The sequence below is a fragment of the Clarias gariepinus genome, chromosome 20, assembly GCF_024256425.1.
Source record: "Clarias gariepinus isolate MV-2021 ecotype Netherlands chromosome 20, CGAR_prim_01v2, whole genome shotgun sequence".
In the NCBI taxonomy this organism is placed as follows: domain Eukaryota; kingdom Metazoa; phylum Chordata; class Actinopteri; order Siluriformes; family Clariidae; genus Clarias; species Clarias gariepinus.
Genome location: NC_071119.1, coordinates 3591552 through 3663640, shown reverse-complemented (window position 1 = coordinate 3663640; position 72089 = coordinate 3591552). Strand labels below are relative to the sequence as shown.

The 72089-nt window shown below is 40.7% G+C and overlaps 3 protein-coding genes and 2 long non-coding RNA genes across 5 annotated transcripts; 1 reads left to right on the top strand and 4 right to left on the bottom strand.

Moving 5' to 3' along the window:
- Nucleotides 1–5530: 5530 nt before the first annotated feature.
- Nucleotides 5531–6229, bottom strand: LOC128508335 (uncharacterized). The gene is made up of 3 exons (XR_008355897.1): nt 6138–6229; nt 5700–5992; nt 5531–5626 (listed from the first exon to the last, which is right to left on the bottom strand). It is a non-coding gene; the product is annotated as an uncharacterized LOC128508335 (long non-coding RNA).
- Nucleotides 6230–26957: 20728 nt separating this feature from the next.
- On the bottom strand, nt 26958–31490 carry LOC128508829 (serine/threonine-protein kinase pim-2-like). Its single transcript, XM_053480305.1, has 10 exons — nt 31387–31490; nt 31182–31278; nt 30976–31084; nt 30726–30881; nt 30428–30629; nt 30125–30219; nt 28519–28569; nt 27956–28334; nt 27692–27868; nt 26958–27588 (listed from the first exon to the last, which is right to left on the bottom strand). The coding sequence occupies exons 1-10, from the start codon at nt 31442–31444 to the stop codon at nt 27479–27481; spliced, it is 1434 nt and encodes a 477-aa protein (XP_053336280.1). The 5' UTR covers nt 31445–31490; the 3' UTR covers nt 26958–27478.
- A 253-nt stretch (nt 31491–31743) lies between these two features.
- On the bottom strand, nt 31744–32585 carry LOC128508830 (uncharacterized). Its single transcript, XR_008355961.1, has 3 exons — nt 32509–32585; nt 31991–32066; nt 31744–31876 (listed from the first exon to the last, which is right to left on the bottom strand). It is a non-coding gene; the product is annotated as an uncharacterized LOC128508830 (long non-coding RNA).
- Nucleotides 32586–34810: 2225 nt separating this feature from the next.
- LOC128508847 (dynein axonemal assembly factor 11-like) lies at nt 34811–36226 on the bottom strand. The gene has a single exon (XM_053480332.1). The coding sequence runs from the start codon at nt 36224–36226 to the stop codon at nt 34850–34852; it is 1377 nt and encodes a 458-aa protein (XP_053336307.1). The 3' UTR covers nt 34811–34849.
- Nucleotides 36227–41639: 5413 nt separating this feature from the next.
- On the top strand, nt 41640–66747 carry mtnr1aa (melatonin receptor 1A a). Its single transcript, XM_053480309.1, has 2 exons — nt 41640–41837; nt 65539–66747. The coding sequence occupies exons 1-2, from the start codon at nt 41651–41653 to the stop codon at nt 66399–66401; spliced, it is 1050 nt and encodes a 349-aa protein (XP_053336284.1). The 5' UTR covers nt 41640–41650; the 3' UTR covers nt 66402–66747.
- The last annotated feature ends 5342 nt before the right edge of the window (nt 66748–72089 follow it).

Sequence of the window (72089 nt, the reverse complement as noted above, 5' to 3'; positions counted from 1 at the left end):
CCCAGTTTCCCAGACTAACCAGCTATTTATAGAAGATTTAATGAGGTGCCTTCTGGGAAACTGCAAACCAAAACTACAAACAAAACAGTTCCCTCTAGTGGCGAACCCTTTGGGCCTTCTCTGGGATTGCACCTTTACTATGGAATGAGCTACCTCTCCAAATCAGACAATTATCATCCATCTCACTTTTTTAAAACTCATCTTAAAACATTCCTGTTTGATAAGGCTTTTAATCGGAAATTTTACTTTTTGTATTCTGCTTTTCTTTGTAAATGGTCAGTTTTAGTTTTACTATGCTTTATACTATTTTTTATTTTATTTTCATATTATGCCTTGTAATCATTGTCAAGCACTTTGGACAGCCTGGTTGTAGTAAATGTGCTATGTAAATAAAAATTGACATTAATATTGAACCTGCAATTTCTGTTTCATCTGGGTGGTGATGGTGCAGGTGCTTGGGCCTGATTGTTGCTGCATTGCAACTACTGTATATTTAAAGATTGTTCGAAGTTCAAACTCTCCATGTTTTTAATGTGGTTACTGAAAACTGACAATATTCTTGAAATAATATAAAATTTAAATTGCTGATTTTTTATAGACTTACAATAACTGCATATACAGAGACCTGAATCCTAACACAAACATGAAATTCTGAACATTTTATTAACTAGACCTTATTACGTTGTAATTCAGTCCCTTTGATCTCTGGGTTACTTCTTGCATGTCTGTGAGGATGGTTTAGTAAGTCATTACTTTTAGGGATCAGTTTATTGAGCTCACCAACTGATATGGGTCATGGACAGTGACGTAACAGGACTGCTGTGTCACCTAAAAACTACATGGCATGACAGGGTAAGAAATAAAATATTTTTATTGTTAATTTAGCTATTAGGCACTGTTTTATCCAATGTTATAACAAGCTAAACCCTTATGTACTGTATGTATATTAGGAAGTGAAAATGTAAAGAAACCGTACGGGCAAAATGTAAAAGTAAAACAACAATAAATATAGCATCCAGCAACATGGTGACTGAACAGATGCTTATGGGCCAACTACATTAAACAACATATTTAATATTTTTTTATGTTTTATATTTAAATTTAAAAGTTCAAGATGTTGTTTACTTTTTTATTAATTTGTATTTTATTTACTTTATTGTTGTTTATATGTCTGTTGAGTTTCAGTGTGTGTGTATGGAGTTGATTCGGTGTCGTGAAATGTTGTGTTTTGTGTTAGAATTTAGGTAGGTATTGTTAAGTGTGTTCCCCCATTTGCGTTATCTTAGTGTGTTTAGCTATAGGTAAGAATAGCTAATTGTCTTTGAGGCTAAGTACATGTTTAGCTAAGCGAACGTGTAGCTAATTGCCATGTGTAGCTACTAGCTATGGTTGGCTAGTTATGATGTTTAGCTAAATGGAATGTGTAGCTAATAGCTATGGTTAGCTAGTTATCATGTTTAGCTAATAGCCGTGCTTAGCTGATTGCCATGTACCTAGCCCTAGTTGGTGTCTCTTGTCCCTAGTCGGTGTCTCTCATCTCCAGTCTGAGTCCCTCACCCTCAGGTACCTCCGTTCCTCTGTGCTTGTCTTGTCCCGTGTCAGCTCCATGCCTAACTTGTATGTTTAGTCACAGAGTCTGTGTTTCGCCATAGAGCCTATGTTAGTTCCTAGAACCCGTGGTTCGTCACAGAGTCTCAGTCCTGTGTGTCATGTCCTAGAGCCTCTGTTTATATTTAAGTTTGTTGTTTTCCTTTGTTGGTTTTATTTCTTTATGTTACATGTTTTATGTTATCTTATTAAAAGACTCTTTTGGTTAAAACCCCCCTCTGCGCCTATGCCTGCCTTTTATGCCCACCTAGGTTAGAAATACCATAATTTCAGTACTTACAGTATCATGATTTGCTTGAAACAGCGTTTCAGTTTTTTTTTTCTTATTGAAACATAAGAATTTGCTGCACAGCCAATCTTTTACTTCAGCCAAACAATCCAATAATACTGTTGGGGTCCTAGGCTCAGATTTCTTCAGAGGTAGATAGAGCCGAACATCATCAGCATCAAAGTTAAAAGAAAACCTACATTTCTGAATAATCCGTCCAAGAGGGTGCAAGTACAGTATAAAAAAAACAAAAAGTATAAAGGACCAATAATAGAGCCTTGGGGAACACCACAGTCTAGGAGCAATGAGGATAATCATTTGTCACAAATTTCCACTGAAAAACTATAGTCAGTCAGGTATGTTCTAAATCAGCGAAGGGGTGAGCCAATGATCCCAACAACACCAACAGTATCGAATGCTGCACCTAGATCTGAAACATAAGAACTGCAGTATTATCTGCATCAGAATAGATCAGCAGGTCCTTTATTACTTTTAACAGTGCTCATTCTGTGTTCTGAAAAGTTCTGAAACCAGACTGATACTACTTAAGAGACAAAACCATCCATAAACCACACTGAAGGGATAATATCTGCAGGACAATTACAACATCTTAAATACATCTTTAAGTGTTGACAGTGATAGAGATTAACAACAATCAAATGCTGATTGCAAAAAAAAGGAACAAATGGATCAATTGAAGGTGGTAAAATAATTGATTTATTTTCTGAAAATTTTCCACAAAATAATACTGAAATTATTCACAGTGAAGGGTAATACGAGATTTGTCACTATTATTTTAAATTATATTCGAGAAGTATTTCCTTTTCTCGACCCTAACAATACTCATGGAGCTTGTTGCGCTTCCATTTACATTCTGCTTTACGGCACTCGAGCCTGGTTGAGCGCGTTTCCTCATTCATCTAAGGCATGTACGTCCTGGAGCCAGTAAACTTTTGATTTGAATTAATCTCCTGGTATAATAATACATGTAATTAAATTCTTGACATCGTTGCTCCATACTAAAGCGGTTTCCCAGTTTACTGGCCCCAGGATGCACAGGGCCTGATTAAACTCCACACCAGACTGGACAGCTGCACAGACATACGTTAAGAACAATGGGTATTGTTTAGAATTAAATTAGAAATAGATAAAGCTAACACAAGATCCAAGGTATGACCTTAATTTTGCTTCTGACCTGTTACAGTCTGTTACTAGTACCAAGACGTTATAAAGAATGTAACCCTGACATGACATGAGTTTGCTTAGGCTTCTATACGTTCCTCTCCCTGACTATAAATAAGCTTTTACTTAAGTAAGTAATGTTGATTGCTGTACTTCACTTTTTATAACAGGCAGAGCTAACCGGTAACACTAACACAGCACATAAATGGTAACGATGTTTAAATGGCTACTGTATATAAGAGAGAACAGATTATAGATATACTGTAGATAACAATGTTATCACAGCTGGAAGCTGTGAGCTGACAGAAAACAATCTACGAGCTACCTTGGGTAGTTTAGGAACAGTTGGAACAAACGTGAACGCTTATTTAGTATAAACGTTTTTTGCACAAAACTCTGACCCATGAAAAATTAAATAAAAGTGTGTAGAAGAACATATAATATCGATAGAAGAAATAAAACAGGTTTAATACTTGATATGCTTACAGTGGTGTGACGCTATCTACTATTTCACGCTACATTTTTTTACCTTGGGAGAAAAGGACCTTATGCACTAACTCCACCCTTTTATGCGACACTTAATGGCTGTGGAGGGTGAAAATTAAGACACATAAAACCCGGTTGAGGTAGCAGAACGAAAGAAGCACAGTCTGCTTTCTTCTGCATACCTTAGCTCAGAAAGCATTGATCCCTTTCCCCCCTGAGTGCACTGCAAATGTTAAACTCTGTACTCAAAACTTATCCGAATCAGTGAAGGGCTACACTCTCAGGGCCAGATCTCGAAGCGTTGGTCTGTGAGAAAAAGTGATGAGTCAGTGATTCTGTTGTTGTACAAGCTGTTGGAAATAAAACACACAATTAGTCTTACACTCAAACATCAGCATGTACTTAGATGATGTTTGACACACTTATACAGTATATATATATATATATTAACACACACACACACTTAACACACAGTCTGAATATGGCGGTTTGTTGAGATTATTTGATAGATGTAACTCGCTGAGGCATCAGTAATCTGGTTGTGGCTCAGACTGAAAGAAAATAAATCACATTATTAATATAATTAGGGCCCAAGCAGTACAGTATGACATCAGTACTATGGATATATACTGCAGTACTATATATTGCTGATGTCTAAAAATGCGGTTGTCATTGTGTCCGAAGGGCCCTCTTATTTTCTTAGGATCAATAGGGCCCAAGCATTATGATATCAGTCGTATGTCGTCATAGCGTGTGAGGGCCCTCATCTTCTTTTCAGGATTATCATTAGGGCCCAAGCACTTTGACATCAGAACAATGACATCATAGCTATTATGTCATCATTATTGCTATAATAGTGCTGATGCTTTTGTTATATTCTAATTTCTGAAAGTGCTGATGTCATTGTGTGTAAAGGGCCCTCTTGTTTTTCCAAGGATTATTAAGGCCCAGGCACAATGACATCAGCCCTACTGTATATTGTCATACTTAAGTCTGTAAGGGCCCTCTAGCTCTTCTTTATCACCATATGGAGCTTTTGGGGGGTCTTAACATGCTTAAAATGTCATGAAAGTCAGCTGACAGGTTGAAATCCATTGCCATTAGAAAGCCTGAGAGTCGGACATGAGATTTTGCTGCATAGTTCCTACCCACTTGCACGTATGAACACAAAACCCAGTGCACATTTAGAGCTCACTGAGCTGAAGAACTTTTACATGCATGTGTTTGCTTAACTTAACAGGAAGACAGTTATTTTGGGTCATTTGCTAAACAAGCCCAATAGATTTTTATGTACTCTTTATACGATCAGAAACAAACCAGGCCTTTGTCATCTCAATACATTGAGGATGCAAAATTGCGGAGGGATTTTTGATATCTTAATCAAAACGGGTCAGCCATGACAATACTTTTCACTTATGTTGAAAAGTGATTAATTAAATTTTGGGTGATGATGGCACGGGGTGCTTGGGCTAAAGTTGAAATCTGCTGAAAAGTGGATAATAAGTTTAAATAAACAGAAAGGTTAAAACACATGCAACAGATTTTGATATACTGCTCCTATGGAATTTATACGATCGCCACCAAACCTGCCCAAGCACCTGTGCCATCGCCGCCCAGACGCACCAGAAAGACACGTTCAGCCATGATTCTGCTTTGAACCTATGCTGAAAAGTGGGTTATGACTTCTTGCATGACATCATGTTCAGTGAGGTCAGCGATCAGAGCTTTTTTATTGTTCTTATTGTGCTAAAAAAAAGGGACACAGATTGTGTGGTGCACCCAGCTCGACCCCGGCACGCCCTGACTACTCACTCGATGATGCGGGGTTTGTGTAGGTGTGGCAGCAACAGCTCCACATGCTGGTCTGTGAGCTGGCAGTGGCTGAGGTCCAGTTCTAAAAGTTCTTCAGGATATATTAGAACCAGCGCCAGTGATTTGCAGGTCTGCAGGTTCAGTTGGGTCTCACTCAGGTCCACTTCACCGCTTACAGCCAGGGACAGAACTGCTGCTCTCCTGATGCGCTCCGTCTCGGCGCCCACGTCCATGACGTTAAGGAAGTAAAGCAGCAGAGCTTTACTGCTTCTAAGACAAAGACAGAAGTTCACAGCACTTTTTTTACAGCATAAGCACGGCCATATATTTATTTTTGCCTTACCGTAGTGAGACTGTGTGTAGAACAGAAAAGAGCAACTCTACTCCCGAGTCATTCTCAATCTCACAGTCCTGGAGATTGACCTGGACATTTGTGTGAGCTCTCTGGATAGCTGTGGAGACGACTCTACAGTCCTCTCTGCTCAGATACAGACTCGTGTCTGCCGTGAGGTCCAGAGCGTCATAGCAGGACAAGTCCAGCTTGTGGTGTAGAGCAGAGAGCAGAACTGCTGCCTCCTGGTGGAGCTCAGGAACATCGCACAGTGGAGCAGCCTCAACAACAACCTCCTGTTAACCCTGAGGACATTTAAACAGGACCATATAACCTTTTATTCTCCTTAAATATTAAATAACATGGTCTTCTCATCCATGCAGGCTAAGATTGTTTTCTGTGCACCATGGTTAAAAAGAGTGATTACACATTTATTTGATAAGAACAAACCTGAGATGGGAGACATGGCTGAGTAGAGGGATGATGCTCTCTAGCTCCCCCTCTGGTATGGAGGTCCACAGGAGTTTCAGAGAGACGCCTGTGCAGTGCTCAAGGGTATAGCGCAGCACGGCACAGTCGGCGGAGCTCAGCTTCCTGTTCTTTAGGTTGATGCAGTTCTCAGTTGAACTCAACAGGCTGGACACAGAGTGTGTAGAAGACGTCTCGTAAAGCTTTCTTATGATGGACAGCACAAAGCTGGACTGCAGCCTACAGAAAGCAAACTAATTTTATCTCCCAAAACAAATATTTACAGTGTTATTTTACTACAGTGCAGATTGTGCCGTGAAGGCTTTTTATCTGACCTTCTGAGCTGAACTTTATCCAGCACCGGCAGAAGCTCTTGGATGTTCTCCTCTCTGATTGTGCTTCTTCTAACATCCACAGTGAGAGGGTGACACTGCAGGAAGGAGTGAATCACATCCCAGCTCAGAACACAGGAAGTCAGGTCTCCACCCACGTTCCTCAGGAAACGCCCAGTAAGATCTTCATCCTGAGTTTCATAAACAACTGCGACCAGTTCCTGGAGAGTCTCTTCAGAAAATCTATGCACACAAAGTTTAAATATTTGAAATGCAAAATATTTAATCATTAATTTATTTATTAGTTTATTTAGAGGAAACCATACTTTACAACAACTCATGCCCGTGCACCTGATTGTTAGAGATCTTTGATGGTGTAGAAGGTCTACCAGTGACTGGGCTGCCATCTTGAACTCAGTTAGGTTCAAACACTATTTTTTGGAGATATATTTAGGAGATTTGTTTAGAACTGCAAAAAAATCATCTCGAATTGCAATGCAAATCGAATATCGAATCGGTAATTAGATATCATAATAATACTGTATCGTGTGGTACCTGGTACTAAACACTCGGTATGTGTGATTCTGAAAGTAAACATAATAATAATAAAAAAACAACATGCTCACCACAAACAGGAACCTTCGTCTCCTCACTTGGAGCGCTGGTGTCTCCGTTGGCGTAGACGGCACACACTCTGGCTCTGTAACAGGTGCTGTATGGAAGAGTTATAGTGCATTCACAGACAGGTCCGTCGGTTTGAATAGATTGCCAATCCTCCAGACCAGCCTCCAAATACTCCACTCTGTAGTAGTGCACAAGTGAGTCTTCATCATCATCATCCTCCTCAGCTTTCTCCCAGGCAATATAGATCTCTTCCTTGTTCAGTTTCAGCACTGTAGGTGCTCCAGGTCTGACTCTGGAGACTGTCTGAAACTCTGTAATTCCGCTGTAATCACTTATGCCTTTACTGTTCGTTAAAGCGTCTCTGAGTTCATAGTGTGTCCCTGGTGTGAGCCCTGAAACCACACAGCTCTCTCCAGTACAACAGCTATCTCTCCATTCCCTATCCCCCTTTACGGCTCTGTACTCCACTCTGTAACCTTCAGCACTTTGCAGCTTCATCGTCACGCATGTCTTTTTCGCCGTAATTACTTCTGCGGGGTCGGGTTCCACATCGAGCATCACATTTAGGCTTAACAAACTTCCAGACTGGTAAAGACGCACTGCAGAGCCAGGAGAATGTGGATCAGGTACAGATGTAGCAACGAAGACGGTTTCCTGTGTGTTCTCATTTCTCTCTTTATTTAAAAGAAACGACTGAAGGTCAGAGAATATTTTCTGACTCATATCCAAGATCCCGACTTTTCGGTTGTTCGTTGGTCCACCGTTTTCTCTCAGAGCTGAAAGAAACGGATCTTTTCCGTTATCTGGCGACGTCAAAAGGAAGCAGAGCACTCTGTTCGCGTGGCAGTCCTGTACAAAGCGCTGGAGGTCATTCAGGATTCTGACTTTGGCAGATCTGCACTGGAGCATTGTCCTGATTTCAATGGTTTTGTTTTGAGCCACTGCTGTGTGTCGCGTGAACTGAACAGCGATTGAGCAGTCCTGTCCAGAAGATCTTGTAACTTCTCCTCTACTTCTTCTGCTCCTGTTTCTCGTACAGACTTAATAAAGGACGCAAACATTTTCTTAAAATTGTCTTGGTGCTGCTGGAGAAGTGATGAAAACTCAGACAGACTGTTCTTTAAAGCTGGAATTTGTGTAAACACATCATAAATCACATGGTCCAGTTTCTTCAAAGTGTACAGCCAGACTTTGAAAGGAACCACTTTTTCTGCCGCACTATCTGCTGGGTTTTATAGAACAGGTCCATCAACAAATGCAGTACAGTCATATAACACAGATTCTTCTTGTTTACCAAGCCTGGAGAATAGATCGGTCTGATTTGAGGAGTTGATTATCTTCTTAACTAAGTCTTTCAGATTGGTGTTTTCCTTCTTGCTATTAATAAGAAAAAATGCCTGAGATCCGTACAGCACAGCTACAACCACATGTGTTACAGGGGACGAGCCAGTCATAGAGAGCGGGAATCTGCCCTGTAGAAGCTCATGACTGAGCATGTCCAGTCTGGTGGAGGTTCTGTAATGCAGAGTGACTCGGACCTGCAGCTGGGACTGATGATTAATAAATGCAGACGCTCCAGCCATCTCAACCGGCCCTGATACAACACTCGCTCTTTAAGGTAAAGTCAGATCGAGAGCTGTAAGTCTGTCGTGTAAAGAGTCTCTGTTTAATACCCTTACATCCTTGTGAGGACGTGGGATTGACAGCCTTGCAGACGATATGACATCTTTTTCCCACAGTAAGACATCTAAAAAATGCCACATGGTATATATTAATCAATTAATCAGGTACAGATTAAAACAATGTTGTATTTAACTTAGCCTTTTTACTAATTAAAAAAATAAATAAGTAAAGGCACAGTTGCAGAAATTACAACCTGTAAAATTTGAATTTGATGTGCTTAGAATTTTAAATCTCAATTAATTTTACTAAGCAAGAAATTAAAATTATACTCTTAGGCAGCTCACAAACTTTTTTTTAAAATATGCTTTAAGTATATAGCAAATACTGCTGGATGAATTAAGCATCTTGCGTTATCATCTCCTGGGCACACCAGAAAGACAGTGGGCACGGGGATTCTTGGCAAAAAAAAAAAAAAGCATTGCACTATGATGTTACGCAATGTGAAGTCAGTAAATGTGATGTTCTGCCAATTTTCATGTGTTTTTGGGCATGTTAAGACCTGCAAAAAGCCCTGAATGGTAGTAAAAAAGAAAAAAAAAAAGACTCTGGTCCTGCGCACCCTATAGTGCTTGGGCACTAATAAAAGTAATTCCTTCATATTATTTTCTTGTATTAAATTTGATCTAAATTTGATACATAAATTATATTTGCAGTTTGTTCCTACCTGAGCAGAACGAATCAGTGCAGCAGTCATACAACATGCCGAGATCCAACTCCCGACCAAGTGCAGCAACTTGGACAAACTCGGAGTCAAAACCTGAAAACGTTGATTTGAGGACAACCATGAAATGATTATTAAGCACTGTATTATATTTCAAAACTCTGCATAGATATGAATTGATTACATTGAAAGTATCACAACCCACCATTGGCATCTTCAAGTCTTCTGCAGAACATTTGTGTTAGGTAAGACAAGAACTCTACAGCACTCCTAGAGTGCCTAGAAAATTGTTAAATGTACAGGTATATTGTTAGGACGTCTAGTCCATCACATACAAAAAAAGTCATTAAAAGTATTCTTTGTTGTACTTTTTCCATTATTTTTTAGATTTCATATTAACAAGACTACAATTTTGTTGAGTTGGTTGGAACTACTTCATCTACTGTATAATACAAGTCATTTTTTAAAATAATAGTGTTTAGACAGATTATTTATATTATAGATGATTTTATTTTTGGAGAAAAGTCCTCTGGTCTAATGAAACAATGATTGAACTGTTGGCTTAATGAACATTGTTATGCCTGGAGAAAAAAAGCAGGAGGCTTGCACCTTGAGCTGTCAAACTATTTAAATGCAAAATGACTATATACCGTCTAAGAGTATTTAAACGTCTGACCCACTAGGAATGTGATGAAGGAAAGAAAAGCTGAAAAAATTTTTTCTCTTCACTACAGTATTATTTTGACATTTCACATTCATAACATAAAGTTGTCCTAACTGGCGTAAGACTGGGAATGTTTACTAGGATTAAATGACGAAATTGAGACAAACTCAACTTAAATGTATTTAGATAAGGTTTATGAAAACTTTGACTTCAGCAGTCTGTTTCTTGATGTGCTGATGGTTCAGTTATTGTGTGAGCTTACCTTGTCCTCCACTAAGTCTGCATTATTTTGCTGCCTTTCATCCTTTGTTCCACTCTCACTTAATGTAGCCAACTGAAACTTTTGTAGGTCTGTTGTTAATAAATTAACCTGCCACATAACATAAAGCAAAAATATGTCTTATTTTACTTAAAATGTAATAATAATAATAATATATATAGTTGCAAGCAACGATAAGCAGGCCAACTGTGAGCACCTTTGTGCCTTGTGAGCCTGGTAGGACCACCAAAATGGCCCGGTTGCTGATGTCAATCAATGTGGGCTGGGTTTGGTGGTGATTGTAATGGCACAGGTGCTTGGGCCGGTCCTCGTGTGTGTAGGATGTGTAGTATGTGTGAAGTGTGCGTGTGTGTGGGATGTGTTGTAGCGCAGCTACATAAAGGTTTTTTTTAATAAGGGCAAAATAAAGTACAGTGGAACCTCGGATTACGAGCTTAATTCGTTCCGGAAGTGGGCTCGTATTCCAAAACACTCGTAAACCAAATTTAATTTTCCCATAGGAAATAATGAAAACTTAAATTATTCGTTCTACAGCACAAAAAATAAATACATAAATATAATTAATACAAAATATAAAGTAAAAATAAAACAAATTAACCTGTACTTTACCTTAAAAAATGTACAAATAAATCCCGACAGATAAGGGTTTTCGTTTGTGCGCGCACACACCCACACACACATTAACGGATAGACTGTTTTTAAAACCATTTAAAAATTAGCAACGAACATTCCTAGTCACACTCACGTGAGCGCATACTAACAGGATCACTACTGTAAGTAAAACAACAACCTTGCGCCTTGCGGTGGCGGAGCTTTGGCGGGAGAACGCGGATCTTTTCGAGGCTGTTGCTAGCGCGGCTAACCGGCCTCCCGTCGCGGCGGTCGCACTTCTGCAGACCCAGACCTGGTGAGAAGGAGGAGAGACTCACGGGGCCATCTTCAACTCTCCACTATGATCGCCAACGCCGTCTCACGGTTAAGGTGACCCTCCAATTTGGCCACAAACGGGTCCAAAGTACCGCGTTCATCGATTCCGGTGCCGCAGGTAACTTTATTGACTCTACCTATGCCAAAGAAATGGCGGTTAAAATCAAGGCGTTATCCCAGCCCTTTCGGATTATATCTGTCGACGGTCGCACCCTCTCTGCCAGTCCCATCACCACTCAAACCCAACCCGTCACTTTCATCATCAACCAACACCAAGAGCAAGTCCGGTTTCACCTTACCTCCATTTTATTTCCTCCCATCATCCTCGGAGACCCTTGGTTACTTCAGCACGACCCTCTCATCTCATGGACACAAAATCGGGTCTTACAGTGGGGCTGACCTGCACCGAACTTTGCCTGCGGGCACCGGCTGGGGCGTGTTCTAGGGAGTCCGAGGCCCCCGACGTCGACACCAAAGCCATCCCCGCCGCCTAAGTCTTTTTGCACACCTACCTCCTCACCGCCCCTATGACCTGGCTATAAATCTTCAGCTTAGTGCCGTTCCCCCCCGCGGCCACCTATACTCCTTATCCACCACAGAGATGCAGGTGATGGAGAAGTATGTAGCCAACGCCCTTCGCCAAGGCACCATCCGGCCCTCCTCCTTACCCACGACCGCGGGGTTCTTCTTCGTCAAGAAAAAAGGCGGTGAACTTCGCCCCTGTGTCGACTATCGGGGGCTCAACAACATTACCATAAAGAACCGACACCCCTTGCCTCTTACTAACTCAGCCCTGGACGGCCTCTCTGGTGCCACCATTTTCACTAAGTTGGACCTTCGGAGCGCCCACAACTTGGTGCGCATCAGAGAGGGTGATGAGTGAAAGACGGCTTTCATCACCCCCACAGGACACTATGAGAGCTTAGTCATCCCGTTTGGCCTCTGCAACGTGCCCGCCGCCTTCCAACAGTTCATCAACGATGTCCTCCGAGACATGTTAGGGCGGTGAGTATTCGTCTACCTGGATGACATACTAATTCACTCACATACAGCCGACAAACACACTCAACATGTTAGGGCGGTTCTCAAGAGATTGCTTGCCCATCAGCTGTATTGTAAGTTGGAGAAGTGCGCTTTTAACGAGCGCTCCACCACGTTCCTGGGTTTTGTCATCTAGTCCCAGGGTGTGGCCATGGACCCACAGAAACTTGAAGCTGTGCGTCTTTGGCCCCTACCCAAGACCCTGAAGCAGCTTCAACAATTTCTCGGGTTTGCAAACTTCTATCGTCGCTTTATCTGGGACTACAGTACGGTTGCAGCACCTTTAACTGCCCTGACCGGACCTTCACTTCACTTCACCCTTAACCCCGATGCCATCGCCGCTTTTCACGAACTTTGTCACCGATTCACCACCTCCACCTCCATCCAGATGCAAGTCAACCATTCGTTGTGGAGGTGGATGCCTCGGATGTGGGTGCCGGGGCCATTCTCTCCCAACGAGGTCCAGACCAGAAAACATTTGATCCCACTCAGCAGCGATATGGGGTAGGGGACCGCGAACTGCTGGCCATAAAGTGGGCTTTGGAGGAATGGCGTCACTGGCTCCAGGGCGCCAGGGAGCCGTTCATCGTCTGGACCGATCACCAAAACACCATCACAACATCATCCAGAACATAAAACAGCTCAACCCCAGACAGGCGCAATGAGCATAATTTTTTGAACATTATAATTTCCACCTTTCTTACCGCCCGGGGTCCAAGACCACCAAGGCAGACACCCTCTCACGAAAACACGAGGAAGACGTCCCACGGGCAGACCCCGCGCCTGTCCTACCCACTTCGGAAATCATCGCACCACTTTACTGGGATTTGGAAACAAGGGTTCGCCAGGCACAGGCAGAGAAAACCGAACCGGCGGGTGTGCCGCCTGGAGGACTCTTTGTGCCACAGTCCAAGAGAGTGGAGGTCCTTCAGTGGGGACATTCATCTCCCCTCTCTGGAAATCTTACACCGTACGCTGGATCCTTGATTCGCGACCTAGGGGCCGAGGCACCCAGTACCTGGTCGTCTAGAAAGGCTAAGGTCCCGAAGAGCGATCTTGGATTCCGGCCCCGTTTCTCCTCGACCCCGAGCTCATCAGGGACTACCATCGTCGGGTATTCCCCACCCCAGGACCGTCGGGAGTCGGTCCTGGACAGAGGGGTACTGTCATGCACACTTAATCCGGCAGTAGGACCCGGAAGTAATGCGGTCGCGAACCAGGAAGTATAAGAGGAGTCAACAAACCACGGCTTTGAGTTGCCCATGTCGGTTCAGATCGTCCGTCTGCCATTTTGTAAGTACTCACTTTCTTGGGTCTACTTTCTGATTAGAGTGTGTGTTTATGGGACGCGGGTCAAATTCGTGTTTTTACCTTGCTCCCTTTCCGTGAGAGTCGTTAGACTAAATTGCGTGGCTATCCTGCCTGTTCGCTCGCTTCCGCGTTTGGGTTTACCATCCACGCTACAAAGGGCTAACCGCTAAGTGTGCTAATTCTTCTGATCATTCCGGTTAGTTCGTGACAGTCATTGAATTTGATGTCACTGAATGTGATGTCACTCAAAGTTATTAATCACAAGTTTAAGGCATCGTCATGGCTGACCCGTTTGAGATATCAAAATATTTTCATAGTTTTGCATCCTCAGTGTCTTTAGATCACATCGGCCTGGTTTGGTGGCGATCGTATAAATTCCCTAGGAGGAGTAGATCAAAATCCATCAGGTTTGTTTTTTGCGAAATGACCCAAAATAACTGACTTCTTGTTGAGTTGAGCCCAGGACATGCAGCACAAAAGTTGTATTGTGTGCAAACGTGCAAGTGTGTATGAGCTATGCAGCAAAATCTCATGTTTTTGTAAACTTAATTTGTAAAATTAAGTAAATATCTTCTGCCATAGCTGCGTGTTCTGTGTGTGACCCAAACTGGCATGGACTGCGTCACTTAACATTGCTCCAGCCAATCAGCAACACAGTCCTGCACACTGTGCACTGTTGTGTGACATTGATAAATATTCCACACTAACGTGCCGGACTAGATGCATTGGTAAGAAACACCTGCTTTTTAGGTAATACATGGTCATGTGTTTGGGGGTGGAGCTTGTCAAGAAGCACTAAAGAAAGAGTGTATTTTGTTTGTTTGTTTTGTATTTTCTTCTGAACATAACCTTTTTTCAGAGGCGATTCATGTACCATATCTAATAGAAAGTGTTTGGAAAAGCCTGACATTGATTAACAGTTAACATTAATTCACTAAAAGCTTCTTTAACATGGCCTTTAGCAGCCCACCTTAGCATCCTGAACTTCTGTTTTGGCCAGCACAGTGTCATGACCTTTATGTTCCTCCATCGCACACACAAGACATATGAAGACCTGATCAGTTCTGCAGAAGACCTCCAGAGCTCTGTAGTGCAGCTGGCAGCTTCTCGTTCCTGGCTGACCCGTCATGTCTCTAAGCGCGTGTCTCTGCAGCGCTCGTACGGTGTAGTGCTGCTTCACGTGGGTCTCACAGTAAGCCACGCTGCAGGTCAGACACCACTTTACCGCTCTGATCTTACTACCAGTGCAGATATCACAGGCTATGTCCTCAGGTCCAGCGTAGCTTTGAGCAGGAAGAGCAGGACTGAATTTGGCCTGCTGCAGCATCTGATTAAGAGCCACATTCAGGTTCAGGGCAGGACGATTTTTAAACCTTTTTCCACACTGAGGGCAGAAGTAGCTTCCTTCATTGGCTGGTTTGATCCATGAGGACTCGATGCAAGTTTTGCAGAAAGAATGTCCACAGGAGATGGACACAGGATCCTTCAGGACATTGCTACACTTTGGACACCTTTAACAATCCTCCATAATGGGACTCGGACATGAGACTCTGCATTTAAAATAAATACAAAATATTAAACATCATTAACCAAGATCACCAAAACAAAAATGCAATTCTGTCCAAATTCTTTTGCATACAAACAAAGCTGCCAGTGTCGCTTTCACTAAAATGAGGTGTAAAGTGCTACAAAAAGTAATGAATGTTTATTATTAGTAATACATTTTTTGTTCCTCCTGAGCTTTTAAACTGTTTCTATTCCTTCCTCCTTTTTCATCTATGCTTTTAGACCAGCAATGGTAAAGTGATTTTGTATCGGCATAGGGTTAAGGGCCTTGCCAAAGAGGTGGTAGGGCTCGAACCACCTGAGCCACCACTGCCCCCACAAGAATTAATAAGATACAGTAATTAATATAATTGTAGTACCTTTTATCAACATAAAATTATTTCTAAAAAGAAACATCCTCATAAAAATAGAAATTTAAACTAATATCAGACAATTAAAGCTTATTATTTACTTACAACTGGTTACCTTGAGTAACCAGACCCATCCTACTGCATGGCTACAGCTGGCTAAAAAAAAAAGAAATGCCACCAGATGCCTTAGGAAAAGAAAGAACAGCTGAGTATGAATCAGTTATCTTGCCTTGCATATATCCTTTCGAGTTAACTCAGTAAGCTTTGTATTGTAAAAAGTTCATAAAGTAAAGGATTTATACAGTACACACCCTTTCTGGGATCCAACAAGTGCATCCACTGACTGCTCAGATGTGAAGGACACACCTGTTAATGGATCTGAAGATGGTGCTTCAAGCTTTATCCTTTGTTAAAAATGGCAACATTTTAAAATACAAGAATCTTTCTTGAATCTGTTCATTCGAAATATAAAACTATATAATAATAATAATTATATATAATTAGTTGCTGAAAAAAAGATTGACTGCTTAGATTTGAAAGGCGCAAGTCATAAATGGAGATGGTGCTTCAGGCTTTATTCTGCTATGGTGTGTGGAATATGTTTACATAATCAGATTAACTTAAATGCACTGTTGGTGGACGTTAGTTTTTAAAGTAACTAATTACATTATAAAATTGCTGTCTTTAAAAAGTAATCAGTTACATTACAGCGTTACTTTCTGATAAAAGTAACTAGTTCAAATACTTTCCTATTGCAGAAAATAAAAACTCATTTGTGATTCCTTATGCATGTTGTTTTAGTCAAGACCTTTCACTCAGACCGATCACTCAGTGAAGTTTGGCCCATAATCTGTTAACTACTAATAATGAATAATAATTTGGCGCTGTGGTTAGATAGGGGCATAACAGAGGGAGGCAGGGTATGTATGATGACTTTCACGCACACGCATGCACACACACACACACACTCTCTAACAGATTGGGAATGACTGCTGTCTGGCTCACAGATTACATAAATTGTCTAAATAACATTACATTCCTGAAAAAATAAATAAATAACTGAGTAAGTAAATTGCGGACCTAATGCGTTAGATTACTCGTTACATTAAGAAAGTAATTCAAGTACTCCAACGCGTTACTTTGTAATACGTTACACCCAACACTGCTTAAATGCTACTACTGTACACAGTCAAACTATATAACACAGACATTCAGTAAAACTGTCTCTGCACCATTATACTCTTTTCTTACTCAGTAGTTACTTGTGCAATATTATTTTTCACACCTTTTACACTATTTTTAAATGCTTTTCATCTTTCTTATTTCAGTATTTTTTTTTCTTAAAATTGCTTAAAAGAAAGGAGGACCGTGGAGCAGAGCCTTTTGAATGATGTAGAATGACATTTAAATGAGGAGGAGAGCACTTACAGTTCTGATGATGATGCACAGGGAACATACGTAGGAGTCAAAGCTGGTAAGTCCAATGTACAATAGTCATACCCCCCCACGGTGAATGGTGATTGGGCCAGATGCAGAATATCTAAAAGATAGTTTTAATGATGTTTCTTGATGGGTATGTCACATATGGACTGAATTATTGTACCTTTTGTCCTATAAGTAATCTGGGCACTATAGAGTAACAAGGAATGGCCTTTTTTTGAAAGGTGATCACCGAGCATAGTAGCTGAGCTGGGAGTGAGTGTGGAACCAGGGTCTCTTCCAGCAGTGGACAAGAGCTTGGGCTGACAGAACTGAGAACTCCTCTTCTTGAGCAGGAAACAAGGGTGGATGGTATCCTCAACAGTACTGGAAAGGGGAAATGCTGGTGCATAAGAAAGGGGAAGAACTGTGGACATATTCCAGCCAGGAGAGCATTCTGTTCCATGAGGTTGCTTCAAGTGATGCCACGCACCTAAGAGACTTCTGCATCTCCGTGTTAAAACGTTCTGGTAATTAGCAGCACCTGGCTGCAACTTAACCTCTTCAATCACGTGGAAGCAGTTTGGGGGTACTTAGTATTGCCCACATGTTTTTGTTTTTTTACTTTATTTTTGTAAAAAAAAAAAATCTGACAGTGCAAGTTAAAAAAAAGTAAAAAGTTAAAAGTTGTTGTTTGTCTAAGGTTGAATTTGCCCAATACTGAGATCGCTATGATTAGATGATTTTTTTTAACAGAAGGTTTCATACAAAATCACAAAAAGAGAAGTAAAAGAGGAGGTACTAACTATTGAACTGTACAATGTCTACCAAGACACCATGGAGTCTGGGGGAACTAAGAGGAGTAAGGGGCTGAACTGCCCTGGTGTCCTGGTCTTGTCTGAGATGCTTGCAAGCATTAATACAACCTGCCAAGTGAATGAGGTCCTGAAGTTTAAATGCTAATTTTCACATGGATAACTTCTTTGATGAGTCAGAGAGTTCATGGAAAACAGGCAGTAAAAAGATCTACTGTAAGTCATTCCAGCCACATGAAGCAACCAGCATGTAGAACTCAATGGCGTAATCAAAAACAACTTGGTCTGCCGCCTGCTGCCCTGTGAATAAAAAATCAAAGACCTTACTTGTTTCTTTGGTGAAGGACATGAAGTTTGCTCAAGAGGGGTCCTGGGTACCCTATACTGCTGTTCCTAATTCTCTCCTCTCATTCTCTCACCTCTCACCACATTGCCCAGTTAAAGGTATTCCCTTTCTCAGGTGAAAGCCTGGTGACAAAGTCAAGGGGGATATGTGACCAAGGCTGATGTTGAGTTCAAAGGGGCCTCACAAGTCCTTTGGGAGGGTGATTCATGGTTTTATTCCTGGTGCATGCTGCTACAAATCTTATCACATTGTCTTTTAGAACCTCTGTTGTAAAAGTGAGGTTGTACTCCCTCCCAGTGGAATGCCAACCTGGAACTCCGGCCCCACACTAATAGCTGGTTCAGGGGGCAGGTGAATGGTTTTAGGGGAGTGTGCAATATGCCAGGCAAGGGCATCAGGCTTGTGTACTTGGATCCTGGGTAAGAAAGCATGAAGTGGAACCTTGCACCTGGTATGCACTCTTGGTTGACCTTAAGTTCTCAAGGTTCTTGTAATCTGTCCAGAACAAAAAGGGGTGTTTTGCTACCTCCAACCAATGCATTTATTCTTCTTTGACCCCAACCCAATTCCCACACCAGAACTTCCCTCCCGTCCCTTAGCAGAATTCTCTCACCTGTCATCTGACAGGTTGTAGAATTCTGCTGGCAGAAATGTCTCTGTCCACTATTCATCCTCTGCAGCTAATCCAGAATGCAGTGTCACATCTCGTTTTTAACATTCCCAAATTTTCCCACACCACCCCACTTCTCCGCTCTCTGCACTGGGTTCCTGTAGCTGCCCGCATCAAATTTAAAACCCTGATGCTCGCCTACAAAGCTAAAAATGGCCCAGCCTCTACCTACCTCTCTGCTCTAATCAAACCACGCACCACGTTCCCTCCGATCCTCCAGCACTGCTTGCCTCATTCCACCATCTCTCAGGGATCGAGGAAGATATTCATCCAGACCGTTTTCTGTTCTGTTCAGGTGGTGGAACAGGTAGGAAACTTCCTCTGAATGGCCGTACAGCAGAGTCTTTGACAATCTTTAAATGATGACTCAAGACGTATCTGTTTCTTCAGTACTTGGACTAATTCCTCTAATAATACAAAAAAAAAAAAAAAAAAACTAACTTGAAAAAATGACTTCCCACTTGTGTTTGACTGATAGCTCTTAGTTAATAACCTAGTAACCCAGTCTAAGTATCTATGCAGTGACGAAAACCTCAAAGCACTTTTTGTAAGTCGCTCTGGATAAGAGCGTCTGCCAAATGCCTAAATATAAATGTAAATATTTGTGACTGTGCCTAGTGCATGACAAGGAAGGAGATCGAACTTCTGTGTTTACTTACTGTTTATTATAACACGTGTGTGTGCGAGTGTGTAAAGCAAAAGAATCATGTATGAAATGTATATACAATACAATACACACTTTCCCTGGAATCCAGTGGGTGGATCGATTGACTGCTCAGATTTGAAGGACACACCTGTCAGAGCTGGAGATGGTGCTTGAACCTTTGTTCTGTGTACAAATTAGAAATATGTTGTGGTCACATACAGCACCAGTCAAAAGTTTGGACACATATTCTAACTCCATTGTCTTTTCTGATTGTTATTTTTTTCTACATTGTAAAAAAAAAAAAAATGCTGTTTTATAATCTCCTTTGAACAGTTGATATTGAGATGTACAGTATATTTGCTACTTTTGCTCTGTAAAGCTTTATAGTGGCTCTAATCTGAGAATTGTTAATTGGTGATTTCTGAGGCTGATAATTCGAAATAAACTCCCCCTCTGCCACAGAGGTAAGTTTCGGTCTTGCTTTCCTGGAAGAGCCAGTTTCATCATGGAGCTTGATGGGTTTTGCAAATGTACTTGACAATACTGTTCTTACAAGAACTGTCCCAGAACAGCTCTGACTTTCATGTCTTAAAATAACAACTGATTGATGTTGTTACTGGACAACATTTTATATCCAGTTCATATCCTTAATTTTGTTTATCCAATAAATTACCTGGCATTGCAGCTTAAACAACCATATTCCCCCTTCAAATTAAATAGATCTGGCTTTAAGTGCTTAGGGATTAAAATGACTCACCATATGTCCTTCCTTTCCTTTGCAAAATTTGGTCCATTTCTTGATCCAAAAAAATGGAGAAATTTACCATTATCATTGATTGGACGAATCAAGGCAGTTATAAATCAATGTTTTTGTCAATGTATTCCTGTGTTCTTATCTAAAAGATTTTTAGGTCATTAGATCAAATAGTTGCAATTTTTTATGAATGAAAAGGTTCCCCCCATCACCAACTCATTACTTCAGAGATGTAAATTTCAAGGTGGCCTTCAATTACCAAATTTTCTGTTCTGTTATTAAGCTGTTCATATTTATAAAATGTTGGACTATTCAACCGGATGTTCAGTGTGTTTGGTTGGCAGCTCAGTCTTGTACTTAATCATTTTGAGGAGTTGGATTTACCATCCTCCCATATATTTAGATATTTTCAGGTGAGACATTGTACCTTATCATTGTTTTCAGACTTTCCAATTTCACCACGTTTGGGATTACAACAGAAGTCTTTAATAGCAAAACTTTATAATCTTCCTTTTGATAAACCCACACTTAATGGAATTAAAGCAGATTTGAAAGATGAATTGAGAATAGTGTTTCCAAAAGTGTGGCGGGTATGGGAAATAGCTAGAGCTACATTTTACCCCAGTATTAGTGACAACTACGATAGATGTTATCATTCACCTTGCAATTTAAGTCACATGTTCTTCTTTTGTCCATTGTTACATAGATTTTCGTGTGACTACTATTATAAAAAAAAATAAAACTGACGTCAAAACCATCTCCTTACCTCATTACATTCCCTTTACTTAAAACAATTGACTGGCTACTTTCCATAGAGGAGTATGACAGAGCTGGTGATGGAACACTTTCCGGATATACATTCCTGCTTAGAGATGTAAACAATCTGATCAGTAATTATCATTTTATATGGCATTACAAAGATATTCATCTGTTAACATGATAGATGTATACATTTAAAAGAATAAAGTTATTGGGGAAAAATGATGCCTTAATGACATCTTAAAGCAAAGGTACTTTCAATAGAGAAAAACTATTGTGGTGTGAAAAACTATTTGCCCCCTTCCTGATTTCTTATTCTTTTGCATGTTTGTCACACAAAATGTTTCTGATCATCAAATACATTTAACTATTAGTCAAAGATAACACAAGTAAACACAAAATGCAGTTTTTAAATGATGGTTTTTATTACTTAGGGAGAAAAAAAATCCAAACCCCTGTGTGAAAAAGTAATTGCCCCCTGAACCTAATAACTGGTTGGGCCACCCTTAGCAGCAATAACTGCAATCAAGCGTTTGCGATAACTTGCAACGAGTCTTTTACAGCGCTCTGGAGGAATTTTGGCCCACTCATCTTTGCAGAATTGTTGTAATTCAGCTTTATTTGAGGGTTTTCTAGCATGAACCGCCTTTTTAAGGTCATGCCACAACATCTCAATAGGATTCAGGTCAGGACTTTGACTAGGCCACTTCAAAGTCTTCATTTTGTTTTTCTTCAGCTATTCAGAGGTGGATTTTCTAGTGTGTTTTGGGTCATTGTCCTGCTGCAGCACCCAAGATCGCTTCAGCTTGAGTTGACGAACAGATGGCCGGACATTCTCCTTCAGGATTTTTTGGTAGACAGTAGAATTCATGGTTCCATCTATCACAGCAAGCCTTCCACGTCCTGAAGCAGCAAAACAACCCCAGACCATCACACTACCACCACCATATTTTACTGTTGGTATGATGTTCTTTTTCTGAAATGCTGTGTTACTTTTACGCCAGATGTAACGGGACACGCACCTTCCAAAAAGTTCAACTTTTGTCTCGTCGGTCCACAAGGTATTTTCCCAAAAGTCTTGGCAATCATTGAGATGTTTTTTAGCAAAATTGAGACGAGCCTTAATGTTTTTTTTGCTTAAAAGTGGTTTGCGCCTTGGAAATCTGCCATGCAGGCCATTTTTGCCCAGTCTCTTTCTTATGGTGGAGCCGTGAACACTGACCTTAATTGAGGCAAGTGAGGCCTGCAGTTCTTTAGATGTTGTCCTGGGGTCTTTTGTGGCCTCTCGGATGAGTTGTCTCTGTGCTCTTGGGGTAATTTTGGTCGGCCGGCCACTCCTGGGAAGGTTCACCACTGTTCCATGTTTTTGCCATTTGTGGATAATGGCTCTCACTGTGGTTCGCTGGAGTCCCAAAACTTAAGAAATGGCTTTATAACCTTTACCAGACTGATAGATCTCAATTACTTTTGTTCTCATTTGTTCCTGAATTTCTTTGGATCTTGGCATGATGTCTAGCTTTTGAGGTGCTTTTGGTCTACTTCTCTGTGTCAGGTAGCTCCTATTTAAGTGATTTCTTGATTGAAACAGGTGTGGCAGTAATCAGGCCTGGGGATGACTACAGAAATTGAACTCAGGTGTGATAAACCACAGTTAAGTTATTTTTAACAAGGGGGGCAATCACTTTTTCACACAGGGCCATGTAGGTTTGGAGTTTTTTTTCTCCCTTAATAAGGTAAACCTTCATTTAAAAACTGCATTTTGTGTTCAATTATGTTATCTCTGACTAATAGTTAACGGTTTTTGATGAGCAGAAACATTTAAGTGTGACAAACATGCAAAAGAATAAGAAATCAGGAAGGGGGCAAATAGTTTTTCACACCACTGTATATTAAAAAAATAGTTTTTAACAGAGAAAGGTGGTTATGTATTATGGAAAGTTTAAAAAGTGAAGTGTTTTTTTCTTTTGGCTGGGAGATGTATAATCCCACCTTTTATGGAATCTATTGGATCCAAGAGTGGATCCATTGACTGATCAGATTTGAAGGAGATGGAGATGATGCTTAAAGCTTTGCTCTGTTCATAAAATGGAAATATGTTTACATGATATATAAAATGATTTTATTTCTGAAAGAAAACAAAAAACAAAAACAAATTTGACATCCATACCACACATGCCCTGCAATGAATGCAACTGGCCGCTGCATTGACTGGCTGCTTTTAATAGAGAAGTATGACAGAGCTGGTGATTTACAGTATGTCTCGTCTTGCATACATTACTGCTTAAAGACATGAATTTTTTTTTTTAAAGTCATACAAAGTCATTCATTCGTTAACATGATAACTTTTAACATGTATACATCTACAGTATCAGCAAACCACTTATTTTTGTTAAACGCAGACTCTCCAGAATTTTGCCTTATCAGAAATCAGTGACATCAGACAGGATTTTTCAAGGTCACCACAAATAGTGAACATGAAATAGAGGTTGTGTGGTAGCAGGGGCGTAATGAAGAACGTCTCTACCCACAGACAGGTGAAGCTGACAGGTAACTAAAACACTACAGAGACTTAACATTCTGCACCCTCCATGCTTTGGGATACTAATCTTTCACAGGACATGTGTTCCAAAAATATACATTTTATATATTGAAACAGTGAAATGTATAACACACCCTTTCTGAAATCTAATCAGTGGATATATGGATTGCTCAGATTTGAAAGGTGCAATTGTCAGAGCTCGAGATGGTGCTTCAAGCTTTATTCTGTGTGTAATATTTTAACATACAGCCAATACAATAATGAAATACAATGGCGTACCAAATATAATTACATCATTTATATATTAACTTAAACTGAACAGAGCACTTGGCAAGTGATAGTCACATCCGAGCGGCTAAACAGCAATTAGTGAAATTCAGTTCAGAGTCTTGCAAACTCAGTTCCATGTACCTTAGACTTCTCTAAGGCAGAAAGACGGGCTCATCTCTGTTCCAAGGATCCAAGGGTAAATACTTTTGTCTTGTTCATTAGCGTCGTTAGTGTCAGGAGGAAAATTGGGGCTTGTTCAAAAACGGGAGGTTCCCATTTTCCCTCTAAATTTTTCGATGAATCTTTATCAAAGGCGTTATGAATTATTATAAAATTTTAAGCACTGGTATCATTTCCTTACCTGTTCAGCAGCAAACAAATTCCATGTATTAAATGTACATGGTCTTTCTAAAATATATGCAGTTTGGTCATTTAATTTAAAAACTTTGGAAAACATGGGTAAAATTTCTTTATTTATTCTTAAACTTTTTCTTATTATAATTGTTATTTTTATTATTAATAATGCGAGCATATAGTATTAGTATTATTCATAATAACAATGCTGGTCATTATTATTGGTACCCCTGGGTATGTGTTCTTAGGCTTCTAATAAATTCATGTTTTATTTAAACATTATAAAACCACAATGCAAAAAGAGAGAAAAATCCAACCTTATCTGAAGTATAATTATTCAGTGGGAAAAAATCCCACATTAAGAATTTTTTTTATTCATTTTTTACATGAAATCAGGGTGGCCACAATTACACAATTTTGTGTCTGTTAAACAATTTTTTTTTATGTAGATTTCACCACACGTTTTGGGTTATTATCCTGATGAAAGACTCAATGATGATGCATCTTCAGCTTTCTAAAAGAGGCCATCAGGTTTTGTCCTGGTATTTCAAAAAGTTCATGATGCTATCCACCCTGACAAAGTTCCTAGGGCTTTTGGAAGAGAAACAGGCCCACAGCATCATATTAACGAGATAAACTTGGGTCCTCATCCAGCCTTGTTTGTCATTGTTCCAGTTGTTTTAAACTTCTCAATGATTCCTTTGACTGTACTTAGGCGAGTGGCTATTTTCCTGCAGCCATTGCCTGACAACCGCCTTACTTGAGTGGGATGTTTTCTTGTCTTTCCCATGTTGAAGAGTGCATAAGAGAAATAGGCCTCGGTGTCACGTCATATTTATACCACAGAGAAGCAGGAAGTCAGAAATTATTAATTAAACGTTTCTAGATATACTGATCAACTTTATAAACTACATTAAAAATTATAAAATCGCTTAAATTACATAAATTTTATCGGCATTGCTAGGGGTGCCAATAATTGGGGTATAGGTGATTTAATTATTTTTTAAAAAGCACTTTTTTTTTGTAGTCATAGATTTTTTACATTGTTAAAGGTTAGATTTTATAAATAAATAAAAAATAACATAACATTTTGCTTCATAACATGCTTTGGAATAAAATGTACTGAACTCATGTGTTCCAGCTTCAAATCTTTTTAAAGTCAGACAATTTCATAATTAATAATGTAGATAACAGTATAACTATATCAACAATTTAAATTTTTCCAAGAACTAATAAAAAAAATATCATAATCAAAATCAGAAACTTCTGCACAAAATTCCATTTTCACCATGGATAATCCCTAAAATAATTCAACATCTCCTCTTAGCAGTTATGCTCATCAGGGTTCTGAACAGGGTTGTGTCTCCTTGTTTGTGCTGCTTAACCTTAGCAAATACGCTATTCTCTTTGAAATTATTTGCTGGTCATTATCGTTATATGTTTGAAGAAACATACAGTATAGTGATTCTCACTGTCACTGTCACCGGAGTGAGGTGGTCTGAGAAAAACTAAGAGGACCACCGCAACAGTAGCAAGCATCTGCCACAGCATAATCTGGCACTTCAGCATTACAGGACAAAGACAACTTGCAAGCCCAATTCTTTCATGCTTTATTTTTGTGATTTCTGTGTTCTCAGTGCATCTATTGGTTATGACCCGCGTTGTTGTTTGGATTTGAAAATGTTACATTTGCTTTTTCCTCTGGATTTACAAATTTAGACCCCAGAACGTTAAAAGGGTTTTGAGACTGCTTCACATTTGTCTCCTGTATGCCTGGTTGATGCACACCTGACACCCGCAACAAGTAAAGTTTGGTGTTCTGCAAGGTTCTGTTTTAGGTCTACTACTATTTTCTCTAAATTGCTACCTCTGGATAATACTATTTCTAAGCATGGTATTAGTTTCCACTGTTATATTGTTACTGTACTACTGTATGCATACACACGTGAATATTTCAGCCAAACCAGATCAAAGACACCAGCTTAATGTTAAACACAGGCAAAGTATTTTCACCCTAAAATCAACTCAATGGAAGAGCTCACCAGCAAGCCTGCTTGTATACATTTGATCTTTATTATTTTTTTAGGAGGTAGGTTTTATAATCAGTCAAGTTATAACATTCAATATCCAGTAAATTAACAGCCACCCTGCCGCTGCTTTGACCAGCAAATATAGAGATATCCAGGACTGGTGGTCACAAGTCAAAGTACAAAAATGAATTTTGAATGTCAGAATGAAATTTTAAATGTCAGAAATGCCTGATGTGGGCCTATGCTGATGGGCCTGCAGCAAAAGACTTTACTCATATTGTTGACCGAACAGAAAGACCAGCTCTACTACTCATGTAGAAGGGGCAAAGTGCCATAAGTTGCTGAGTCTGGCACTGCATTTCCCCTAACTGTTCTGTTGCCATTATCGGCCTATAAAAGGACCATCAAGCATCAGGCCAGTGAGTAAGGCATCCTGGGTGCTTGCTCATGTCACTCTCACCTTAGACTCAGACTAGTCCTAAAGATCCCTGACACCTGAATCCACGGCATTTAAGGGATGGCATGCAAAAGGCTTAGCCGACATTACACACTTTCCTGATCCCTGTTGAGATGCTCAGCACCTGCTAGTGAAGGTCACCCCACACGATGAAATGGAAGCCTTTTTGCAAACATTTAAGCATACGGCTGAACAGGAAGGAAGTGGAGCATCATTAATATCCTGAGGCACATCAGGCCTACTTCTCTGTGAGCTCCAAAGAAGCAGAGGACTACCAGGTAGCCCTTACATTAGCATAAAAAGAAAAGAGCATTCAGCATTGGCAATATAGGGTCCTGCCCTTTGGCCTGCATGTAGCCCTGGCAACCTTTTAAAATTTAATGGACATACAGTAAATATGCCATGAATATCTAGATGTGGTCACCCAATTTTTACAGCTAGGAGAACTACCCCAAAAAGTCCGGGAGCCACTCAGAAAAACTGGGCTGACAGCAAACGCATAAAAAAGTGCCGCCATGGGCTGCCTGAAGCACAGTACTGAAGTAATATAGTTAGCCATGGGATACTAAAGCCCCAAGAAAATAATACAACTGAAATGCACCAACTCCACCATACGGGGTGCACGCATTCTAATCACTACACTAGCTTACTGTACACATCTGTGAGCATGTATGTGGTTATGTGGAAGAGGACACATCCTCTCCCACTCCCCCTCCCCAGAGTGTGGTACTCTGCCCTTGAAATAATAAAGATGGTAACTGTTGTATAAAGCTCAACCATTGGAAGCTCTTTGTACGTGCTGCTGAGATGTCAATAATAAAAAGATTATTTACTGTAGACTGCCTCTGTAAACCATTCATGTCTGAGCAATATGTTGAAACCCGGGCGCATTTCAGGGTTGAGATCCAGGCACCACATCATCAGGTCAAAGCACTCTGTTCACACAGATGACAGGTTTGAACACATGAAATAAATTAAATAAAGTCTTTTTGCTATGTAAGTTTTACAGCGGTATGTGAGATTTCTGCATCGACTCACCTCGGGACATATCAGGACGTAATTCCAGGTGGCCACTAAAAAAGTCCTCCTTAGATTCAAAGGGGTAATGTCCACAGACCAAGTAATACATGAGTATGCCCAAACCCCAGATGGTAGCAGGAATGCCTTTATATTCTTCATTTAGCAGCCACTCAGGAGGTTCATAGCCTTTAGTGCCTGAGTAAAAGAGAGAAAAAGCTCCATCAGTGAGGTCACAAAAACCTTCTTTGGTCCACTCTCTTTGATTCTATCCCATAAAATTACCTGAAAAGGTTTGGTAAGGGATGTCCTTTAACAGTTCACCAGCACCAAAATCGATCAGTTTGACTTCCATGGTATCAGTGTTGATGAGAAGATTTTCTGCCTTGATGTCAAAATGTACAACTCCACGTTCACAGCAGTGACGAGCCGCCCAAACCACCTGCAGCATTATATCTTTAGCCTGTGCTTCAGACAGGTAGTCGTCATGAAGCATAGCAAATTCCCAGACGTCCATGCAGGCGCTGGGCCGTTCCAGGACCATAATGTACTTTATACCCAAGTCAAACCACTCTAGAAGCTCCACCACATTGTTACAGCGAGGTGTCTTTGACACCATCTTCATTAGTGCTACCTCTAGAGGCAGCACCTGCATCTCCCCAGGCTGAAATTATAAAAGAGGTGCGTTTGAGGTAAATACAGTACATCCAAAGTATACTTAGCAGAAATGTTGCAAAGTGGTCATGATGCTAGTTGATATAAAAGCTTACTTCTGTAGCCATTAATAGGAATGTAGGCTAATAAAATCATAGGTAGATGAAACGACATATGAGAATAGGGTTACTTACAATGGTTATGGTATTGCTTAATTTCTTCTTGTTAACAAATTTAATGGCAACCTGTTGACAAACAATACATAATTGGTAAGTTCTGAAATTTTTTTTTCTAGTTAGATTACTTAGCATGCATCCACAGATTTTTTGTCTTAGCAGAAACTTTAGCCTAATATGTATATGATACATCAAAATTTAGAATCCAGTTAAAATTTGGTCTCGTTATTTTGCTTCAGGTTTTAAAAGTTTATTCTATTGGACTTATAGTATTGTATAAAAGTCTTGACACATGCAGTTAAATGCTGTAGTGTCAGGTATAATTTGTACAGTTTTATAAGGAAATTAGCAACTAAGTTTTACTGAGCAGAACAACCCACTGTTCTTCTGAGGACCTTGACTGCTGCACCTGTTTCTTTTTTGCGGACCGGATGGCTTGCTGTTGCAACCCCTTGACGGGCGCAGCCGAAAGAAGGTTTTATAACAGATTGTGTACTAACAACACAGGGTGCTTAAGACTGTTGCACAGTACTGTACTACTTACAGTATAAGATGGTACATGTGGAACTGTCAGGATTATCCCTTGACTTGGAGGACACCTGGCACCTGGCAACTATGTGGGTATCTGGTTTCTGGGCTTTTCACCACAGTAATGTCATTTCATTAGCATTCACCCGAATCTAGCAGAGTTTAATCAGTTTGTGTATATATAGGCTCTGTCTCAGTTATGTGTTTTTCCTGCATCTGTATACATACTGTTGGATTTGTCATGATCTCCCATATTTTGTTAAAGTCCTAACACCTTGAGGTGTCATGATGGCGTAGCGGTTAGCACTGTCGCCTTGCACCTCTAGGGTCCAAGATCCGGGATTGAATCTTGCATGTTCTCACCATGCTTGGTGGGTTTCCGGTATTCTCCCACAGTCCAAAGACTGATTAGGATTAGGCTAATTGGCATTCCCAAATTGCCCAAACAGTGTGAATGAGAATGTGTGTGTGAGTGGGTGTATATGTGCGCCCTGCGATGGATTGGCATTCCATCCAGGGTGGACCCTGTCTCATGCCCTAAGTATCCTGGGATAGGGTCAAGGCCCTCCGACCCTGTATACAGCATAATCCTGTATAGACAATGGGTGAGTATGTCATAACACCTGAACTTAAGCTTAAGCAGTAAACGCTACTATAAAAATTCAACATGCCCCAGTGTTACTTCTTTAAGATGACAGGAAAAAAATTTGGGCAATAACACAAAAAGAATACTTAATTATTTGTCACACGTACTTTACAGCACAGTGAAATTCCTTCTTTGCATCTCTCAATTGGGAAACCGGGGTCAGAGCGCAGGGTCAGACAGCTTAGAGCACCTCTGGAGCAGATAGGGATAAGGGCCTTGCTCAAGGGCTCAACAGTGGCAATTTGGCAATGCTGGGGTTCGAACCCCCGACCTTCTGACCAGTAACCCAGAGCCTTAACCGACTGAGCCACCAAGCCTATTTTGAATTCTATCGAGCTAGATAGATAGATAGAGTAAAATAAAAGGGGGGTCCAGGCCAAGCCTTTATGTGACTGACATTTTAGACAAGGTGTGCACCCCAGTTGCCCAATGGTGGGGGAGAACATTTACCCGTTTCCCATCTTTCTCCCGGACTCCTGCGTAGACAGAGCCGAAGCCTCCAGTTCCAAGCGGCTCTTGCACAGTGTACCGCGCATTAAACAAAGCTGTTAAACAGAGGATAATTCGGATTATATTAATATGAATTTTAAAAAGTTTTGCTCAAGTTTGTCTTTTCATTAACATGTCCATAGTATGTTATCCTATCTTTAATCATGGACTTGAATTTGAGTACCTAGTATCTTGACATTAAAAGATTTAAATTGTGTAAACTGTTCAGGTTAGATTTAGTCCACATGGTGGAGTCTAACGTACCCTCTGGGTCAGTGGGCCACTCCAGATCAAAGGACTGGAGAGGGTCCTGACTCTCAGAAACCACCTCATGGCTGGTAGATACTGTGCGTTGCTCTGGTTCACCATAAGCATTCGCATTTACTTGTTTTATTTCGCGCAGCTGCTGGAGGTCTAGCAGCCACTCAGGTTCTTCTGCTTTCTCTTCAAGTAGGTTGAAAGACATCTACAGGAGAGCCAAGGAACGTGAACTGGTGAGGAAGACGATACTTTGCATCTGAAACCTAGAAATCATTCCATGATTCTTAATAATCTTAACTACCAAAATAAGCCGCTCAATAAAGCTGTCTGTGATTTTGTCAGGAAACGCCATGGCTGCCCTAGTCATGGTCTCGCAGTATTTTTGGGCGACACCACAAGAATTGCCTTCAGCCAGATCAAAATAGGCCAGCCTGCTAGCCTGAACCAACTTCAACATCTAAAAGAAACAAAACAAAAATCTTCATTCTCAGTACATTGCGTAAATTTGTCTGATCCGTGCTCATGAGAAAGAAATGAAGATAAATACCAACCTGGAAGCTTGGCTGGGCGAGCCCTGAGATGAGCGACAGTGCGTATTCATACGTCTCAGTTCTCATAATGGCTTCACTCAGGACTACCAGGCCGAATGGCATTCTGCTGCTAATAGAATAACGTCATTAGGTATTCTGTCAACGTGGTCAAATAGAATAAAGCAGGTCTGTAAAAGGGCACACACACACATATATACTCTCAATACCTGTCACACCCGATCAAATCGAACTGTGAATGTGACCCCAGGTCCATTTTCACCACCACGTAGCAGATATGCGCTGCGTAGGTCAGTCCTCTGGAGGCTGCAGATGAAAGACCAAGTGGAAATTAGGATGCATTGCACAGTAAAGAGTTACACACATAACACACGAAACGATTACAACAAGTTCATTCATAGAGCATATCCGTACCGAGATCATCTCCCATCTTAACCGCGGCCTTTCTGAGCTCATTATCTGGTGCAGACATGCACAGGAGCTGCGCCAGTGGTATACACCACTCCTTCCCTCTTTTAGCTCCTTTGTGCTGTACAGGAAGTTGTTAGTCAGTATGAACATGTCAAAAACTTTGACCAGTCAAAGGAATATACGATGTATTTACTTTAGACGTCTTCTTCCTAAGCAACATGTAGCACTGTAAGAGAAGACAGGCCACTTCACACATCATCAGTCTCTGTAAGGTGAAATCAAAAATGTCTTGTAAATAGGTTGATATATTTTAAGTTTACTCAGTGAGCGCACATGATGGAGTATGGCACTTACTTTATTTCGAATGCAGAACAATTCCATTATCTGCCAGAAGAAATATTCCTCCACTTGGTCACTTTCGTGAATTTGTTGCAGACACCTCTGTGCTTTCCACCGGATGAAGCGAAACAGGACCTCCTTATCCATCTGTGCACTGCAACAGGAGATGGAAAAACTGGCATCATGATTTGCTTTACTGCTTAAATGAAGTGTTTAAAATGAATCTTTAATGTCTGTGTGCTGTATGACAGAAGAAAGACGGTCTCACTGCATAAGTGGCCCGGGAAATTCAGGCCACTCTTCGGATGGTTCGGGTTGGGAAGGTTGATCTGCAACCTCTGTCCCTAAAGTCAAAACCTCAGTTAGGGCTGTTACGGAGATATTACACCACGCTAGGCTCTTTGTTAATCAAATTGCAGCACTGTACTATTTCTATTTATTTCTATTTCTAAAGTCTGCAGCTCCAGTGTTTTTGGATCTGTGTGTCAGATGTTACTCTGTTCTACTGAAATATAATTACAAGCGTTTTATAAGCGTCAAAGACTTTTATTGACAATTACATGAAGTTTATGCAAAGAATCAATATTTGCAGTACAAATAACAAATAGCAGCTGTAGAGTTCTCATTTCAAATTCTTTGATTTGTTGATTATGAAATTTTCTCATGCATCATATACAAATCAATCCAAAGGTCTATGATTTGAGTATCCTCAAGTTCTCAACTTAACATTATTTAACTTCCACACCACTTTCTGTGTGTGTGTGTGTGTGTGTGTGTGTGTCTTACCTGGACTGCATTGACAAGAATAGGATGCATGTTTGATGGTAGGTTTAATAATATCTGTCATTTTCACTCCTTTTGTGTGTCATCATCTAAAAACATTAACAATGAACAATTTATATGGTTATTGCATGTTATTCTCTCTCTCTCTCTCTCTCTCTCTCTCTCCCTCTTTCCCTCTCTCTCTCTCTCTGCAGAATTAATCCAGACCAGTTTTCACCACTAGAGGTCAGTGTCACCTATATATATATATATATATATATATATATATATATATATATATATACAGAGAAAACTGGTTAGGTTTTAATCATCTCTTAATGATGAAATTATTATCGACTTAAAAGTAAATAATTACCTGAGCTTTTAATAAATAATTAGACAATTCTGTAAAGTCCTATACACCACTAATAAATCAGAACAATAACTCCCTCTGCGGATGAGGAGGAGTCAGCTTACCTCTCATGTAGGAGAAACTGTACAGTTTAATGTGTCCTAAAGCTTAAACACTGTTAGATCTGTGAGTGATGACGCAACAATCGCGTCTAACAATTACCTGTTATAGCCCCGCCTTCCCGTAAACAAACACAGACATGCTGTTGAACAAAACTCCCAAAATAAGTTATACATATATACTATACTATACTATTATATTATATTATATTATATTATATTATATTATATTATATTATATTATATTATATTATATTATATTATATTATATCATAATCTTTCTTCATCAATCAGGCCTATATGGTAGAGTGACCAGAGGGTAGCCACTCCTTAGTAAAAGGCACATGACAGCCCACCTGGAGTTTGCCAAAACGCACGTGTAGGGCTCTCAGACCATGAGAAACAAAATTCTCAGGAATTCCCCGTCTCAAAGGTCTACAGACAATTCCTTTGACTCTGACTGTGGGACCTTATATAGACAGGTGTGTGCCTTTCCAAATCATGTCCAAACAACTGAATTTACCACAGGTGGACTCCAATTAAGCTGCAGAAACATCTCAAGGATGATCAGGGGAAACAGGATGATCAGGGGAAACAGGATGATCAGGGGAAACAGGATGATCAGGAGAAACAGGATGATCAGGGGAAACAGGATGATCAGGGGAAACGGGATGATCAGGAGAAACGGGATGATCAGGAGAAACAGGATGATCAGGGGAAACAGGATGATCAGGAGAAACAGGATGATCAGGGGAAACAGGATGATCAGGGGAAACAGGATGATCAGGGGAAACGGGATGATCAGGAGAAACGGGATGATCAGGAGAAACAGGATGATCAGGGGAAACAGGATGATCAGGGGAAACAGGATGATCAGGAAAAACAGGATGATCAGGGGAAACAGGATGATCAGGGGAAACAGGATGATCAGGAAAAACAGGATGATCAGGAGAAACAGGATGATCAGGGGAAACAGGATGATCAGGGGAAACAGGATGATCAGGAGAAACAGGATGATCAGGGGAAACAGGATGATCAGGGGAAACAGGACGCGCCTGAGCTCAATTTTTGGTGAATACTTATCTACATGTGCATTTTTTTATTTTTGATAAATTAGCAAAAACCCCAAGTGAACTTTTTTCATGTTGTCATTATGAGGTGTTGTGTGTGACATAACAAAATGTGTAAAAAGTGATGCGCTGTGAATACTTTCCGGACGCACTGTAAAGAGACAATATGCTACGGATTTTATGTACCTACTTCAGTTTTTATTTGACTTTTTGGAGGGGGGGGGGTACACAGCTAGTATATAAACACACACACACACACACACACACACACACACACACACACATAATGTATGTATAATGCCGTATATGGGTCAGGGGTGGCTTGCTGGATAAGGTGACTGCTGACCAGGAGGTCCCTGGCTTACGGTATATCTCCAGGGTGGGGAGTAATCATTGGGTGGCACATGGACGGACCCTTTTATTATCAGTATAATATGTATAATAAAGGTGTAATATTTAGAACATATATAACACCTGTTAAAATGTGTATAGGTTTTTGGGCTTGTGTGTGTGTGTGTGTCTGTGTGTGTGTGTGTGTGTGTGTGTGTGTTTGTGCGCGCCCCAAATGAACCATCCAGTGCCTAAGGGGTAACAAGGTGAATGTATAAAACTCAACCTATTGGAAATGCTCTGTGGATGCTGCTGGGATTTACAGCAAATGTCGATAATAAATACTTATTTATTACAAACATTCAGTTTTAATCATGTGTTAAGGTTTACAATTTTGTATCAGAATTTATAAAACATAAAATATTAATGAAAGTGATTATGCTGTGGTCCTTTGTGCTGCATTAAATTCTGCATCCTTCCTGTTTTTCTGTTTCTCACATGAGAGGAGGCACGTCAGGGTCATCCACAAAGTCTTTGGAGACAGGCTTCTCCATTGCTTCAACCCCAAAGGAGAGCTGCAGGGGACCTTGTGCAGTGTAGGCTTCTTTAGGGACAATGTTGGCCAGTTGTACAGCAAAGCTTTCTCTGGGGTTGAAATCCAATCTCTGGCAACCAGGAATCACCCTGTCCTTTCCCTTTGAGGTCTCTGAAGTGCCGTTTTCTTTGCAGCCACCATCTGATGCTCTTTTTACTCTGACCTCTGCATGCAACTTGAGCATGGTAATAAGCAGGTGGCCAGTAGTTTGAGATCTCCGCGCGGTGCTGCTGTCTGGTTTAACCTCAGCAGGTAAAACCAACTGGATCACCTTACCTTTGACGGTCACCCTCACGTATGTAGGCTGAACATCGACATCCACCAAGGAGGTGTCCAGATGCCTGTATAAATGCAGATTTAGAAGCACACAGTTGTTCTCTTCATCATCGATGAGAGTGAAGTCCAACTTTGGTTCGTTTACATTCAGGACTCTTCCCTCAGGAGTGATCAGAGTTTTGGAAGTCTCATGCTTCGTCTCTGCCTCTCCGACTTTCTCTTTCGCTCTCCTCTTCTCCTCTAGATGGCGATATGCCTCCAGTCTCGACTCTGGAGTAAACGTGCATGGCTTGTACCAAAAACTCCTCTCTTCATCTTTTAAGTTTGAACTTTGATTTGGAAGACAGTCAAGATCTGAGACTTGGTCTCGGTCCACTTTAGTTGTCTCAGAGGAGTTCTTCTGGAAGTCCTCTGTGACACAGTTTGAGATTTCCTTTAAACCATCTTTCCTCTCTTTCTCTCTCTTTCTTATATATTCAGTCTCTTGCTCTAGAACACCGTTCTTCAAGTCATGAAAGGTTCTCAGCACCTGTATACGCTCTGCTCGCGTTATCACCTTGCCGTCTAACCTCTGAAGCTGAGGCAGGCAGGCCAGCACATACTGCCTATAACCCTTGAACTCAGTGCAGGGATTACCCACAAGAAAGAGCTCGCGGAGGTGAACGTTCTGGCTCAAAGACTCCACGCTGCTTAACTGACCAACGAAATTCAGAGTCAGGTCAAGCTTCTGGAGATCCTCACAACCTTCCAGGTTTTCAATTACTTCAATGTTATTCAGCGCTAGATTCAGATACTCCAGCTTTTTTAATCGGCCAACGTTCTCTATTTTGGAAATTAGGTTGTTTTGCAAGTAGAGGATCTTCAGGTTGCGGCACCACCTGTCGATGTGCTCTATTCGTTCAATGTCCTGTTGATGTAGTGAAATCTCTTCCAGAGAAAAGATCTCAAAGCTGTTGTGCTCAGCACGACGGCGGATGAGGTCCTCGCTGATGCGCACCATGCTTGATTTTTTCTAAGTAGGAGAAACAAGAAGTAATTCTTTAAATGTGTTTCTGACTTTTTTTTTTATAAATTTAGACAAAGCAACTTGCTTTCGCTGTTCTTGTCAAAGGTTCACCACAGCGGACCATCTGATCCATAAAGAATTCTAAAAAAACCTATATGAGAAAACCTAACTCTGCTCAGCACGAGGACTCTCAACTTACCTTTCATGTAAGTTAAGAGACAGTTCTTTTTCTTGGTGTTTACTGTGATGACGATGATGATGTCACAATCACGCCTAAAGGGTACTCGTCAGAAACCCGAGGCCCCCTCCAACCATCTCATACACTGTCCCCTTAAAATCAATAAGTAAAAAATTAATTTTATTTATTAATGTATTGGTCTGAAATGTTGTTGTTGGTCTTTCGGCTGCTCCCGGCAAGGGGTCGCCACAGAGGAATACCCAGTCCGCACTACAACTTGGCACAGGTTTTACGCCAGATGCCCTTCCTGACGCAACCCTCCTATTTTCTCAGGGCTTGGGACCGGCACTGGTCTGAAATCAATTACAATAATATATTCATACAGTGATGTTGCCTAAATACAGAACATACGGTATGCAAATGAAACCTAAAAGCAAATTATTATTATTATTATTATTATTATTATTACTATTAGTGGTGCTTGCGAAGTGAATTAACCGCCCCAAAAAGTCCCATAGACTTTTTTGTAGATCCTAATGTACTGTATTGGTGCTACCATTACCTGAGAATGGAGTGTGCAGGTCAACTCTCTGCCACTCCTCATGCTGCTCTAATGTTTTGTCTCGCCTGTCATACTGTACACGACATCGTCAGGGTTTTTGATGTACCTGTTTTCAAAGTAGTAAATGCTGCCTCCTGTTGCAGCTTTAGGAATGCCTGTGACACACTCAGAGTATGAAAAGTTGATGATGCAGCTGCCAACTTCCAACATAACAACCGCTAGGAGCACCAGTACAAACATACAAACAGAATTCAAATGTTTTATAAGTAGATAGGTGAATGATAGATGAGTAAGTGATCCCCAGGATGATCTTTTTGAAGGTGTGATGAACTTGTGGAACATCACAGGCTACTGATTGTCCTATATTTTGTGGGAGCAGGGGTAGATCAGTAGTTACAGTAATGTGTTAGATTGCTGACCAAGAGGTCCACGGTTCGAGCCACAATGCTGCCGGAGTGGCCACTGTCGGACCCTTGAGCAAGGTTCCTCACTCCCAAGTGCTCAAATACAATCTGCTGTCAAGCTGTCAACCCAATCGTGTAGGTAACTGCCACAGAAATGACAGATATACCTCCAGGGTGAGGAGTACTGTATCTGTCACCCGATGTGCCAGATGGATGGACCATACGTATGTTGTGGGTCATCCTAAAGACGACACAAGGGGTAATTATTTACTCTATAATGTGTCTATCGCATGTCCTGAAATGTGCTTTGTCTCTAAAAGTTATACTAATCCTTTTTTTAAATTCTATCAATTATTTTACAGCTATAAAGCCCGCAAATCTACAGTATAAGCAGGACTGAGACTTGGGTCTTTGTAAGATTTCTAAACAGGAATTATAACTTTGTGTCAATGCTTCAATGCCTGTTTTGCTTCCAAATTTTACTTGAGCTTTTCTCATACAACGAGATTGATTCAAATGTTTCATGATAAAGTTGATCAAAGAATTTTCTGCTTATAGCCTGCAACTTCAAAGTCCTCCATGGTCCAGTGCTCATATTTACAGTATGTAAACTCATCTGCTTCTTCTTACTGTTTAACAGATATGTGAACACGTGTCAGTTAGACATCACTGCGTCCTCATATGGAGACCTCAGTTTTTGGGTTTGCTGCACCTTATACTTCATTCTGTCTAACTTCCTGATTAGTAGATACTTTATAACATTATTTAATGGTAGCAAAAGCATATTACTGTACACTAATTAGGAGAAACACAAGAGGGTGTCAAACTCAGTTTTCTGTTCAAAGACAATGCTTAGATTTTATACTTATTAGGTCCTACTAATCGCAAATATATAGGAAAAATAAAAATGCATGCAAAATGAAAGCTTGGGTCTTAAGAGGTTGACCATACAACTCTAAACAAGGTTTAAATCAATCCATGCCTCCTGTATACAAATTAATTCAAGTTTAGACTATAGATGTTCACAAAACTTTTCAATCCTCATCCATTCTAACAACTGACAGTGAAGTCAGAGCCTAACAGAGTTCCACAAACCAATCCTGACTGACTGAGACTTCCTGGGTTTTTTTTCCCCCTTGGAAGTGTTTAGCATGAATCACCTGAACAAAAACAAGAACAATGCCATGGTGTCAATGTCAGAAAAGCTGAAGTTACACTATATGGACCAAAGCTTTTGGCCAAACCTGCACTGAAAATGACACTCTATCATCAAATACATATACTTCGGTATGGAGTTCGTCCCTCTTTTGCAGCTACTGTATAACGACCTTCACTCTTCTTGGAAGGTCGTCCACAAGATGTTGGAGTGTTTCTGTGGGAATTCGTGCCCATTCATTCTGTAGAGCCTTTATGAGGTCAGACACTGAAGTTGGATGAGAAAGTCTGGCTCATGATCTCAGTCCAGGTTCATCCCAAAGATGCTCGATGGGGTTTTGGTCAGGGCTCTGTGTTCGGGCTGGTCGAGTTCTTCCACACAGAACTCATCAAACCATGTGTTTATAGTCCTTGCTTTCTGCACTGGGGCTCAGTCATGTTGGTAGAGAAAGGGGCCTTCAACAAACTGTTGTCACAAAGTACAGCATTGTCCAAGATGTCTTGGTATGATGAAGCATTAAGATTGCCCTCCACTGGGGATTAGGGGCCTGATTGATTGAAACACCTGAATTTAAGAAGTAACAGGTTTGGATGAATACTTTTGTCCATAAAGTGCATGATTAGAAGTTTTCTGATCCGCCTGTTGTTTGGTTTACGTCCACTAGAAGGCGAAAGAGATTCGATTTTATTTCATTCTGATCCTGTTCCAGTTCCCAAAGGTACAGTACATGATCATTTTAAATGAATACATAAAAAGATAATAGAAAATTATAGTAAGGGTATTGTGCACCCTTAACAAAATTTTAGAAATCTAATGAACTGAAAATGTCATCAGTGCTAAAAAGGCCAAGTTCTTTTAACAATTAAACAAACAAATAAATAAATAAATAAATTGTATTGATATTTACATCACCACCACCACCACTACTACTACTACTAGTACTTATAATAATAATAATAATAATAATAATAATAATAACAATTTAATGATGATGCAAATATCACAACAAACATAAAAATTCAAAATATTCATAAAATAAAAGCAACTATATTCGCCCTTATTTTTCACTTCTGTGAAATTATTAATGCTGGTTATTGTGTTGTTGTTTTTTTGCACTTATTAGTTTTATTACTATTTAGTTTCATTGTAAATGTGTGAAATATTGCCTATTTCTCCTCTTCAAAACATCCAAGCTAAAGATTAAAGACTGAACATTTTATCATCCACTATAAATGCTGTGTTTGACAGACGAGAGTCAAAAAGGTGCACGATGAGACGGAGAAGTACCACCCCATCAGTTCTGTGAAGCATGGAGGTGAATCTCTGATTATCTTTTGGTGTGTGAGCTGAACTGGCACAGGGAGTTTAGGCAAACTTGATAGCAAGATGAATGTAGCATGTGTCAAAAAGTAAAAATATCAGAGGCCCAGAAGCTGTGCATGGGATCCAATCTCCTGATCTCTATATCACTGAGGCATTTTGGGGAGATTTTTGTAGGACCTGAAGGCTTGTTTGCCATGAAAACAGAGCAGCTTTACAACGTGGGACAATAAAGTGCCTCATCCATGACTGCTGCAAAAGTGCAAAAGACTCCAAGCGATTAGTGATGCTAAAAAGGGTAATGCACTCAGTATCTATATATAAAAGAAAGGTTTTGTCTGCACATTGGTCAGAACTCGCTCTTTCAATGGTATTCTTACATTTCATACACTGGAGTCTCAGAAAGATTTCTGTCTGTCTGTCTGTCTGTCTGTCTGTATGTCTGTCCAGCCAGATTTTGTCACAGCATCACGCAAAACTTTCTGGACAGAATTTAATAAAACTTTGCCAGTACCTACAGTGGGTATCTGCCTAAAGTTAAACTGTGGCATAAATTAAACCGGATGTTTTTACAGCATAGTGCGCATGCATCACACTGTGGCTGCATCTTAAAAAATGACCGGTGAACAGGGAGTGTATTTGTCTGATGGAGGGAGAAGTACAACTTACTGTAGTGTAAACATAAACTTTTTTATATCATCTCTTTTCCACTGTGTGTGATAAAATAAATTGACAGTAGACTCAAAATCTTGGCATGAACTGGGTACATTTTGTACAATTCCCTAATATTTAGCCACCAATCCAGTGGAAACCGATACCACATGATGTTGTCACACCAAACAAAGTTTTGTGACATTACAGAAAGACAGACAGATGTGTACATGGAATTCAACCTGAAATAACATTAATAGTATCATTGATTACATTGATGAAATAATAATAATAATAATAATAATAATAATAATAAACTCTCCTTACTTCAGCTAATATCTTAATAATTCTGACAGTGTGTGTAAAGTTATGAGCAGCTAGGACTGTGCATCATAATCATTATGCTTGGTGCAGATAAAAATGATAGAGTTCCACCTTAAAAATAAATGAGAAATCTTAATAATAATAATAATAATAATAATAATAATAATAATGATGAAAAAATAATTAAATATAAATAAATAAATAAAAAGTGTGTGTGTGTCTGTGTGTGTATGAGGTAGGACTTTGTAAGTGGTAATTTGCTAAAGATTTGGCAGACGTTTTTATCCACAGCGACATACAAAAGAAAGAATTTAAAAAGATTTAATGTTTTCATGTAAAGCAAATAAAAAAACATTTTAAAAAAAGAAACTAAATAGACATTTTTTATTTGATCTTTAACTGTATTGCTTTGCTCAGCCTGAGCCCATAATGTGTGTGTGTGTGTGTGTGTGTGTATGCGCGCGCGTAGATAAACCCTTAATAACCGGCCCGTCCAGCCCCTCATGGTTGCCATGTTGAGTTTTTCCCTCGGATTATAATCTGCCTGGATCATGTGGAGAAGCTGGAACATGGACAGATGGAGAATCTGGCAACCCTGAGGAGTTAAAGAAACTTCACGCACGGGAGCGAACGGCGCAGAACTTAATTCTACCCCGCGCGCGCGCACACACACACACACACGCACACAGACACATACACGCGCGCGCGCATATAGCACACATGATGGAGAGACGCGCGCGCGGGCACCCTCAGTCTTCACCCCCGGGCTAGGCGCAGGCGCAGGCGCGCTCTGGATGGACATCCAGATGTTGTTGAGAGCGCGATGCCAGATGTGGAGCGGCTCGCGATGAACGGGAGTCAGGTGGTGAACGGCTCCACCGCCGCACTCAGACCGCCCTGGGTCACCACAACGCTCGGCTGCTTCCTCATCTTCACCATCGTGGTGGACATCCTGGGCAACCTGTTGGTGATTTTCTCCGTTTACCGGAACAAGAAACTTCGGAACGCAGGTGAGTGACGCGCGCGAGAGAACTACAAACAGCTACATTTGTGCATGCTTATCATTTCTATTGTTAATAAAAAGAAAAGAATGAAAACTCACACACGCGCGTCTTTCACATCTGGAGCACTGATAAGAAAAGGGATAAATAAATAAAATAAAACACCTTAGGGCTTTCCAAATGAACTCTAACTCATGGTCCTGACTTTAAACGTTTGCATAAAATGGACAAGGGCGTTCAGTTGTATGATAGAAAAATAAAAATAGATATTCACATCTGGAGCACTGGCAAGACTTGTGACAGGTGATAAAAACTCTAACTCATGTTCCTGATTGTTTTTCTTTCATGTGAACACCTCTCTTGTCCTCTTGTCTACCCGCATCCTGTCTACCTGTAATGTGTCTCCTTTTCCTAGCTAAAGTACTGTATAGTAGAACCTCGGCTTACAAATTTATTCTGTTCTGGAATTTCTCAAATTTCGTATTGCAAAATGCATTTTCCCATAGGAAATAATGTCAAGGCAGATAATCTGTTCCAGCCACTCAATAATTTTATTAAAATGACTAATTTCCAACACTATGATCATATCTGCAGTATATGAATAAATGAAAGGTTTTGTCTGTACATTGGTCAGAACTCGCTTTTTCAATGATAGCTTTACGTCTCATACACTGATAAACCCGAAACCAGTCTCAGAAAGTTTTCTGTCTGTATGTCTGTCTGTCTGTCTGTCCAGCCAGATTTTCTCGCAGCGTCACAAGACAAAACTGTTTGGACAAAATTTACTGAAACTTTTGCAGTCCTTAGATCTCTGCCTGAAGTTTAACCTCCATCGCAAGTGAAATCAATGTAAAGGAGTAAAAGTGATGTTATGAACAGTTATGTATCAGATTTAATAATCTACTGTAAAATAATCTACTAATGCGCTACTGTCTCAATGTAAACAAACACCTGCACCAATAGATATTAATTAGAAAAGATAAAGTTAATATTTTTACTGGGATTAGTTCATATTTTCACTTTGGCTGAAATAACAGCGCTGAAGTGGTATAAGTGAATTTTAACACGCTGGAGTGGTTTTAAGACAAAACTTCATCTTTATCCTTTTATCTACTTTTTCCATTTCTCATCTGTGATTCACTCTCCGATTACCGAACAGGGAGTGTATTTGTCTGACCACCAAAGAACAATGTGTACTTACGATAGTTTTTGCATAAAAAATTCTAAACATTTGGAAAAGACATCTAAATAAAGTACAATATAAAATAAATTGACATAAAACCTCACTTACCCTTAATTTATGATTCCTCTTGGGAAGGCTGCTTTAAAAACAAACTGAAAGCGGCTTTTCTTCATGCAAAATGCAAAAAAAAAGCTAAATTCATAAATTCGCTTCACAATTTAAATTTGCATAACATTTAAATAATTTTTATTAATGAAAAATAATTTTCAAAAACATACATTTCTACTGACGCAAAGAAATTTTGATCGGCTCCTGGATGTATGCACAACATAACCAGTGTTCAGTTTGGTTTATTCACTCAAATGCTGAAAATGCTTTGCATGCTAAGGGAAATTTCATGCAAAATTTCAGTTCTTAAGATGAAAACTTCTAGGTAACGCAGTGGGTACAGGTACTGTAGGCCTTCAGGACATCTTCAGGACCTACAGTACTGGGAACATCTTCAGGATCAATTCAATAAAGTCTTTATAGTAAAGTTGTCTTTTGGGCGTCTTCAAGGAGTCTTCGGTAATAGCTTTTTTTTTTTGAAGACAACAAAAGAGTCTTGACACTAGCGCACAAACGTCTGATAAATATTCTAAAATATATTGAATACTAAAAACATAAAAACATATTAAATGTGTTTCAGGGACTTTTTGGAACTCGTCTGTGTGACCATGATCGGTTAACAACGTTGGAAAAACTTCTCTATGACATCGTGATGAGGAGATTCGAAGAAATCTAATTAACTTTGACCCACTTTGCAGCTTGCACATATTTTCTAGATCTTAGATGGCCTGGATGCATGTGTGTGTGTGCATGTGTGTTTGTGTTTTTAGGACAACTTTTACCATCCTGCTTTTTTCTGTTAGTGTGAGTACGATTACTGGGATACACCTGCTGTTGGTTGGTAGTCTTGTTCTTGGCTCTGGGTTTCTCAGTGAGCCTTCAGAGTGAAATGCATATTGAGACTTTTGAGGAGGGTTGTGAGAACTAGGTTTGAGTCTGGTAACTGGATTTCAGCCCTGTTGAAGCATGAAGGTTGAGATCCAGGGTCTTGAACTGAGAGGTGGCTTTAGAGAAGAAATAAAGTTCTGCTGATGAACAAGAGCTTCCATGCCGCACGCTCTGAATTCCAGACTTAGGAATTTCATCCGAGCTACCGCTTTAGGGAGAAGATCAACTTTAAACTGGTGTCCCAGTGTGATAGCCTGAGGTGCTGAACTAGAGACGGAAAAATGATACAGGAAGCACATCTCGGTCGATGGACTGCATTGGGGTAAAGGTGAACGTTGTGGAAACTTCATTTCGGATCAGATCAGGTTGCAGAGCCACATCAAAACCTGCGTACGTTTCTCAGGCAGAAATGAGCCACACACGCCCCAAATTCTCTCTCACACTCCTTCTTTCTGTGTATGTGTAGAGCATTAACAGATTTCCATCTTTCAATGTTTCACTTACCCTTTCTGGCTGAGGCGTGCTCTCCACCTCCACATCATCTCTTTGTAATCTCTGTTTTTTTTTATCATTATTATTCATGACATGTCTTTGTAAGACCCAAAGTCTAGGATAAAAAATAAATAAATAAATAGAGGTTCATGTTTTTGTTTTTTTCTAAGTTTGTTTTGAGCATCCATTCATTCGCTCATTGTTTTTTTAATACCATCACTCATCATTCATTTTTGGATTTATTTCAATGATTATGTGCTTCATTTATTCCTTCATGCATTCATTCATTAATCTATCCATCTATAAATGTATCCATCTATTCATAATCCATATATCCACACTAATTAATTAATTGATTGCTAGATTAATTGACTGATTTAAACATTCATTCGTGCAGTTGCTCAACCAATTATTTGTTCATTTATTCTCTAAATTTTCTGTTGACTTATGGTTATAATGATCAGATATTCTTTAACCATTCATTCAATTTATTTTAATGTATTTTATTAATTATAGGTTGCTTGGTCCATTCATTCATCTGCTAATTTTTTTTTCATATTCTTTCATATTTGCTTTATTTATATGTAGATATGCTGCTAAATTTGTATTAGTTGATTAACTCGGCTGGACATTCATTCATTCATTCATTCCTGTGCTTGTTTTATCATCAGTTATGGTTTTTTATATAGTGTGTACATTCATTCATTCATTCATTTGGTTTGTTTAATAATCTTTGCAATAATCATTTTGTCTGTGTCTGTAATACAACTGTATGGCATTAGTAATTTTTTGTATAATCACTTTGCCTCCTTTTTCATTCACACATTCACTCATTCATAAGTCAGTGGGATCATTTTATACTTAGTGAATCCCTTGTTCATTCATATGCCAACTGTTCCATGTATTTTAACCAGGTTCATTCACTCATTCATTCATTTATTCAATTTGTCTGATGTTATTCCATTTACAAATTTTTGTCCAGATCCACTACACAACTCTATTTACTTAATTTACATTCATTCATTCATGCAGTTTTTATTGCTTTCTATTGTTTTACTCACTGATGAGTTAGTTTGTTCACTCATTCACTCAGTAATTCACTTCTTCATTTTTTTAACCATTACACTGAAGCTATGTACATATTTATTCATTCAGTCCTTTATTTAAGGTAAACGCCTCCACATACCCATAGTTCTTTAACACACAGGTCTGAGGATTAGAACTGATTGCTACAGCGATGTTTTATTATTAATTGAAATCCTGTGTGTGTGTATGTGTGTGTGTGCGTGTGGGTTTGTTAATACGCTTGTCCATAGTGTTTATCAGTGGAGCAGAATGCTGCCTCCATCGTCTGATGCCGTGCCGAGTTAAGAGCGGTGATTACGCAAAGGTCCAATCACAAAGTGCCGTGTCGGAGTACGATGCTGTCATGCGTGCAGCTACCTGCAGACCAGCAGGATTGGAGGTTAGAGACAGCTTCTGCCAGCTGTGTAGGGGAGTGTGTGTGTGTGTGTGTTACTCAGTCCAGTAATATTACAATGGATTGGTTGTAATCTTTCTTTCTTTTTCCTTTTCTCTTGCATTCATTCCTCAAGCTCAAGTAATGGTCATAATGATTTTATCTATATCTATAAGTATTGACAGCTGACAGTTTTATATGAATAAAAAACGGAGTATTTTCTTATATACAATTACGCTGAACATGGCAAAGCAACAGGCAGATTCAGAACAGACTTCAGAATTAGGGATCTTCTGTAGCGTTTTAAGAGGCAGAAACTCTAAATTATACTAAATCACTTTGTTTAGAATAAGGCCTGTCGCCTTCAGAGGGAAAAACTGGCCATAACTTTATCCCTTTGTATATTATTCGTCTCAGCCCACCAACATTCCTAACCTCTCCGCACAGATATGACAACAGATTGTTTTACGAAGCTCGGTTTTGTTTGGTTTGGCTTCCTCCTGTGTGTTTCAGCTCCGATCCGGGTTCTCCGGTTGCACTGGCTTGACCACCATCCCATAATTTGTTGTTTTTGCATCATCTAAATTACACCCTTCTTCATTACACCCTTCTTCATTCTTCATATGGTGGGATCCATGTGGGCTGGAGGAGATCGGGGCTTGAGGGCACTGTGATGAGAGATGTGATCACAGGACCAGGCATGTGACTGTAAAGTTATTAAAGGCAACAGCAGTGTGGCGTTAAAACCAGGTGAAGCTTTGTTCACATCCAAACAAAAAATATATATAAATCTGAGTAAAGTGTCTGAGTATAATGTAATTAAAGATTGAGGCATACATTTTTTTTACTGTTATACATAATAGAACATTATCAGTTTTGTAAGCTAGCGCAGAATTGAATGCCCAGCATTGATATGAGTGGTGTTCAAATCAAACTGGGACCAGTGAATAAAGTTGTAAAAGAGATTTTAACATTTACAGAAGTGAAATCATTTGAATAGTGCAAACATAATAAAGAAGGCCAAATGTCCATGAATGGTCGATCCCGGACGAGTTAGCTCGGAGGCCACTGCAGTCGCTCCCGTCATCATTCACCAACACCACCTGCACATTACAGAACATCCCCCGAACAGTCCTGAACTCAATCCAAGCTATTTCAACATGATTGGGCCAATAAAGGAGCTCCTGGGAGGCCGGTGTTTCAGACGTGAAGCAGGTAGTTCAATCATGGCTCCCACATAGTGGCACATAATTGATAAGATTTTTGTACAAATAAAAATCTGAGACTGTATTCAGCCCCCTTTACTCTGATACCCCTAACCAATTGTCTTCAAAAGTCACCTAATTAGTAAATATAGACCGTCTGTGTGTAATTTAATCTTAGTATAAAAACAGCTGTTCCATAGAATGTGAAAAAGTTCAAAAGATATAAATACTTTTGCAAAGCACCGTATAGAAAATTAAAGGGAGTTATCCTGCACTGTTTTCCAAGTGCCACTTTAAAATAAACACTTTTGATTTACCCCTCGTATTTGCACAAGCAGTGTGGACTTTTTGATCTTAACTTTATGCTATTTATTTTAATGTTTCTGAACTATGAAAGATTTGTTGCTCTTTTTAATAAAACATATTTGTATATACAGCATTAATTCAGCAACTTTTGCTAATAAATGTCACAACTCTATAACGCCCAATTAAAATCTATTAAAGCTCTGATTAGACAATACACTTTATGAAGCATTGCAGTATAAATGCTTCTTGCTTCAATCCATGTGTACAGTAACATTGTAAAGAAAAGAAAATGTCATGTTTATGAGGTAATGCGCTCACAAAATGCTAAGCCAGTTATTGCTAATGCACTGTTCGTGCTAAACGAAGCGGATTAGGTATCTGTTTGTTTAATTCATGTCATTCTGTATTATCATCTAATTTACGGTCCAACTCAACACGGACCAACTGTGAGGAGAAAAAAATATATTCTTCAGCACCATGTGTGAGTCCCTGCAGACAGGTGTGTAAATGTTTACTGAGCACAAAGCATGCTAATCTGTAATTCTAATTGGCAGAAAATACGCTAAGCATGGGCCAACGTTTCATCAAAATGCCATGAAAAGCTGCTAACGTCTTAGGATTAAAGACAATTTAATTAGTAATACATATTTTATATTACATGCATGTCTTTTAGGCTATATTAATTAATGAAGAATCCACAACTTAAAAGTTTTTTATTTATTTATTTATTAATAATTTTTTTACACAGAGTTTTTCTAAAATACCTTGTCAATATGACTGTTTATTAGCCAGATAGCACTAGCTTTAGCCATGGATATTGTGAACATTTTATCCAAATGCAAACGAAATAATCTTGTCAGAAATCCCGTCAGCTGTGCTTGTGTTACTGTAGCTAGCTGGCTAACAAAATGTGTCTTGGCATGATTTAAAATATTAACATTATACATTTTTAAGTAATTAATTTTAGCCATTATATTCATTCAGTAAGATTTTCAATAATACACTTTTAAACCCTCAGAAGAAGTTTTATTGTTTTATTTTGTTTACAAATAGAATTTCTTGAATATCTGAAAAATGTGGCTAGTGTATGTTAGCCAGCTAGCTAGCTTTAGTCATGGATATTGTAAACATTTTAAGTGAAGCAAACAAATCAATCCTGTCAGAAATCCTGCCAGCTTTGCTTGTTTTAGGTAGCTAGCTAACAATAACTGACACAACAAGACACACCTTACTGTATGCTGGTCTAATTGCTGGCCTGTGCTGTTTTGTTCAGCATGTTGGATATGAGGACAGAAGAGGTTTTTATTGGCTTTGTAATGGTAAGTAATTGTATTTCCTTTTTTGTGTGATAATGATTTGTTAAAGTTGAACTATGACTACTTCTAGATGTGTTTGATGGCTTTCCAGTGGGATTCACGGTACAGTACTTAGCTTTGACTGTAGACATGTTTTGATGGGACTTAATCTTAAACATATCTGTTCTTTTTTCAGTGGAATTTAGATATTCTGGTTTGTCCAGTGGGATTTAAGATATTTACCCTTAAATGATAACCTTTGTTGGAGAACCCATAAAACATGTCTTCATAGGACTTTCTTTGTTGTGTTAGGGTAAAATATTTTTTAAGAGCTTTGATTGGCACTGAGATTTTTAGATATTAGTTAGTAATGTTTTCATGTTTTTTGTTTTATGGAATTTCACTAATAATATTTAGCTTTAAAGCTTACTAGAAAATGTTTCTATTGGTTTCTATAGGTTCTGTAATAGTTAGTAATGTTCAATACAGACACAAATATTGTAGCATAATAATGGGTCCTAATGGATTATCAGTTAACCCATAGCTGTTTTTAGTGGTATTCCAAACATTTTCAAAGGTATTCAAAGCAACACATGGATTTTCTGAGTGAATTTATCATTAACACCATGACACTCATGAAAGAACCAATAGGAACCAAAAGAAAACTTAAATTTTTACATAATGCTTAAATCAATTTAAATTAATCATTTGGTATCTGAACAATTCTTGGCCGTTCTGAAGGTTTCCCAAAAGGATTCAAATATGCTGGCTTCAATCATGGTCATGTCAAATAAGGATGACAATAGTGAGTGAAATGGACATAAATACATTGGCCTCAACAGAGGTTACTAAACAGATGGATGGATGGATGGATGGATGGATGATCACTATTGAATATAAAACAGGGAATATCATTAAGATCCAAAACAACAGAACACATTGTACCATCAGAAGCCCATAATAAATGGTGATGGTTGCTAAACTTGTTTTGATGTTATCACTACATTTTGAGTCCTAATGGTGTTTCAATGGAATTTGGAGTTGTCCAAAATGGATTTCCTTTTTCCCCCCTTAATATTATGTAGAATCATTCATAGGTAATGTTAGGCACTCTCCATCCATCAGCGAACCACCTGCATCCAGAGAAAATGGGAAATGCATTTTCTTTTAGTAGATCGGTCTTCTCAATTAGGGTCATATGTGATTCAGCCAGGCTGCTTAATGAAATGTGGAAGCTTTTGAATCAGGTCAGTAATTAAAGAAGTTTATCATCTTTCTGTTAGTGTCCTAGAATGTGCACTGAGAGTCAGATTGAAGCACTCCTGCCTCCCGCAGTGCCACAGCAATCTTGTGTGCACACTTTTGTCCTGGTTTTCCTTTATGCCTTCAATTCTTTCTCTATCCTGAAAGAATATTTCCTTCCATAATGGACTCTACATGTGAATTTTATAATAACAAGCTCTACACTTTTCTCTGATGTGGACGTCAGAAAGTGCTTTCTCGGGAAAATTTAAGGCAATATCAGTGCATTCCTGTTTTTGCAACCACCTGCAGCGATCTAGGTGTGTGTATTGTCGGCATGTTCTGTGCATTTTCGCTCAGCAAAATAGGTTTCGGAACAGTTTATATGTTTGATTAGACACCCAAAGCAGCGTAAGTGCAAAAAGCACTCATTTGCTTTTTGGATACTGAGTGACAATGTTTGTGCTTTTCTGGCCACAAGCATCAGATTATTATTATTTACTGGTTTCTCCTTCTGGTTTCTCCTTTCTTTACATTTAGGGATGAATATTACTCCATACTCTACTATAACCAAACTATACTCTATATACAGAACAATACAAATGATTCAAGACAAAAACATGTTCAAAACAAAAGCATAAAAATAAATTGACTGGACAATTTTTTAATGAGCACACTTCTGTAACAGATGTACCTTGTCACATGACTAAGGCTTACGGAAGAAGCATGACAGTTTGAAAAGAAAAGCATGCAACAAAAAAAGACAAAACAAAACGCATGTATATGTGAAAATCTTATAGGAGCGAAAAACAACATTTTGATAGTTACAGTTGACCTGGATGATGACAAACAATGATTAGATAAAGTCAACTTTCAACTTAATATGGAAATGAACCCAGTAACGACCTTCGTATACAGAAGTTGCTGGAGTTGGGTGTTTATTAGCCAATAGGGCAGCATTGGTCCTGAAAATCAAGCAGTTTACACTCCTATAATCAATCCCAGTTGGCCTTGGAAGTTTACAGTCCATGTGGGAACATTGTACCTGCCAACCCATGAAATGAAATATGGTTACTATTTGGGTCAAAGAGGACATTTTACCCGCCAATCGTTCAGTGTATACTGCCCCTCCCATAAAAATTTAAGAGCCATGTTGTATTGTATCGGCCTGAAAACATAATAGCCTCGATTACTGGAGCATGCAGGAGATCAGAGGCTGTGGGTCAATCCTACCATCTAGTCCATTCTGGATTTTTAGAGGTTTTATTTTTTTGTTTGATACCTCTGAAATTCACAGGTAGATGGTTACATGTTAATAAAAATGCTTAAATGATACAACATTTTAAACAACAAAAAGAAAGTACATAACCTGACATAACCAACAATCCAATAATCAACCAAAGATATTAAAATAGTCTTCCTGGATGACATATTTTCCTAAAATAGATGAAAGTAAGTCCTACTTACCTGTACTAAACCCCTTTAAGATTTGAATTATCTACAATAGTCGTAGCTCTAGTGCAAAATTAAACGAACAAAACACTGGACAGCGCTCATGTGTTGGCTCATTGACCCAATTGGGTTGATACTAAACTGTGAACTTAACCTAAAGACATTTACGTGTAAAAATATTGCTGTAACTAGTGGAGTGGGTTGTGTACCTATTGCATTGTTGTTGTAACTTAAGTCATTCGTGAAACTATGGAAGTTTACTAGAGACGTGGTAAGAAATCAGTTATGAATCTTTCTTATGAATCGTTTTTCATTTTGTGTGCCCATTTGTGTATCGCCACTTTGACTGCAAGCTACGTTTTTTTAAACGATATATTACATTTATAATAGAGATGCACCGGTCGATTAGCCAGTGGCTCAAAATGGATGTTTTTTTTTTTTCAGGCATGACCATCACACTTTTATGGCATTACATTATCAGAAGTTAAGTGTGTTGGAAAAGCCTCCAATCTGTCTTTTTCCTCAAACACACTCATTACACCCCCTTACACCAGTGTGCGCTAAAAAGTTTTGAACCACATGTACTGTAGAAGTACTCATAACTGCACGACACGCTGTCAAGACAAGACATTTGCAAAGTCACCATTTCTTTAAAATTTTACGGGTGGCGAGATAAGTGTGGCTCAGTAGCTTCGTTATCAATGAAATTTAAAGTTACTGTAAATGTTAAACTCTTGTATTTAAAGTTAGTTGTATTGTTTGAATACTGCGCTTGGTTTTTAAGTGAGAAAAACTAATGCCATAAGGACTACATTTACATAAATGCCTGTGGCTAATTCATTTGCAAAGAAGTTTAATAAAGCTAAGGTACATAACTAAGTTATGACAACCTTTTGTTTTTTGAAGGTTCAAGGTCTTAAAATAGTAACAAAATCTGAAAGAAATTTAATATCACATTGCAATATTTATAATGTTACTTTACAGCATCACAATAACTAAATCACCACCTCTGTATTGTGATAATATTGTATTGGGTGGTGACTGGTAATTCCCATCCCTAAAAACTATTGAACATATTTATTAAACTACAAAATTCCATGCTGTAATTTCTTTAATTGCATAAAATTTCAAAGAATTTTAAGTGATGTAACTATGCAAGTTTGTGTAACTATGGAAATTGATGGTGTACAGTATCTCCGGAAGTTAAATTTGTAACCATGGAAGTTGGCGTAACTCCGGAGGTCATTAGTAGAATTACAGAAGTTGGTGTATACCTTTAGAAGTCAATGATGTAACTAAAGAAGCTGGTATAACTATGAAGTTAAAGGTGAAACTACAGAAGTTGAAGGTGTAATTATGGAATTTGATGGTGTAACTACGAAAGTTGAAGGTGTAACTATTGAAAATCGTGTAACTATGGAATTTGATGGTGTAAATAAAGAAGTTTGATTTCAGAGTTGTAATTTCTGAGGTCAAGGGTGTAACTAGGGAAGCTGGTGTAACTATGGAAGTTGAAAGTGCAACTATGGAAGTTGTAACTACGGAAACTGACGGTATAACTAGGAAAGCTGGTTTAATATGGAATTTGCAGGTGCAACTGCAGAAGTTGATGGTGCAACTTTGGAGGTTGTTGGAAGTTGTCAGGGTTAGCTCAGTGGTTAAGGAATTGGACTACGGTTCAAGGTTTAAATCCCACGACGACAAAGTTGTCCGTGTTGGGGCCTTGAGCAAGGCCCTTAACCCTAAAAACTGCTCAGATGTATGATGATAAGGTCGTCTGCCAAATGCCTAAATGTAAATGTTGTTGATATAACTACAGAATTTGGTGTAACAAGGGAAGCTGGTGTAACTATGGAAGCTGAAAGCAACTACACTCATGTGTTCCATTTAATATCATCTGGAAAACCAATACACAAATCCAAAAAATGTGTGTTCAAAACTATTCAGAGGGCTTTCACGTGCCCCTGATTCATTTTCGTCTTTTTATGTTTGTCTTCTGCCATAAAGCAGATGGGATCAGCCGTAATCCGCTTAAAAGCTGGGGGTAGCAGCATACTGCAACAGAGAATAATATCATTGACACATTTTTTTTTTTTTTTGCACAAAAGCCGACCTCGTTCAATCAATCAATATCTTCTATATTCACATTTCGTCTGAGACAGTTGAGTTCCTGACATGAAGCTGAAGACCAAGACAGACACATCAGATGGATTTGTCACTTTCACTGAGGCGTCTTTATCCTGGAATGTGAAAGTTTCAGAGATATGAGTCTGACTACATAATCAGCCTTATCACGTTTTAGCTTTTACAAAGTGCTTTATTGTTATCCTTGTACTTCCCTCAAACGAGAATAACGTTCTGTGTAGAATTTATTGTCTGGGTTGTAGGACCACGCTGCTACACTGGCCATATTCTCTTCTGTCAAGTCAAATCATGTTTTTATCCCCTGTAGGATCCACTGTTCATACCCCGCCCTCTATCTCTCTCTCTCTCTCCCTGTCTTTCCTTCATGGTATGTTTTGTATGGTTGCTGTGCTCTGCGTATTTTTATGATTATTTATAAACATGAGCTAAACGGACTCCTTCAACCCTCACGGCTTAAAAGTCACCCATGGACCTCTTCATCTTCTCTCATTATTGTCACATATTTAATAAACTCCCTTATTTTCCCTTTAATTTTTTCATTCCATCTCATTTCATCTTTCCTTTTTTTTTTATTCTGTGTTTAACTAACAGAAGACATCTTTCTGAAATCCACAAGTAAACCTGTGAAAAGAAATAAACAGGCTGTGATTAGTGCCCATTTCTATTGATTCGTCATCTCTCTCCTTTATGTCTCTGTAAAAGAAAAGAAAAGAAAAAAAAAAACACCAGCAAAGTGACAGAAGCCCATTCGCTATGATGGAATAAATGCTCCATTTCTCTCTCTCCCTCTCTCTCTCTCTCTCTTATAGAGTACCTCTGTCGCTTTCTTCATTACTGCTGCCTTTCTCTTTCAATACCTGTCTCTATTCTTTTGTCTTCATTTCTCTCTTTATTTCATCCTTTTCTGCATATATATATATATATATATATATATATATATATATATATATACACACCTTTTCTACACATGCTAGAATATGTTTCCAGCATATATTTATTGTTCTAGCATGCATTTCATTTTAAACTTAACTAACAGGATTTGAGATCTGACAGGCTTTAAAAAAATAACAGAAAAAAAAAAATACAATAAGCTTTTCAGTATTCTCAGTTATAAATAAGCAAGCTAACGATAGTAGCCAATCAGAGCTTACGGGGGTTGGGGGGTGGGGGGGATGTCCTGTTTATAATCAGCTCCCTTTAAGTCCTGTTTGTGTCTTAACAATGCATGTGTCAAAGCAGGACATTCTCTTCTATTGCGATCATCGCATACTTAATTTATTTATTTTATATACTGTACAGCGGTACCTCGGCAGGCAATTTCTTAAGGTGAAATTTTGTATTGTGAAACGTATCGTCCCATAGGAAATAATGTAAATGCAGATAATCCGTTCCAGCCACCCAATATTACCAATTTCCAACATTATAATTATTTTCTGCATTTGAACAACTATCACAAGATTTAGAAAAGACATGCAAATGAAGAACAATATGAAATAAAACCACTTAACCTTAATTTATGATTATGCACTGGCTGCTAGTTGCTAAGTTAAGGTCAATAACAAATTTTAAACTATGCACTTAACTTCAAATTACCTAACAAACTTATGCTAATAATAATAATAATAATAATAATAATAAATTATGCATGTGATTATGAAGTACTGTAGTTGACTGAGTATCCAATACACACGTGCTATTTATTGTATTTATTGCTGTTAACATTCTATTTATTTGCAACAGCTTTTAAGTTATTCACTTTAAGGTGTATAAAATAAGGAAAAGGGTTTTTTTTTGTGTGAGAGAGAACATTGTGGACAATCCCATGGAGATGCAAGAACTGTGCAGCTCTATTCTTCACTCCATATCTCTTCATCATTACCTCTGTCGTTCTGTTGCTCTCCCTCTTTCACAGCAATGTATCCCTCCAGACCTGTCATTCATTTCATCAATAACTTCCTTTCCTTTTCTCCTCGCTCTTTACCTCACCATCAATCCCTCTCTCATGCCTTTCTTTTTCTTTCCTCCCATCATTCCCTTTATCTTTTCTTTCCTCTGCCTCTCTGTACGTTTTATCCATCATTTTTATTTTATTTTATCCATCAGTCATTTTATTGTCCGTTGTTGCATTCCTTTTTCTTTCTCCTCACAGTTTCATCTTGCTGTCATTCCCTCTCTCCTTCTCTTTTTTCTCTTTACCTTTCCAGGCCACAGCCATTCCCTCTGTCATTTCCTTCTTTAAGTTTTCACTTAATTTTTTTACTTCTTCATCATGCTGTCTCTTTTTCATCACTCTTTATCACTCCATCATTACCTCTTGTGCATCTTTTCTTTCTCTTCCCAACATTCATTTTTCTTCATTCCTTCTCTTTATTTCTCCTTTTCTTCCTTTCTTATAAACACTTCTGGTTGTATAAACTACTCTCCACTGGTTCCTTTTCTTCCAGTCCTTCCCTCTTTCCTTTCTAAAACCTAACAGGTTCTCATCGCAGTTGAACCCGTTTGTCTACAAATTTATGCCGACCATCTAAAGCTCCATTTTTTTTCTTGACCTCACCCTTCACCTTTGATGTTTCGATGTGTTCGAAAAAGGAAAGGCTGAACAGGTTTTTTAAGTAAAATCGCTCACGTCTAGTCTTTTCTGAATTTCCAGAATACATTCCGTCATTGTTGCGAGAAGTGCCGCAACCGCCATTTTCCACTGGATGAAGAGTCTTGACCTTGGGAAGAAGAGGACAAGAGAAACACTCACGGGGTTTGGAGTGTTTCTACTGGAGTGTTTAAAGATGAGGAAAGAATTCTGTAGTCAAGAGAATCTTTTCTTGTCATCGCATGGCTGCGCGTTGCTCCGTACTCTGTATCAAAATTGTCATGGATAATTGTCGTGGAGTAAACAATTTCCTACATTCCATGATGAATGATTGCCTTGATCTCAGTGCCCCGAACTCCACCACAATCCAATCAATATAAAAAAATTCTTCATAGGGGAATGAATTGTGTGTATATATACTGTGTATATACTGTGTGTATGGGTCATTGACGGATAAGACTTTTTAATAGGCCAATTTTAAAATGCCAAAAATATGGATATGTTTGGCCATTTTTTAAACATTTGGAATGTAGTGTACACATGCCTTTATAAAGAAAAGTAAAAAAAATGTCATTTTAGTGTTTTTACACTTAAGTTAATAAAACACAGCCTTAAAAAAGTCATCTGGGGTGACCGTAATATATCTCAGAATTCACATTTTTATGTATCATTAAGACTAGTTGAACTCATATCAGTAAGTAGATAAACTGATGAAGAAAGATAAACTTTAGTGCCCTTTCATTTTATGAAAACCATTATTTCACAAGTTTATTCTATAATATCAGAGTCTCCTTCATTATCCAGTTAAAATAAATGTTTCTCCCTATAAAAGGAATGGAAAATGGCTGAATTTAGAAAAAAAAAGATAAAATATACAAATAATTATACTTAAACAATTAACTCTATGTATATAATTGATGTATAGAATATGAAAACTACAAATATAGGACATATATCTATCATTTAAAACATTTAGCAGTGGTCGCCCCACATGATACTCGGTCGCCCCATATGATGTTTTCAAGTTTACTCAAGTATAACAGGCTAACAGTTAGCCTCAGAAACCAAACTAGCTTCTTCTAGTGACAAAGCACTATCAAATTTATCATCAAAATATAGATTTGTGGAAAAAAATTATAATTCACAGTTTTGGGGTGGTCGCCCCACATGAAGACCAAAAGTGACTACGACATCACAGCCGTTAAAAAACAGCTTTTTCTTACTATATGAGAGAGACTGATTTACTATACAGTTGTTTCCAGGGGGTCTTCACTTGTGTCTGGCTGATGCAGTATCCCATCCTTGAGATGTTTTTTAAAATAAAGGTCCCAAAATTGTGGTTTGTTGATGGTCGCTCCGGATGAAATGGATAGAATCAACATAATTCGGACAACATTCGTTTGTATATCATGATAGAAATATATGAGCAAATGCTTTATAGTTTTGTCAATGGATGTAAAACATGTTTAAAATTATGCCAACTAGGAAAAGGGATATATTTAAGTTGATTTAAAGTGTTTTTAAACCAGTTGTCCTAACTAAAGTCAAGGCCGGACGGTCGCCCCATATGATGTTTTGGCACTTCGGATAGCAGAAAAATGATGAAAAACTTAAAAATTTGGAGAAGTTAGAGTGGTTTAGTAGGTAAAGAAGGTATAACAAGTAGATGAGAAATTTTTATGTATTTTTTAGTTTTTTCTGCAAAATAAAATTAACCCGGACAGAAAAAGGGGGCGTCACGTCATTGACCCGTATATATATATATATATATATATATATATTGTAGCGTTTTTACGCCGGGAAGGATGGTGGAGAGACGAGTGAGCTTATTTGCTGCCCAATGCAATGGCTGGGAGTACTTTATTTAGCACACCCGTTAGTATGACATGAGCAACACCTTCACTCAGGAGCCAACCTCCAATTCAGCGTCAGCCTGAATTGGAGCACATTCCACACGTCACACACCCACACACACAAACAGGGCCGAAGCCACTAACCCAAACACCTTTCCTTATTATGGTGAACACACCGACATCCCCGCAAGGCATGCTGGTCGTCAGCCGCCGCCCCGCCCACGCCACAATATATATATATATATATATATATATATATATATATATGTGTATGTGTGTGTGTGTGTGTGTGTGTGTGTATGCCTTTTTTATGAACATAGGACAGTGTTGAATTTCCTCCCAATTACGCGGTCCTCACAGCCTCCCATGGGGTTTCTGAGGTTAAGGTCCCCGCTATGTCTGTCAGTGGAAGGTCCTCATAAACCTCAAAAACCAGAATGTGTATAAGTTGCTGAGTTTTTTGAATGGAGTCAGATTGCATGCAAACCGACAGATGTGGCTTCTAGAGCAAACTATTTTCAGCACTTATTACAGGTGTGTGTGTGTGTGTGTGTGTGTGTGTGTGTGTGTGTGTGTTGGTGAGGACAAGCTAACAGCAGGAGGCACAGTCGGAATGATCCACACAGACAGACATGTCACATGGAATAAGACCACCTGATGGGAGAAAGAGAGAGAGAGAGAGAGAGAGAGAGAGAGAAAGGGGAATTATGGGGAAAAAGACAAGCAGTGGAGAGAGAGAGAGAGAGAGAGAGAGAGAAAGTGTGATAGACAGAGTCAAAAAAAGAGAGAGGAAGAGAGACAGACTTCTCTGGCATCTCCCCTTTTTCTCCCTGCTCTCTCTCTCTCTCTCTCTCTCTCTCTCTCTCCTCTGTCTATCTTCCTCTATCCCCTTAAACACCTGTATTTATCCAATTTATTTTATGTGCTGCTGGAGCACACACACAGTCTCTCCATTCCTGTTACTCTCTCTCTCTTCCCCTACTCCTTATAACTGTCGGTCTGATTGTCTTTCTGTCACATCCTCTCTCTGTCGCTCTCATGTCCATGTGAAAGCAAGAAAGAAACAGAAAGAGAGAGAGACGGACAGGCCAAGATCATGAAAAGAGAGACAGGGGAATAACTTCTCTCGTTTGTTAAGTGAGAGTGAGAGACAGACGATAGAAATGGTGACTGGGAGAATGAGCTCAGAGCTCAACGGAAACTGAAAAAGTGTGTGTGTGTGTGTGTGTGTGTGTGTGTGTGTATGTGTAAGAAAACATAACAAGCCGAAAATAATCTATAGTACAGTTGTAATTGATTTATGTGCCTTTAATGGGAAAAAGCAGATCTTTTCAAGCCATTATAAGATCATGCAGTCTGATTGTCTCACACACACGCACACAGCGTGATCAGTTAAAAGCACGTTCCCACGCTCGCCTTGGGTTTTTAGTGGCGAATGCGAATGTGTGCTCTTAGGCAAGTGACTAGACTTTAATTGCATCCACTGGACTTCTGACAATAACTCTGTTCTGGCCTGTTATGTAACCGGGAAAACCCTGACGCTGGGGGCAAAAACGTTTCTCCTCGACATGCTGCTCTGGTGCCGAGAGCAGACACAAAACAAACCCAGTGCTGAAGCAAAAATGCAGGACTGAACATCCCTTACACACTGCACATGCTCTCTAATACTACACTACAATCAGCTACAACATTATGAGCACTGACGGGTGAAGTGAACAACATTGATTATCTGGTAACGGTGGCACCTGGAAGGCAGCTAGTAAACATTTTGTCCCTGAAACAGAAGAATGGCCAAGCATTTGAGCGGCTGTCAAGGGACCGATTGTGATGATTAGATGACTGGGTGCCCATGCTGACCTGTGTCCACCAAAGGAGGGCCAAAGGAGCCTACAATGGGCACATGAGCATTAGAACTGGGCCATGGAGCAATGGAAAAAGGTGGCCTAGTCTGAGGTCCTGCCATCCGTGTGAATGTTACTTTGACATGTCCCACCTACCTAAACACCCCTTTATCAATAGGGTACTCCCTGGTGGCAGTGACTACACTGCAAAACTGGTTCAAGAATGGTTTAAGGTGTTGACAGCCTCCAGATTCCTACAATCTCAATTTAATTGAACATTTGCGGGAGGTACTGGAAAAACAAGTCCAATCCATGGAGGCCCCACTTCACATGCAGGACTTAAGGATGTCAGATACCAAAGCACACATTTACCAGTACTACGGATGCTGTGAATATTTGGGAGGTCACCATGGTGACCTAAGGAAGCAAGGTTGCTGAGATGAAAAAACATCATTTCTTTTATCAATTTTTTCCAAAACGTGTAACAATAGAAAGGTTTCTGCACATTCTGAAGCTCACAGAAGCTCTGAGCCGAAGTGGAGCGTCAGGATGAATCTAACTGACTGGTATTGTTGTCAGGAGACATCTCAGAATCAGCATCTTGGCTCTTTTCCCCCACTTGCCTAATCTTTTTTGCTTTACATCTTAACACTGTTTGAAAGCCAGAATCACTAGAAGGCCATTATATCCCGCTGAGAACCAATGGGGAGGGTAGCTTGAACTGGCACTGTGTGAGCAGTGTGCTGGCCAGTGGGCACATCTCCACACACACACACACACACACACACACACACACACACACACACACACACAAAGCTCAGTGTCCTTTGATGGATTCAAGCAGGGCTTGAAAATCTGTGATGGCAATGTGATTTCCTCTCTTTCTTTAACTCATCCGTATCTCGGTGGGTTTATGAGAGCATTATCTTTCTCTGAAGTCAGCGCGGGGAGCGGAGAAATGGGGTGGTTGAACTTAAGAAGGTTGAAAAAAAGACATTCAGCTGCATAGGACGAATGGTGGACAGAGGCAAATAGTTGTTATACAACGAATAGGCAAAACATTAAAACAAGTGACGGGTAATGTGTGTCTTGTTACAGTGGCATCTGGTAAGGGGTGGGATATATAAGGTGGCAAGTAAAAAGCCAACTCTTAAAGTTTGTTTTGGAAGCAGGAAAAATGGCCAAGCGTAACGGTCTGAGCGACTTTAATAAGGGCCAAATTATCATGTCTAGACAACTGTGTCAGAGCAGACAACTGGGTCAGATCAACTTCAAAACAGTAGGTCTTGTGGGGTGTTCCCAATGTGCAGTGGTCAGGGGTTGCTGTGTATTGGGTTGCATAGTGGTAGATTGGTCAAAGTGCCATGCTGACACTTCTCCTACAATTGCTAAATGAGCAACTGGACTCGAGGTGGGTTACTCAGAAGAAAAGAAAAAGGCAAGCCAGTCGGTGGCAGTGTGATGCTCTGGGCGATGTTTGCAGGAAAACCTTTGCATTGATGTGGATGTTACTTTAACATTGATGCCAACCAAGTTTCACCCCTTCATGGAAATAGTATTCCCCAAGGGCAGCGACCACACTGCAAACATTGTCCAGGAATAGTTTGAGGAACATGACAAAGAGTTCAAGGTGTGGATTCAACCTTAGATGTAGGATATGCTCGACAAACAAGTCCATTGGTGGCAGTATTTAAAGTTGGCACTGGCATTACAGAGGTGACAGTGATTGTGTAGTGAAGTCTGTCCATATGTCACGTCTCGTAGAGTGTGTTTCTTTCACACAGAGCTGTCAACTCAAATCCTGGGTGGATGCCTGCCATGCAAGGTGACAAGGTGCATGAGGTGTGTGACAGCACACGGGTCATTTGTTTCTGGTTCGTCTTAGTCTCCCAGATGCGACCCCTTGTCTCTTGAAGGTTCTTGCCGTTTTGTGTTGAGAGGGCAATTGTGTGCAGCAGCAAGAGCATAAAAGTGAGACAAAACTTGGACGCCAGATGGAAAGAATAAAGAGGTGAAGTGGCAGAACTGTTCATGGTATCTGCTCATGACGGGTATTCCAAACTCTTCAAATTTAGTTATGGCCATTCAATATTACTTTATTAAATTCAAACTGAAAGACCTATAAAAGGTAACACCCTGGTCTAGAAATTTTTCCCGATTGATGTATTGAGAATTTTGAAATATGACCTCCTGATATTGATTTAATGATACTGGGATTTTGTTAGCAGTTTTTTCCCTGTAAAGTTTTTCCCAATGGTGTGTTAGGGTAAAGAAAAAAAATGAAGAAAGAGATTGCAGAAGTTGATAACGATTGCGAATGTTGATGTGGTTGCCAGGTTATGATCTTTAGTGCTTTATTCAGATCTTCTGACTTCTTAAACTCAGGCTCAATTGAAGGACATGGAAAAAGAGAAGGATGATAATGTCACACTTGACTTTTTGAAGCTGCTTTTATTCAAAACCCGTAATATTGAAATCCCATAAATCCAGTATAAATCAGCGGCACATCCACTCACGCCTGCTCAGGTAATGGATCACACACCTGGTTTGTGTGTTATTGAGGAAGCACTGCGTCGAGGCCAAGATTCTGGAGGAGATCATACACTTTGTGTTTTTCACTTTGACAGCATTATTTATTATCTTAGCTATGCTTTAGTTCTCAGAAGACACATAACAGAATGAGGACATGCTACAGTGCTGACGATGTGTAGGGTATCCCTCTGTTGCTCATTAACATATTTGCAACTCATTTCAATTCAATTTTATTTGTATAGCGCTTTTAACAATTGATATTGTCGCAAAGCAGCTTTACACAATCATAATAATTATTTAACTTTGTATGAAATGTGTATGAATCAAAATGATAAGATTGTCCCTGATGAGCAAGCAGAGGACGATGGAGATTGTGGCAAGAAAAAACTCCCTGAGATGGTAATAGGAAGAAACCTTGAGAGGAACCAAACTCAACACGGAACTTATCCTCATTTGGGTTAAAAAGGACAGCTGGGATTGATCTGCATAAAACTAGGACTAGGACGAGTTGGACAGGTCCAGAGGGCAGAGGAGGTCTGGATCAATGGCAGCTCAGGAGTGACATGACTCATCTGAATTCAAAACTCATTTCACCACCACCAGCAAAACAATCAGACTCCATTGTGTCTGCTGTATTGGAGTATTGCAAATACGGACGTATTCCTGAGAATTGTTCACAAAAAACAATGTGACTGCTGATCAGTGGGGAGGGGAAGTAATCATTCCTTTTTTGGGGGGTGGGGATTTTTTCCAGATTTTCTCCCTAATTTTGTAAATAAAGACATGTCCAATTCCTCCGCGTCACTAGGGGGCTCCCACATTAAGGCTACTACTCCCACTCAGTCCGGAGGGCCGAAGAGTATCATGTGTTTCCTCCGAACTGCGTGACGCCAGCCGACCACATCTTTTCAAACTGCTTGCTCACACACCGTTTGGGGCGGCATAACACACTCTGAGGACAGCGCTATCCGCTCCCTCCACTGGTGTGAGCTCACAGACGCCCCTGATTGGCTGTAGAGCCGTGATGTCTCATAATTAGATGAGACACGGAAGGTTGAAAATTCCCTCTCATTGTTAAACCCTGGACTCTTAACTAGCATTAGCATACGTTATTCCAAATGTTATGCATAATGAGGAAGCAGCTTTAATGACCCTCTGAAATGCGCCACTCACACTTACAAGACACCAGTCTGGCCTAACTTGGGAGGAATCTTAAACTTGAGTCCATCTGTTTACACATAACCCCACACATATACAGTGGAACCTCGGATTACGAGCTTAATTCGTTCCGGAAGTGGGCTCGTATTCCAAAACACTCTTAAACCAAATTTAATTTTCCCATAGGAAATAATGGAAACTTAAATTATTTGTTCCACAGCCCAAAAAAATAAATACATAAATATAATTAATACAAAATATAAAGTAAAAATAAAACAAATTAACCTGTACTTTACCTTAAAAAATGTAAAATTACCCCGACAGATAAGGGCGCAGACACACACACACACATTAACGGATAGACCGTTTTTACAACCATTTAAAAATTAGCAAGGAACATTCCTAGTCACACTCACGTGAGCGCATACTAACAGGATCACTGCTGTAAGTAAAACAACAACAACAAAAAACAAATTAAACAGCTCCTCACCTTTGAAAACAATCGCGACAGAGAGGAGTTTGTGTGTTTATTTGGCAACCTGAGAGGAGGGGGGATGAAGGGGGGCTCGCTCGCGTTTACAGCCCCCTTCTCTCAGGTTGCCAAACAAACACACAAACTCCCTGCCTTACACAGACACAAACACGCGCACGCAAAAACACTGCAGGCACTAAGACCCAGCAGGGGAGACAATGGGTCTCGGCAGCTCCCCTTCTCTCAGGTTGCCAAATAAACACACAAACTCTTCTCTGTCGCGACTGTTTTCAAAGGTGAGGAGCTGTTTAATTTTTGTTGTTGTTGTTGTTGTTTTACTTTACAGTAGTAATCCCGTTAGTATGCACTCACGCGAGTGTGACTAGCGATTTTTCTTGCTAATTTTTAAATGGTTTTAAAAACGGTCTCTCCGTTAATGTGTGTGTGTGTGTGTGTGCGCGCACGCACATCTCACACACACACACACACACACACAGCGCGTGTGTGTATTCACCCAGCAGGAGAGACGATTACCTACAATTCTGCTGCAAGAGAAAGAAAAACCGTTGGCTCACTTGTGATGACGTAACACTCGTTGTTAAAACAAGAAGCGCATGCGTGAAACATGATACTCGGTGCTCGTTAACTAAGACAATGCTCGTTTTACAAGTAAAAAATTATTAAAAATTGTTGCTCGTCTTGCAAAACACTCGTAAACCACGTTACTCGTAATCCGAGGTTCCACTGTATATACACACACACAAGGTGTAAGGAGACGACATGCTAAAACAGGCGAGCTCAGGACTGTAAAACTGCAGGCATCACAACCTTGTCAGAGATCTGAGGTAAAGAAGGAACGTGCCAGGATGTTAGAAGCTGCTAGAAGTATTTATCACAGCTTTCAAAGCTGGAAAAAAGCATCTTTTTAATGTCTTTGAGCAAATAAAATGTACTGAGAGGCCTGTGAGCTTGAAAAGAAAATAAATAAATAAAAAGGACCCAGTTTCTGAGAAGTCATAAAAAGACCAAGCTGTTTGATTGACAGCCCAAATGCACAACTCAGGCCAAGGGATGTTTATTGTCAAGGGTAAGGATGTTTCCTTCCTTTTCCTTTTGCGCCCTTCCTTTGTTTGAAGGAAGACTGTTTCAGGAACCTGTACACGCGAGGAGTCACCATGGAGACGACCCATGAGACCTTTGCTGTCAAAAACAATCAGGTCTGTGAGTCGTGAAAGGTGTCCAGCAGAAAACCTCTGTTCCAAAACAAAGTTCCCTCATCAGCGCTCTTGAATTTTAAACTTTGAACCTGAACTTGAGATTTCACTGACATTATCTCTATATTTGTTTTTATTACTTATGACAAGGATTTTTCATTTTTCTTAATTATTAGAAATTGTTCCAAAATGCATACACTTCTTTCTTACATTTTTGTATAAGTTTGCTAACACACCCATTGTCTTTCTCTCTCTCTCTGTTTTACTTTTCCTCTCAGGTAACATCTTCGTAGTGAGCCTAGCTGTTGCCGATCTGGTAGTCGCTTTGTACCCATACCCCCTGGTCCTGGCGGCCATCTTCGGGCATGGTTGGCGTGTGGGGGCAGCTCAGTGTCAGATCAGCGGCTTCCTGATGGGCGTCAGCGTAGTCGGCTCTATTTTTAACATTGCTGGCATCGCCGTGAACCGCTACTGCTATATCTGCCACAGCCTGCGCTATGAGCGTCTGTTCAGCGAGCGCAACTCAGCATGTTATGTGGCGGTGATCTGGGCATTGAGCGTGCTCGCTGTGGTGCCCAATGTATTTGTAGGCTCTCTTCGCTACGATGATCGTGTCTACTCGTGCACGTTTGCCCAGTCAGCCAGTGCCGCGTACACACTAGCCGTCGTCTCCTTTCACTTTCTGCTTCCTATCCTAGTGGTGGCCTATTGCTACCTGCGCATATGGGTGCTGGTAATCCAGGCACGGAGGCGTGCAAGGCCCGAGACCCGGCCGGCAGGAGTAACGCCACAGGACGTACGCAACTTTGTAACTATGTTTGCAGTGTTTGTGCTCTTTGCTGTATGCTGGGCACCACTCAATGCCATTGGCTTAGCTGTGGCTGTAGCGCCTGAGCAAGCCATTCCCGAGTGGCTATTCGTGGCCAGCTACTTCCTGGCGTATTTCAACAGCTGCCTCAATGCCATAGTCTATGGGGCACTCAACCAGAACTTCCGCCGCGAATACAAGCGCATCATCCTGTCCCTCTGCATGCCGACTGCTCTCTTACCAGAAAACTCGAATGACGCACAGGAGAGACTCCGAAGCAAACCATCACCACCCCTCACCAACAACAACCAGGTCAAAGTGGACTCAGTGTGATGAAATACACGTGTGTCTGTTAAATTTTTCAAATAAGGTGCTCTTACTGTGAACCAAGAACAAAAAACAATCAGCTTGATCAAAGAACACCTTAGCAATGCAACAAAACTGTGGATTCTCATTTTTATACGATCAGAACACTCAGAGGGAAAATGTGCTGTATTGTTTTTTTTTTCTCTCTCTGTCACGCACTTTTACTTTTTGTGGTTTGGAAATAAATGCATAAAATAATGTTTTACACTCAATTGGAAACATAAATGTCTGTTTTTTAAGCCCAAAAAAATTATTGATGTGTAATATAAAGTAAAAATGTACCTATTTATTTTGTTTCTCTCAAACATCTAACGATTGATTTCAGGATTCGACCTTATGTCCCATAATGAAATGTCTCAATTTTTTCATTGTTGAAGGAATCCTAATGTACGTTCTGTCATTACTGTATACTGTCAAATTTTTTATTAGAAATGTTTGGTCCTGTTGATTGATGTTCATAATTTTGGGGAAAAAAATCTGTAAGTCAGAAGACAAAATGTTGGAATTGTATTGTGGTAAAAAAAAAAAACTTTCTTACAACACAAAATCGTCTAAACTATCTTTATTTCTTTTTATTAAAAAATATTGACCTTGATCTTGATGAGCTCTGTTAACTCATGAGCGAGCAATACATTCGGAGCGCTGCTTACCCACAATCCCCAGCAAACGTTATCTGAACACAATTTCTATAAGCAATATATCTTTTTTTTTTTTTTGGTTTTCTCTATCTGCTTAGGCATATTTTCTTTTATTAATCATTTTAAAAAAAAGATTCCTATTTTCCTTTCTGAACTCATAACCATGGATCTTTCATCCATATAGAAAATAAAGGATGAGTAATAAACAGCATTAATATTAGACTGTCACGATCTGGGTGTATTGGCAGGTGTTGAACGCCGTGGGCGGAAGGAGCAGGCATAGAGGCAGAGGGGTGGTGTAATCAAAAAAAAGAGTCTTTTTAATAATAATTAAACAAAATATAAATAAAGATACAAACAAAGAAACAAACAAACTTAAACGATACTTAACTTTGTGCTGACAGGGGCTCTCTGGTAAGACACAGACAGGGCAAGACACATAACACGCCCTGCGGCGCGACACATAACACGCCCTGCGGCGCGACACATAACACGCCCTGCGGCGCGACACATAACACGCCCTGCGGCGCGACACATAACACGCCCTGCGGCGCGACACATAACACGCCCTGCGGCGCGACACATAACACGCCCTGCGGCGCGACACATAACACGCCCTGCGGCGCGACACATAACACGCCCTGCGGCGCGACACATAACACGCCCTGCGGCGCGACACATAACACGCCCTGCGGCGCGACACATAACACGCCCTGCGGCGCGACACATAACACGCCCTGCGGCGCGACACATAACACGCCCTGCGGCGCGACACATAACACGCCCTGCGGCGAGACACATAACAGGGGGACAAACACAACAGGACATAAACGAGGTGTGGAGCTGAAACGAGACACTAGGGAGAACGGGAGACACTAGAGACACAGGAGACACTAGAGACACAGGAGACACTAGAGACACAGGAGACACTAGAGACACAGGAGACACTAGAGACACAGGAGAGGACAGGAGAGGACAGGAGACACGTAACGACGAGACGAGAGACCAAGAGAGGGACAGGACAAGGGCTAAAGACATGGCAATCAGCTAGGCATGGCTTCTAGCTAAACATGGTTAAGCACTGCTTAACCATGGCAGTTAGCTACACATACACCTAGCTAAGCATGTCTTCAGCCCCAACATGCACTAAGCTATACTTACCTAATAGCTAAAACACACTAGGGAATAGGGGCTCAGAAACACAGACAAGGATACCCAGTGGCTAGGCGAGGCAGCCCTCCAAGACTAAGGGAGGCAGCACTCACAAGCTAGTCGTTACTCCCAAGCCAGGAGGGACAGCACTCTAAACCTAGGCACACTGGAACACTAGGGGTAGAGGAAACACAGGACAGCTAGAGACACAAAGGGGTTAAGGCTAGAAGCATGCTAGTTACTGTAACACAATATAGATCTTAGCTAAGCACGCTCCTAGCCCCACACACACCTAACTACTTACCTGCTCTAGCTAACCACAAGAACACAGGAGGACAGGACTGAATCAGCTCCACTAACACAGACACACAAAACATACACAGAGACATTGCCGGTAAGAGAGCCCAAGTCAACACAACTAAAATCAAAGTACAAACTAAACATAAAACTAAACAGAACAAAAGCCCACACATGTGACAGTGGTAATACCCAAAAATGCTCGACCCAGTTTCCCAGTCTAAACAGCTATTTATAGATTGGTTGATGGCTACCTCGGTTCAGGTGTGCACTGCATCACCTGACCGAGGTGCCTGCTGGGAAACTGAGTCGGCCAACAAAAACTACAAACTAAAAACAGTGACCTCTAGTGGAGGACCCTTACAGTACCCCCCCCCTTAAACCGCTCCTCCGGAGCGCTATTGGTGGTCCCAGGGCACTTCCCTGGTGTCCTTTCACCCGACCCCGACGGGCTAGCTCCCATAGTCAACTGTGTGGCGGAGGCAGCACCGGATCGCTGTTGTAGGCCGGGCGGAGGGGGCAGCACTGTATTGCTCTGAAAAGTAGAGCCCCTGAAGACAGTGCTGTGTTGTCCCCCAATCCGGGCGGCCGATGCAGTACTGGCTTTTCCTCCGCCGTGCAGCGGTGGGTGCCCGACATCGAAGCCGGGTGCTGGACGCTGTGCTGGGGTGTCGCTCCGAAGGCGGTGAGCCTTGAATAAGGGCTACTGGACGAAGGTGGGGGCCTCCACATGAGGCCTGCTGGTGTTGCTGGGACCTCCTCGAGGCGCTCGGCGGCTGCTGCTGCTGGGACCTCCTCGAGGCGCTCGGCGGGTGCTGCAGCGGTGGCCTCCCCGTGAGGCGCGAAGGGTGCTGCAGCGGTGGCCTCCCCGTGAGGCGCGAAGGGTGCTGCAGCGGTGGCCTCCCCGTGAGGCGCGAAGCGTGCTGCAGCGGTGGCCTCCCCGTGAGGCGCGAAGCGTGCTGCAGCGGTGGCCTCCCCGTGAGGCGCGAAGCGTGCTGCAGCGGTGGCCTCCCCGTGAGGCGCGAAGCGTGCTGCAGCGGTGGCCTCCCCGTGAGGCGCGAAGCGTGCTGCAGCGGTGGCCTCCCCGTGAGGCGCGAAGCGTGCTGCAGCGGTGGCCTCCCCGTGAGGCGCGAAGCGTGCTGCAGCGGTGGCCTCCCCGTGAGGCTCGAAGCGTGCTGCAGCGGTGGCCTCCCCGTGAGGCTCGAAGCGTGCTGCAGCGGTGGCCTCCACGTGAGGCTCGAAGCGTGCTGCAGCTGTGGCCTCCACGTGAGGCTCGAAGGGTGCTGCAGCTGTGGCCTCCACGTGAGGCCTGAAGGGTGCTGCAGCTGTGGCCTCCACGTGAGGCCTGAAGGGTGCTGCAGCTGTGGCCTCCACGTGAGGCCTGAAGGGTGCTGCAGCTGTGGCCTCCACGTGAGGCCTGAAGGGTGCTGCAGCTGTGGCCTCCACGTGAGGCCTGAAGGGTGCTGCAGCTGTGGCCTCCACGTGAGGCCTGAAGGGTGCTGCAGCTGTGGCCTCCACGTGAGGCCTGAAGGGTGCTGCAGCTGTGGCCTCCACGTGAGGCCTGAAGGGTGCTGCAGCTGTGGCCTCCACGTGAGGCCTGAAGGGTGCTGCAGCTGTGGCCTCCACGTGAGGCCTGAAGGGTGCTGCAGCTGTGGCCTCCACGTGAGGCCTGAAGGGTGCTGCAGCTGTGGCCTCCACGTGAGGCCTGAAGGGTGCTGCAGCTGTGGCCTCCACGTGAGGCTGCCGCTTTAGTCCCAGCCCCCTCTGCTATGCCTTGGTGGGTCGAGCATTCTGTCACGATCTGGGTGTATTGGCAGGTGTTGAACGCCGTGGGCGGAAGGAGCAGGCATAGAGGCAGAGGGGTGGTGTAATCAAAAAAAAGAGTCTTTTTAATAATAATTAAACAAAATATAAATAAAGATACAAACAAAGAAACAAACAAACTTAAACGATACTTAACTTTGTGCTGACAGGGGCTCTCTGGTAAGACACAGACAGGGCAAGACACATAACACGCCCTGCGGCGCGACACATAACACGCCCTGCGGCGCGACACATAACACGCCCTGCGGCGCGACACATAACACGCCCTGCGGCGCGACACATAACACGCCCTGCGGCGCGACACATAACACGCCCTGCGGCGCGACACATAACACGCCCTGCGGCGCGACACATAACACGCCCTGCGGCGCGACACATAACACGCCCTGCGGCGCGACACATAACACGCCCTGCGGCGCGACACATAACACGCCCTGCGGCGCGACACATAACACGCCCTGCGGCGCGACACATAACACGCCCTGCGGCGCGACACATAACACGCCCTGCGGCGCGACACATAACACGCCCTGCGGCGAGACACATAACAGGGGGACAAACACAACAGGACATAAACGAGGTGTGGAGCTGAAACGAGACACTAGGGAGAACGGGAGACACTAGAGACACAGGAGACACTAGAGACACAGGAGACACTAGAGACACAGGAGACACTAGAGACACAGGAGACACTAGAGACACAGGAGAGGACAGGAGAGGACAGGAGACACGTAACGACGAGACGAGAGACCAAGAGAGGGACAGGACAAGGGCTAAAGACATGGCAATCAGCTAGGCATGGCTTCTAGCTAAACATGGTTAAGCACTGCTTAACCATGGCAGTTAGCTACACATACACCTAGCTAAGCATGTCTTCAGCCCCAACATGCACTAAGCTATACTTACCTAATAGCTAAAACACACTAGGGAATAGGGGCTCAGAAACACAGACAAGGATACCCAGTGGCTAGGCGAGGCAGCCCTCCAAGACTAAGGGAGGCAGCACTCACAAGCTAGTCGTTACTCCCAAGCCAGGAGGGACAGCACTCTAAACCTAGGCACACTGGAACACTAGGGGTAGAGGAAACACAGGACAGCTAGAGACACAAAGGGGTTAAGGCTAGAAGCATGCTAGTTACTGTAACACAATATAGATCTTAGCTAAGCACGCTCCTAGCCCCACACACACCTAACTACTTACCTGCTCTAGCTAACCACAAGAACACAGGAGGACAGGACTGAATCAGCTCCACTAACACAGACACACAAAACATACACAGAGACATTGCCGGTAAGAGAGCCCAAGTCAACACAACTAAAATCAAAGTACAAACTAAACATAAAACTAAACAGAACAAAAGCCCACACATGTGACAGTGGTAATACCCAAAAATGCTCGACCCAGTTTCCCAGTCTAAACAGCTATTTATAGATTGGTTGATGGCTACCTCGGTTCAGGTGTGCACTGCATCACCTGACCGAGGTGCCTGCTGGGAAACTGAGTCGGCCAACAAAAACTACAAACTAAAAACAGTGACCTCTAGTGGAGGACCCTTACATAGACACCTTCGCTGTGAGCTTCACTTCTTTTTGACACTCAGAAGTGTGGCATTTAAATCCAATGCTAATAACCTTGTTATCCAGAAAATCTGAAAGGAAATTTATACATACTTATCTTTAAAAATAAATGAAAGGTTCTGTCTGTACATTGGGTTAGAACTCACTCTTTCAATGATATCTTTAC

Coding starts and splice junctions, on each gene's coding strand:
- LOC128508829 (XM_053480305.1), bottom strand. CDS start 31,444: ATGTCTGCACCAGATAATGAGCTCAGAAAGGCCGCGGTTAAGATGGGA. Junction 31,085..31,181: donor GATTTGATCGGGTGTGACAG/GTATTGAGAGTA, acceptor TTATTCTATTAG/CAGCAGAATGCCATTCGGCC. Junction 28,335..28,518: donor TAAGCAATACCATAACCATT/GTAAGTAACCCT, acceptor TTATAATTTCAG/CCTGGGGAGATGCAGGTGCT.
- LOC128508847 (XM_053480332.1), bottom strand. CDS start 36,226: ATGGTGCGCATCAGCGAGGACCTCATCCGCCGTCGTGCTGAGCACAAC.
- mtnr1aa (XM_053480309.1), top strand. CDS start 41,651: ATGCCAGATGTGGAGCGGCTCGCGATGAACGGGAGTCAGGTGGTGAAC. Junction 41,838..65,538: donor CAAGAAACTTCGGAACGCAG/GTGAGTGACGCG, acceptor TTTTCCTCTCAG/GTAACATCTTCGTAGTGAGC.